The sequence below is a fragment of the Nipponia nippon genome, unplaced genomic scaffold (assembly GCF_047370975.1).
Source record: "Nipponia nippon isolate SJK-2023a ecotype South Korea unplaced genomic scaffold, ASM4737097v1 scaffold_7, whole genome shotgun sequence".
Lineage (NCBI taxonomy): Eukaryota > Metazoa > Chordata > Aves > Pelecaniformes > Threskiornithidae > Nipponia > Nipponia nippon.
The window spans coordinates 7,126,574-7,198,662 of NW_028262391.1; the positions used below are offsets into that span (position 1 = coordinate 7,126,574).

Below are 72,089 nucleotides of genomic sequence, written 5' to 3' on the forward strand. Positions count from 1 at the left end.
AAGAATGTCCATACAGCAGAAGTAAAAAGGGAAGGTGGGGTGTTTTTTTGCTGTTTTTTGGGTTTGTTTGGGTTTTTTTCTGTTTTTTAAAAAGGTGTTCTCAAGAGAGCATTTGTATAAACTGTTGTTAGACATGCTGGTGTAGGAGAACTGGAAAAACATTTCTATTTGGAAATACCCTTTGCATATTACCAATGAATAAAACATAGCCCTTTGTGTGCACATTATATCATGTAGCATGACTAATCTTGGAATACTTTCTGGCTTTTCTAAATTCCAGCAAATTAGCGGATTAGCTCAAGATGCCATAAATAAAAGATAGGCTGTCACCTTAAGACTCAGTTTAAAAGAAATAAAACAACATAGAGGCTTCTGAAAACTACTCCTGTTGTTTGCCCAGTCCCTGTCAGTAATAATATAATCTATAAACTTGGTGGCTTAATACTACTAGACTGGGGTTTTGTGCTATCATTTACCACTATCTGTGCTAGTAGTCTAAGAAAAAAAAAAAAAAGATATTCAGAACTTCTTGCAACTTTTTTGTTGGTTTTTGTTGTTGTTGTTTGGTTGGTTTTTTTTTTTAGAGACTCCTTGAATAATACTTCTCTAAATGTATCTTCAAGACAACTTTTAAAGGACATAGTCCTAGATCTTTCTTTTCTGATTGGAAAGTTGGACAGGCTACAATTTAAAGAGAAGGGACAAGCCACAGACACAGTTCTGCTTTATCATCCCCAAAGGCTGAATATTTCATAAACTTAGTTTGTACAACCTCTGTGGAAGGGACCATAATTTGGGTAAGCAGTTGCATGCTACCCACCATGAGTCTTCCTGGTGAACGTTCAAGGTCTGGGGCACAACAGCAATGCAAGTGAGGAACAGCATCAAACCTCGGCACCCAGCTGTACAAGCAACAAATAAAAATAGAAACATCACAGTCACCCACTCTGCACTCTCCCCAGGAAGCGGGGAAAGCACACCGCAGGTACCAGTGCAAATATTGCAGTTTAGTTGCCAAGCAACCCGCTTATCCTCTGAAATTCATGTTCAAGTAGCTATAAAATCACTTGTTCAAAGAAATCGGAAAACAAAAACAAGTTGTATCTGCAGCATCCTATTTTGCTGAGCAAAGTGCAGGAGAAGCAAAAATCTAAACCCCAATCAAGGCTTTCTGAATGTAAGCAAATGGAAATCACAATATTAGCTTCAGGTTGCCAAAACTGCATTTTTCTCATCACACAAACAAATAAGTGAAGCCCTGTTGGGATTACTGCTCTCCAAATGCACTTCGGAAAGGGGGATCCGCTCATGCGCCAGCACCCGATACAACCCACCTCCTCTCCAGTGCACCAGGTCATCTTGATGAGCTTTGAAATATTATTTTGCTCTAGACTGCAGGGCAGAAATTGTTGGAAATATTAGCAATAGTGATCAAAGCCAGCTGACCTACTATGGTAAACAGTCAAATGTTTGCATAGACATTCCTAATGATTCAGATAAACTTGATTATAAGCACAATAAACATCATACATCCTAAAAGCTATTGGGAGAGAGGTCATTTTATTCTTTCATTACTATAATAAATGAACACAAGTGAATTACATCGGTCCAAATACAGTCTGATGTGAAATCAAGTACTAGGTTTTTAATCCAGTTGCTCACATTTGTTTGGCCGTCCACCACAAGAACTGAACAGAAATGCCAGCCAAAGAGCACAAATTTCAGTGAACTATTTGCAGACTTCTCAATTATTTCCCATTATTCTGCAATATTTCCTCCACAAACATAAATAAGATTTGCGTGCACATATACTTGTGCATACATATATGTATATACATGTATACACACATACATATATGATATGTAGATATAAAAAGGTCAATATTAACTTCCTTCCACTTGTAATACTTTCAAAATTGAAACATTTCATTTAGACACTCTGGACATTTTGGGACAGAAAACTTTAATGGTAAGAAAAAAAAAAGAATCTTTCCAGTTTGAATCTGATTTGATTAAAATGTTTTGCTTTACCCAGTAAATATATTTTTTTTCTGTCCAGAAAGATTGAGAAAAAAATAATTTGAGAGGTTTTTTATTTAAAACCAATTAATGAAGTAATAATAAATATTTTATTTCTTTCTTTTCGGTTGCTGTGTGAGGGTCTAACCAGACTCCATCAAGGCTTGTAATAGTCTTACTGTTATCCTCAGTTGCCATGTTATACCATGCCCTTTGAAGCCTTCGTCAGGAGGCTCCTCCTCCCCTTGAAATCTCCTTTCGGACACTGAGAACTGCAGTTTGGGGTAGTGCGGCTGCAGGTGGGTTGGCATGGGCATCCTCTCCAGAAACAGCATCCCTGGAGAGGCAGCTCTTTACTGTACACAGATACAGCAAATAAAAATGGAGAAGAAAAACAATCAACACCACACAACCAAACGAAACCACAAACAAAAAAACCCAACAACATCAAAAGAAAGTGATTTTCATTTTAGGAAGATTTTTAATCAAAACCAGAATTTACTAGAGATTAGAGACAACATGGGGAGTACAAGAGCTTCAGGTAGTGGGTAAATTATTGTATAATATTTCTGAAATGTTCCAATTGAAGGGTTTGATGTTTTTCCTTCCTTTTTCTAAGGACAGAATCTTTTAAACTATAATCAGTCTCTGTCACTGTGCTGGTCCATAATACTGTGTCTTTCACTAATCTTATTTTTCTGTCTCCCTGTTTCACCTTGCTTTTGAAACGTTATCTTCTCCAGGATAATAAAGATATACCTCCTGAAGGTCTTTTTCCTCTGTTTTTCAAACGTATAGTTTATAGCAAAGTTCTGGTATGAGAAAATAATTGCGTGAGAGTGAGCTGGGGATGAGAGACATGCAGAGAGCAGAAAACTGGAGGGACGGTGGAATGTGCCACATTCCTCCACCCACAGCATCTCCACCTGGGGAGCTGCAGGCACCAGGAGAAAACATTCAATTACAGCCCATGAAAAGCAAGTCAGGTGGAGAGTTAAATATTTATTGGGAAGATTTTTCCTGAAGATCAAGAGATCCTCAGTTTCCTTGTGAAAACTCAGCCTATGGGACCCAAGACTTAAGTTTGAAGAGTCAAACCCAAAATTAGCAACAAGTGTCTGAATGCAAACCAGAGTCTTCTGCTCTGACCTTCAGCAGGGAGTTGCCAGCTGAGGCCAGGCTTTCACATCTGGCCAAAGCCCTGTCATTAGCATGAGCAGACTGCATATGCTCTCATTTCCAATTTTGTTCAAACATCAAACAACTTCTGTATGGCTCTTTCTCTTTTTTTTTTTTTTTGGGGGGGGGGGGGGGAGGGGGCATGGAAACCATTGCAAAACAAGACTGAAGCTCCAGACTTTAGCTGCAGATTCAACTGGTCATGAAGGATGACTGTGTCGTCCATAATACATTGTCAACAAATTCGTATGGTTAACTGCAAATAAAAGTTTGAGCAATGGATCTATGGATACAATTATTCATGAGGAGGCAGACAGCAAACTCCTGTGTAAGTCCTTCTACTTTATATATATACACATGTGTTTGTATATACATAGAGATATAGAGAAGAAGATATATAAAATATATATCTGAATACATATATATCTGAATTTTCAGGAAGTTTGAAGTCTCATGGTTTCTGTTCTTAAACCCTACTGATTTTTGAGTTCTTAGGAAATCAGGTCACACCAGTACATGCTTTTTCCTCTCCAGTTTCTCCTGCACTGTGGTTATAAACCAGGACCCTCTTTAACCCAAAATAATCAATAACATCACACTGGTTTTAAGTAACTGCATTTTCTATACAGGCAATCCATTCATAATAAACGTTTTAGCTACTTAGCTTCTGCACTTCTGCAATCCTATTTTTTGGAAAAATAAAGTTTAAAATGTTTAAATGTTCATTTACCTGTACAAAAAGTTACTGCCCTTGCCTATGCTACATAGTTGAATCCTGACCATACATTTAGGTTTATACAGCTTCTATAATAATACACCGAAGTCATTTAATTTGCAAGTTCCAGCCCTGGAGGAGAGGGATGAAGGTGGGACCTGGAGAAACCAAATCTTGATGGTCAGGACAGAGGATCATATCTAGCCTCTCCCTGCCCACGCGTTTCACTTCTGCTCCCTTCCAATATGCAGAGGAAATATCTATTGCAACAGACTTTCAAAGCCACAGGCACTTTACATCCCTCCCAAGTCTAGGTGGTTTCTGCCTAGGAAGGAAAACGCTAAAGGTTTTGTATGTTCTCATTTGCTTAATGTGTCCCTTTATTGCTACACTTCAACTAAGCATCATCCTTACATCTTCCAACACTGAGAAACCTTCTACTTCCTACTGACTCACTACCACCACCTGCCTACCATAATCTAATTTTTTTTCTTCCTTATTCTTTTCCTGGTTGTTTGGGTTGGTTTTGTTTTCTGCCATCTCAGTAGCCACTGGAGAAGTTCCACGGTCTTCAGTAGGTCTGGGTCAACTCTTGTGCATGGCTGGTCTTCCCCAACAGCCAAACCCCAGTTTTCAGAATTAACCATTTCGCACATTTTTATGCTCCTACATAATTTTTATTCACTTCTAGGTCTGGCTTACTACTAAAAGAAATGTTTCAAGTAGAAAATTCTAAGCATGCCAGAATTTTTCACTTCTTTTAGTGTGATAAATTTTTATATGTAAAGGAGTTAACAATGTCATTGACAAGTCCCATGAACTCAAAGCTCAATACAAATGGCAATCATTTTTAGAAGTCCCTGCTTCCTGCCTTACGCCAATTTGTATTGTTACATTCAAAATACTTTCTCTGGCTAAAAAAAAAAAAACAATTAAAGTCTAATCTGACAAAGCAGCAAGTGTGTTAATACTAAATGCTGCCTTTTTCTCACAAGCTTACGTTTTTGTTGTTTTTCTTTTTTTTTGGGGGGGGGAGGGGAGGTTTTTTTGGTGTCCGTCCCCACCCAATATCAGGTACACCACCAGACACCATCAGGCACAGAAGTAGGAACATCACAGGCTTGCAAGAGGCTGTAGAGCAGATTTCTCTACTACCCACCTCCGGCTGCCATAACTCAGGTACTGTGGATTACGACAGAAAGGCATTATTCAAACTAACAAAACAATCTAGATAAGATCCCCAGTATAAACAGATTATTAGGCTAAAAATTGCTCCAGCTGAAAAAGCTACCTTCTCAGCACCACAAAGAGCAGTCAGCTAGGGCTAGAGGACAAAACACAGGGAACTGCTACACAAAACTCAGTGTAAGCACACTGTTACTCTGCAGTACTTCTCACAAGGTGCCTGTGCACATTCTCATTACATATTTACTTGTTATTCTCTTTAATAAAACAAGTAATTTCAAAAATGGCATGTAGTAAGTGAGATGGAAAGAAAGCTCATTTACAGTATGTCTATGTTCCTTTCAAGTACAATTGTCATTAATGATCTATTCTATTATTAATAAATCAATTCCGTTACAGTGCTCTGTCAGGATGTTTAGCGTTAATATAAATATTATCCATACTAAAATTATTTTTATGAGCTAAGAACATTACTAACCAAGATCATTCCATCAAACAGTACAGCCCATTGTTAATGTACACTGATAATATCTACCTCACACCAGGTTTTCAAATACTAATTTTCCAAGGCAACATACCCAACTTTCACTTAGACAAAACTAGAAAACATAATTTGTCATTTCTGTAATAAAAGTAGATGGGGATACATTATTCTTATATTGCAAGTGTGCAGTACTCCATTATGCAGAACATGGAGGGGGAAGAATCGCAAGTAGTTATTACTCCTCAGTGTTTTTACGAGCAGTTCTTTCATGGGGAAAACTATAGCTGTTGCTATTTCTGTATATGTGTATTATCCTTTTAATACTTGTGTGATGATACCATGAACACACATATGGTAAATATATTTGGCATTAACCTTCATTTGCTTTATGGCAGAAGTTATCTAGCATGCTCACTACCACCATATGCTTAAACCCAAACAAAAAATATGAAGGATTTAAAAATCACAAATGTCTCAACAACATTTAAAACCATATGGCACAACTATATTTCTTACCAGCTATTTACTCCATGTGTCTTCTACACTGACAATCAACCTTCAAAAACAGAGCAAAGCTTATGTTGTACCATGGAGGAGCTGGACAACACGTGACATTTGCTTTGCGAAGATGTATGACAGAAGATCGTTATTAAAGGTCCAATTACTATATACATTTCAAGGGAACCTTGAAAAAACAAAACAGGCCAAGAAGTTTTCCAGACAACACATAGATTAATAAAAATAAAATAAATTTAAAAATCAATGGAAAGTTGGTGCAGGCAGCCTGGTTGAAAAATTTGGTGGGTTTTTTTTATATATAAATGAAGGCAGTTAATATTTCTAAGTAGTTTCACACACACGTGAAGGTCTGAAAACAGGAAGAGGGGAATTGTGTTTCAGGCTTGTTGGTACTTTCAGGGGCACCCAAGAGCAATAACAATAGCTCTGCTTCTGTTTTCACAATTTGCATCTTTCTATGCCACCACTCAATTTTACAAGTAAACCGTGCACACACAGTAGTTATTCAAATACTGGGATAGGGATAACAAGATACACACAACAGTTATTCAAGTACTGGGACAGGGATAACAAAGATCCAAAATGAAAGGTTAAAAAAAAACCCAAACATATCAAAGCACTGAAATTTTATAAGCCAATTTTCAAAAGCAAAGAGCAGATTAAAGAAATACTTAAAGAAAATCTCCTTTAAATTGGGATAAAGTATCTCAGTCTACTGAAGTGTTTTGGAGCCATTTAGGTCCAGATCCACACTTGAACACTGCATTCCCACCAAAATCCATTTGGATATCAAAATAACTGGCAGTGCTGGCCACACAGCTCAGGGACACATCTGGCTTTATTGTAAAGTAAGACAGAAATATTCCTTAAAAGTTTGGCCCAAAACTGGAAAAGCTTCATCCCAAACAGCTAGAGCAACCTGAATAGGTATGAACTTGGAGTCTTTTCAACTAGACAAAGAATTACAGACCAATTTCTACAGCGTTTACTCCATTGCCTGTATGACTGGCAGCAAGCAACACCTCTGGCTAATTTACGAGTGAGCAAATCAATGCTTTGACCATAAAAGCCACATGAAATCATTAAAAAAAGATTTATTCCCACCAGAAACAATTTTTAAGAGACATTAAGGTTTAGATTTGCCCACTGAGTCATTCATTAGCCATTTCATAAGAACAGGTACTGACCAGCAATGCTTTCTTCAGCTACATACATGGAGCAGGGTCAGGTATGCCCCAGACTCCAGATCTCCTTCCCATCTGTCTTCTGATGAGAACAAATAGCTCTACCCTAAAGCGTGACATTAAGATAACACAAATGTGATTATCTGTCTATTGTCTATCCTTACCACAAGGCCTTGAGGCACAGACACCAGGATCATGCAGGAAACTCCTGAATAAGGATTTTTAGGTGGAGAAGGAAACGAAGAAACTCTCCAGGGGGGGAAAATAATAATAAAAAAAACCTTTATGACTGCTCACTTTTCTGTCTAAATCCTTCATTCTTCGTGATTTAATCAAATGTTTATCTTGACATCACCTGGTAAAATTGAACTTAACTAAGACCTGAAACAATTTAAATGTCAATTTCTTTGATTTAGCAAAGGGAACAGACACATGACAAATATGGAAATACCACATACACTCTACCCTCAAAGCCAGATATAAAGTCACACTAATGCCACAAATACAATTTTATATTTGTGCTTAAGAGCTAATACAAAGATTAGGTCCCTAATATTACACAGTTTTCCACATTGCCTGCATGAACCATCCTACAGCATGTGTGTGCAGCCTTGATGGAAACGAGCAGCACCACAAGCGTCTCTTGGTTGGACCAAGCAGAAAAGTCCTAAGGGGTACAAGAGACCACACAACTTGAGTCTGCTCATTAGCACATGAACAAATAGGGTTATCAAAGCCTTTACGCATTGCTCTGGTGTTTTTATGTCATACAAAGGAGGTCCATTCCTTGCTGAGGATCCCATTGGGCACTATTCAGATTATTTGCCGACTTAGATGCAGCATCCTCTTCTACTATCAGCTCTGTAGCAAGGGATTTCTGGTTTCCATAGCTCAGTAAAGTGGAAACACTGATTCTGACTGGCATTCAAAAATAATAATAAAAAAATAAAGGAATTCACGCACAAAATAAGGAAACACAAAGAAGTTATTTTAGAAAATTACTATGGGAAAAATGGTAATCTGCGTATAGTGGTGCAGTAAGGTTGAATTATACACCATGGGCTTTGTTTGGATAAACACTGTTTTGAAAATTGTTGGATTTATTCTGAAGAAAAAAGAAAAGTGCCTGAAAAGCCTAAGAAAAAACTCAGGGAAAGGGAAAAAAAAACCCACCCAAAACCACAATCAAATAGCTTTTGAGCTACAAGCCACTTACAATGCTTATTTCTGATGTTGACTCTTGTCTATTAGTTGCCTGTTATCCCATCAAACTATCCACAGAGCTAAGCCTCTCTGAAAATGAGTTGGATGCCTCTCAGAAAAACATATGCTGCAGTTAAGCAGAGTTAATTATTTTTATTATGAATTATCTGGGGCCTTTATCTACTTCCAGTGATCCAGATGAGATCTTGTTCATAGCTTCCATCAATGGGGACAGGAGTTGACATTGTAGGTTAAGAACAGCCAGGATAGGGATATGAAAAAAAGGTACAGTATGAATATCAAGTACAAGAAACAAGACGTCATTGTAATTTATTACTGTTGTGAAAAAAAAAGATAATTAGCATACTTATTCATAGACTCTTCAGAGGGACTATCAACAGAAGGGTATAGTGACCAAATTATCTTTTTGGGTAGGATCCAAAAAGAGCTTTTGAGGATCTAGATTAGTGTTTTAAGTGCATCAGCCAAAGCTGCAATGCCTTGCCTAAAGCCCCCTCACAGCTGCTTCCCCACACAGCCCAGCTGTGGCCCCGCAGATTTCCAGCCACCTGGAGCTCAGCTTCTACCTTCCCAAGGGACCTGCCCCAGCCCCACCGGGGTCAACGCTCAGTGCGAGCACCAAGCCTATGCCTCACAAAAACCAGGGATTTGCAAGTATAAATCTTCAAAAGGACTCAGAATATTTGGCATTTTCAGACAGTGCCCAACAGGAGGAAAAAGCAAGAGTTTTCATTCTCCTTTAGGTGTTTGCTGGGACAGACCATCTTCAAGTATGCCCAGACAAATAGAGGAATTAAACCTGTGTCTTCAATAAACTGGGCACAGGTTTTAGACATTAAGGTATAACACAAAACACAGCTCTTCCTCCAGCTCTATTACTCTTATCCCTTGCATGAGGGAAGAAAAACTACTAGTGACACTTAACATAGAAACCTACACTGATGACAGGCAGTAACACCTATCCTGTACCTTTTTTTTCCAGGGATCCAAGCCCACCAGTCTTCACGACCTTCAAGACACCCAATTAACAGTAGTAAGAGAATCAGCACAAGAAAAAGCACCAGATAAATTTTGGCCTAACCTTGTACATGTGTATGCACACACAACCTGAGCCTCCACATTTTCATTGCTGCTACAGAAGAAAGCATGTACAGTTTAAGACTAATAAAATGACTGTGCTTTCAAATACTTATCATCATGTTCTGGGGTGCACAACAAATGTTTAGTATCCTGTGGAAAAGGCCTTTTTAAAAAAAAAAAAAAAAAAAGAAGTCCAAGTCCTGCATCAGAAACCCTGAAGATGCTCACAACCAAAAACAGCCAAAGCCAAACAGCAGAACAGTTCATCGGTGGTCATAAAAGGCCACAAGGGATGGTTTGGCCATTTTGCTCATGAGAAAAATCAAGTAATAAGATGATGCAGTTTGGTAAAGATAAATGAAAGCATTTTCTCTGTATGCATATTCAGAGAGGAAGAAATGAAAACAAGGACAAATTGGGTACTCGGGGTCTGAACGTCCGTCCCCCCGCTGTCCCCTGTTGGAGGGCTTTTGCTAAGTGCAGTCCTGCTGGAGCCCTTACGGTAAGCAGGCTGAATACAGATGCTGTCTTGGGCATCATGCTAAGTATTGCTTTTAGTTAGCTCCACTGAGTGGAAAAGGTCACCTTTAGTTTCCTTTTAAACATTTTTTTTTAAGCAGCAAGTTAGTGGTTGTGACTACACTGAATTCCCTAGAAGAAGAAAACCAGAGCTCTCGCCATGGGGATGGGGTAGAGGAACAAGGTCAAAAAGCTGCTGCACTCTTTCTCATTGTGATATTTTTTTTACATTTTTTTTCCAGTCAAAAGCCAGCTTCGGGGTGAGAAAATAAACAACAATATCAACAACAATATTACACTTTCCCAGCTATCTGCCTCAGAGTGAGGTACATAGGACCCAGCTACATGCCGTTTCATCGGGCATCTCCAAGAAACATTTGTTGATTTTGGGTCTTGTCCTCAAAACACAACCACAAAAGACCAGCTCAAAAAGCCATAGCAAACTGATTTGTGTGTGAGAAGTGAAGCAAATTAACCCAAAACCAAGAAAAAGCCAAAAAGGCCACACAATTGTCACAAGATTTTCAATTTCTAAAGGAATGATAAAAGTAGCAAACACACCCTAGAACAGCTTGTGGAATAGCAGTTAGTAACTCATGTCCCTGATTCCTGCAGAATGTCAAGGCGAGTGTAAAATATCATTCAGGAGGTTATTGTATACCTATACTCAGATCCTGTTAAAAATTTATAGCAGGTAAAATGATACAGTTATTTGAATATACCAACTTGACTCCAGCAGTGCACAGCACTACTTATACAGAATGCGTATGGAAGTAGGTATCGGTTTTGAATAACAAGGATATAAGGAATAACAAAATTTAGATAAGCTAAACAGATAATTCACTTGTGAGCAAAATTTAAAAATACCAATAGAAACAATTTTAGTAACTCTTTGACATGAATAATTTTAATGAAAATTCATGGTGTGGACTGCAGCTATGTGAAAAGAAAATGAAGAAGCTTTGCAACCTTACGTCTATTAATAGTCTTACTGTGTATATTTGCTATAAGATTGAATTACAGTTGAAACCTATAGATATACTAAGAGGTCCTCTTTCAGATATGTAAAGAATGTTTGTTCATAGGAAAAAAAAGGTGAATTTAGCCAGGAAACACACACTAGCATTTTTTGGAGCTGGACAAAAAGCAAGTGAGAGTTAAAAAAAAAAAAAAACGTTATTTGTGAAGCATAACTGCCACCTTGTGATTGAACACTGCAATTCAGGTAGCTTTGTGCCCCCAAATATATTTGGATTATAGTTGCCTTCCCCTCCCAAAGCATGTTCCAACCTTTGGAGGAAAGATTTGAAAGTGAATCAGTGATTGTTTTTCATGGACCTTCACAAATGGGTGGCACATGCTCCCAAATCAAACCAAGAAACCCATAAATATTTCTGGCCATTAGGACTCTTGTGTTTAATCAAAATGAGAACTACATTTTCTACTTCACTATTCTATTATTCACCAAATAACCATTAATTATCATCACCACATTAAAAAAAAAGATTTTTAGACTATTACTTTCCATAAGCAATTTCTGTCATTATCCATAAATATTGCATTGTTATGTGTGGGAAGGAATAGTCCTTCCACTTACAAATAAGAGCATTAAGAGGATGTTGATGTGGTCAAATACAGAATTTAAGAAAGATCATATTCCTAGCACATATTATGAGAAATTTTACTAAAAGTTTAGGAAAGAGCTATCTCTGTATGTAACTGTGTACTTTATTGGAAATTCCCTTTTCATATGAAGACAGTGAAATCCCAAAAGATGCATTATTGTGAATGAAATCTTGAAGAACTTCTCATTTAAGCAACCTTTGTACTAAAGACTTACGTGAGAATATGCTCAGCACATCTGGATTTCACACTTTTCATAGACATATCAAGTCAACAGTTCTGTTGCCCAGCTTCAAATATCTGAATGTGATTAATCAATATAAAAGTAGTCACAATATGACAAGAGAAGGGAAGATAAATAGTAAAAAAAAAGAGATGACATGAATAATTAATAGAAAATTTACACCCTTACTTTCTTTTGAATGCAGCTTCTCTTACCCATACAAGAAATATTTGACTGTTAAGATTTTTATAAAGAGACTATCACTTAGTACTTTAAGTTTACTCTTATATTAATAGTATTATCAAAAGGGCAGCATGCATAAAGGAGAAGTAGAAAGAACTGGCATTAAAAACTATAAGGTAACTTTACCCAAAGTTAACTTATTATTTTAATAAACTCTGATCACTCAGTTACAACCTAGATCTTCAAGCTGTTTGGCAAGCACATGAAATATGAAGTGTTTGATTTATCTCAGCAAGATATTCTTGGTGAAAACACTCTCTATAAGCAGGTTCTGTTTTTCCATTGAAGACTAGTCATAAAACATCCTTGCAATAGATGACAGATCTATATCATTTAACTTGACTTTGCAAAGATAAAATAAAAAAATTAATTAGAATGGAGGAAAAATCCTAACTGTATCTAGCACCAATCCCTTGTCTGGTTTGTAACAAAATTAATGTTGGGGTGCTTTTGGTGTTCCTGCTCTCTGTGTGCAGTTCACCGCTTTGACTCAGAGCCTGAAGGTAGCAGGATCCTCTAATGTTGATGTGTTGGAGAGGCTCTTTGGCAAAGTTTACAATGGCAGAAGGTCATCTCAGCAGGTGAGGGCTTGATAAACCTTGAAGCAAATGGGAAAAGAGAAGATGGAGGGAGACATCTTGTCAGTCAGTCCTGCTGTGTCCCAACAAGCATCCACCTCTGCCCAGGGTTTAACAGCAGGAAGGGGGCAGATGTTGAGGGCTGTCTTGTCTTCACATAGATGAGTGGAAGAAGAAGCAGGGTACCATTGATTTGCCAAGGTAGTCCAAGATCTAAGAAAAAGACCAAGCATTTTCAGGGCCTTTCAGTAGGATAAAGGTGAATTCTACATGCAAGATGAACAGTTTTTCAAAATATATAATGAAAATTAATAAGATGTGAAAAAGACAAAAAATAAAATCAGGAACATTTAGGATTAAATTTAGGAAAAAAATAAATCAGAAAAGATCATAATGACCACGACAATGCAAGTCCTCTGATCTTTGCTGGGCAGCACTCAATACCACTGCATTGCAAAGGGGGGGGGGGGGGGCATGATCATTTCCGGTGTTTTCGTTGTACCCGCTGCCTTATTTTCACCTCTGATCAGTTTTGCATCTTTTATTTCTGGGAGTACAGTCTTGACATCACTCCCGTGCTGCCCATGATGGCTAATACTTTGGGGCAGAAGGTTACTTGTGCTTGATTTCTCCATCACTCTCTGCTAGCTCTTGAAGTCAAACACACCCCACCCTGAGGAAAAATCCCTGCAAAGCACTGTGGAGCCAGGACCAAGTCCAGGTCCTGTTCAATTCACTAGAAAGACTCCTGTTCATTTCGCTGGGAATTGAATCAGACTCAGAAGTATTTTAGAAGTCAACTTGCATAAGTGAATAAATTAATAACCTAGAAACAAAGAGCATAATAACTTTAGTAGGCCACGCATTTGGTGTGATGTTAGTGGTACATCTGACAGATGCTTCCTGATTGTCAGATTTTAAATAGTATGATATTTAAGGTTATTTCTATCAAATAACTCATTGCTAATTTGATACATGTGTTCCGTCAAATCTAAACTAAATACCTGTACAAGCCCATGAAAAATCAAAGTAATTCAATTATCATTTTAGACTTTAGATAAAGCATGCTATCACCATGGTATTCAAATATATCCTTTCACACTAGACATGTTCAGGTAGTACGTGCATCAAAATGCAACTTCTGCACTTTGTCTGTATACAAATTTTACTTGTCTGCCTATATATATATATACACACACACGCGTACATATTTTTTCCTCTCAGGAAAAAAATAGTGTATGGAAATATTTGAGAAACTGATTTCATGTGTGGTTGTGTATGTCTCATTGGCACATAACTTTTTAAATGACTATCCTAAACCAAGGAGTAAGAGGAAAAAAAAAAAGCAGAATTATAATTCCTTTTGAAGACTTCTACACATTATGAAGATACATTGATCGTCTGATCATATACGACACCAAGGCTCCTTCCACTCAGGTTAGGGAAGCAGCAATGCCTACCCTTCAGATCTTACATTACCTTTTTGGGTTTGTTTTCTTGTACTCAAATCCATGGCCAAGGTGCAATTTATTGCATATTCTTAACATTATTATTCTAATGAAATGATTATTTATTTTCCTCCTGGGAGTTCATCACAATAACAGAGTGCTTTGTAAACACACATTTGTTGTTGCCACACAGCTGTGTGATGAGGAGATACTTCACAGACAGCTGAAGCAGAAAGAGATTAAGGTCAAAAGCACCTGTAAATTGTAGGTGCCAGGTGGAGCCACAGGACATAAACCTTTTAGAATATTTGGCACTTCACATAATCCAATATTGTCTCTATTGACTTGACCCATGGCCCTGCCTGCGCCCTGCTTGGATCTCTGGAAGGCCTGTTCAGTGACTGGCACCCAGAGTAAATCTTCCCTTTGGGTGGACAACAGAGGGATGCCATCAAAAAAGATAATATCACTATGGACAGACACAGTCCAGCAGTGGCATTCCCTTATTTTTGACTTTTGACTTTGAAATTTAGTGACAACTACAAACCATGGTGTTCCGTGTAGGATTTCTTAATCATTTCTTGAACAAAAACAAGCAAAAAACCAAACAAAAACTAACCTTGGTTAAAAAAAAAAAAGAAAAATTCAATGAAGGTTTATCAATGGGGCTGGAAGTCTGGATCCCTGATATAAAGGTCTGAGCATCAAATAATTGATGGTAGTGATAGCTTTCCACATAGGGCACATCAGCAGTTATTCTGTCAGAAGGAAACGAACAATAAGATACAGAAATCTTCAGTTTCTAGTCGAAGCTTTTAAGGTCTACTGGGGCAAGGTTTTTTTCCTGCTCATTTTCCCCATTTCTGTTCCCTGTACTGTCTGACCCATCTCAACCTTCTTCTTTTCACAGATTCATCGTCTTACTGCTTCGCCACTGCTTTAAGCTAGACAGGCTCAGGAGTCTTTTCATCTCTGCATTTCAGCACCCACTCCAAGCCTCCTTATCAGAGCTGCCGGGATAGCTGCCTTTCCTAGCCCTCTCCTACAGACAGGGTCTTTTTTCTTTCCCCCCAAGTTCAAACTACAGTTTTTCAGAGGTACATGCTTTGGAAAAATAGCAGGGATTTTCAAGTGAGGACAGAAGAACACAAAGACTGCTTCTTAATAAAAAGACAAAAATTAACTCCTTTCCTCAAAAGCACGAGAACACAAGAGGGTTTGATCTGTTTGATTTTTTTACATCAATGATTGTTGTTTACTCAATTGGCATCCTCAGAAATGCCAGAAGTTTTCCAAAAAGATTCCAGCAGATATCAACCATAGACACTTTTTGCTCAAGAGATTAAATTTTTGCAGAGTCATCTGCAACTCAAAATATATCCAAATAATTTAGAAACATTAAGACACTTGACAGCGTTGCTCCAAACCTACACAGCTGGCAGAGCTACCCGGAGCCACACATGCCAAGGATGCAGCATCTCGCATCCCACTCCGGGATGGATTAGCCCAGTGCTGCCTTTTTGCATCAAGCATGCAAGACTGATGGACAAATGACAAAGATGACAGAGGTATGGCACTGAAAAACCCTTTGGCTTGTATTAGAATTGATGGCCAAGCAGCAGGTACCACTTGCCCAGCTTCAGCAGGGGTAGGATGTTGCAGGTATTGGAAATTGTGCTTTATCAGCAACAGGGTAAACCCTGAACAATGGAAATAATGCAAAGTGACACATTGTATAAAATAATCCTGGATGCTGAACACAATTCTCTTTCTGCTTCTAATTCATAATGATTAAGTGACATCTGACAACCAGATGCATTTTTTTTTTTTTGGCTACAGAGCATCAGTTAGCAAAGCTACCTTTCACACAAAGCTGTGTAAAACAGCCTTTGAAGTGAGCTTTTTAGAAACATGAAGCTGTAGTTTCAGCTGAACTGTGTGGTTCACAGTCACACCTGTGTAGAAGGCAATTAGCAATTAAAAGGCTCCATCAGTTGAAGACTGGATACATCCTTCATACATCTTCACAAACAGCATAAAAAGGGGTTGAGATACTGACAACACGGTCTTAGTTTTCTTTCTTATGCAGAAATGGAGTTGAAAGCCAAACCTATTACTGCAGGTTACAAGTTCCCTCCTCAATTCTGTCCACAAGTGCTGATAGCTGTGTCATTTCCAGGAATCTGGGCTCTTATCTTGGCATGTCTGTGTTGATCTGGAAGTTCATTATTTTCAATTTCATAATGTCTGACAGCCAGAAATAATAATATTGCTTTACTTCGAGTGCTGGGTGTTTTAGACTGCTGTAAATGCTCCTGTATACTCAGTGTACAAACATGTGTGCAGTAATTTTCATTTAAAGGTGTCAAAGAAAACCCAGCTGTGGTTCAAATTTCAGATTATCACTCCTGCCACAGGCACACCCCCATGACAGAATCATCATCTCCCCATACACAATAAAAAACCCTGCAGAAAATGCAGAGGGATCATGTGTTCAACATATGTCCTAACAGCTCTTGGGCAAATATCAGGGTAGAAGTATATTGAAGGCTACCACATGACTTCTTATGGCCAAAGAGATGTTGTTTGAGCTCCAAAATCAGTTATGTCCAGAGCTATAAGTTTAGGCTTTTTTTTGTTAGTACAATGCTGTACAAGTTGCCAACAGTTTAAGCTGCTTTTATGAGAACAGAAAAAAATCCATAATGTAACAAAATTCAAACAGTTATGTGGACGCCTTTGTTCAGGGATTCAGAACTGTAGCACAGTTGTGTTTTGATAGGTGTTTTACATATTGTTTTACTACAACAAAGACATCCTGAAAAACAAGAAGTGTGCAGAAGCTGTGCAAAGAAAGATATTTTAAGTACTAGAAGTAATATAGTTAGTTAGGGTACAGACAGAAACATATTAATCCTTACCTTACTACACTTGTCCACAACTGCCTTCCTTAATCTCTGTAATAAAAAAGAACATGCTTTAATGCAGATATTCAGGTGCTGCTGCTAAGAATGATACCCATCAGAAACATTTATATGCTGTATTTGGAGCTACACAGTTTTGGATCAAAATGCTGAGGCTGAAGACTATGTGCAAATCAACCCAAAGATCACAGTGATATAATTGGAAGTGAGATTTCTGAAAAGCAAGAGATGGCAATTTTCACTTGCCGATAAGGCTAGAGCACATGTATACAAAAACTCTGCAGTTCTTCAAAACCTGCATAATAGCTAGAATGTTTTGGCAGAAGATGAGGAGAATCTTTCCCCGTTGTGCAGAAATTTAATAAGGGAAACATACCTGAATTAGCCTCTTGTGAGTTTTGTCTGGTATTTCATGACTCTGCAGTTGCAGCGCTGTGTTGTTCAATTGAGCATAGGCTCAATCTTTTAAAGTAAACTTGATAAATACAGCCAATTTTTATTTTTATACCTGTTAAAGTTTAGGCTGCTTCATAACTATGTGTTTAAAAGGTCTACAAACGAGCAGCCTACGAGGAATAAGCTTCTAATCTAACATAGATCAATGTGATACAGACAGCCTCAGTATTACAGCTACTGTAAAGCTGGGCTTAAGAATAGATCAGTAACTCTCCTTAACCATCAGTATTTATTTGCAAAGCTTGCTGGAGTGTAAAATGGATAAAGCTGAAGCTCACATAAAGCTTGCAAGTTGAAGAAAGGAAGAATCAGAAAAATAATTGACTATAAATATCCCATATAGATTTTTCTCTCTTTTGAGAATTTTTATGGGGTTTGTTGAGCTTTCACCATATAAAATTGAGAAATATTCCCCTTACACTTACTTTAGGAAAAAAAAAATCCAAAAATTGTTCAAGAAGTAAATAGAACCAATACCCAAAAGCCATAACATCAGAAGTATCACTTAATAACATACATGGGTTTTAGATCTTTCCACATAACTTTGCCAGACAGCACAATTCCCAGACTTGCAACACTGCTGATATTTCAGGCTGCATCTCTTCAACTGAGACAGCCATTCATATCAAATTGTGTGGGCAGTTGGAGACAAAAATGATTTTGATGTACAGTTTTCCTCTGCAGGTAAGACAGACACGGTTTAAGAAATCACTGTTCCTCAGTACTTGTTAATGATCCAGCATTGCCATCAGCTCCTCATCTGCTGCAGCGCAAAGTTAGATGGCTCAATTTAAATACACTTCACCAACCCCAGTTTAAAAAAAATAAAAAAATTAAAAATCATAATTCCAAGAAACTCGTATTTTTAATTAGGTACAATCCCACTGATTCTAGTGATATATTTTTTTTTAAACCTAGAAAATCCTCTAGCCTCACCACCATGAATCAGTCTTCTGCAAAGCTAAAAGATTCACACATGATGGTCTGCCCCAAAATCCAATGAGTCAGCACCACAGCTGGTGATCCCAGCTAGGTATTGTGCTAATCAGTTTTAAGAGTGCCATCATAAGCAACTTTGAAAAATCTTGCAAAGTTAAAGGAACAGCAGCTTTGTGCGATATCCAGTAAGAGAGCAATAGAAAACACAAGAGACAGCATATAATAAAAACAGTATCTTTTTAACCATGCTTAATTAGCAGTCAGATTAGTCTACATTTATGTACTCCAACTAGATCATTAGCTGAGTGCTTGCATAAAGAAAAAAAAACAACACAAAATTTCTGCAAGTCGGAGGGGAAAGGAAAAGAGTTTGCAGGATTTCCAACCCCTGAAAAAGATGCTAATGATCTCTGACCGCCAATTACCACTTGTTCTGAAATCCAATACAAGACCCAAGGCTTTGTGAAGAGATGATTGCTTCTGGTTTTCACTAAAGTTCATTACATATTCCCCTCAAAAATAAACTACAATGGGAAACATAATAAAGCTGTGATATTTGGAATTCAGTCATTTTAATGTAGCAGTTAACAACTTCAGCAGGTCAGTGTACAGCATAATAAATATAAATGGCACAGAGAGCAGAAACCAGGGATCTGATGTTACCATCATGTCCTTGCCGTCTTCTCAAATGTATCGTTTTACCTATAAAGGTGAAATACCCTAAACACAATGACGCCACAAAACTCATTAAAGGAAGGCGAATGAGACCTCCAGAAACATCCATGCCTTGGTACCCAAACGCAGGCAAAGGCTGTAACCAATACTAACAGTAAAGCAGACCAGGCTTTAAACACTCACTCAGGATAATTGCTAGTTTTGATCTTTACTTGAAGATTTAGCATAATGGTAGGGAAACTAACAAAGCAAGAAAGGATGAATTACAGAGCAAGGTGGGTAGGTGTTTTTTTTTCTTAACAAAATTACAGCCCTCTGTTTGCATTTTAGTGCAAGGACACCACAGTTTTCCAGGTTTCAGAAGTTCAGGAGGTAAGTATACCTATGTTTTTATATAACTATAGTATTTTATCTATGTTTTTATATAACTACAGTATAATCAGTACAAATTCTACAAGTGTTATTAGCTGAAAAATAGTAACTCTGCTTTCTACACCACTACTGAACAAATTACTTCTATCATGCAAGGAACACATTCAAATTTTATTTACATCTCAGCTAAATTTTGTGACTGAGCTCTCTAAACCATCATTTTTAATGCTGAAAAATATACAAACCATGGCTATGATATAACCAAGAGATGTTACAAAAAACAAAAACACACCACCTGGATATAAACAGACATTAAAAAAGAAAAAAGTCAAGCCACTACAGCCAGAAAGATGAAGCCTCCTGGCCTTGAGACCATAGAGGTCTACAAGCGCTTTGCAAGATGCAACTGCTGTATATTATTAGGGTCTGGCCATTGTCTCTTCACTGGTTTTGTTCCCTTGAGCTGATTTCCCTGGATTAAAGCTAGTTTAAAAGTTTAGTCTCTCCTGCAGACTGCAGTTTGGACATCGACTAGAGTTATTAGTTTGAGATTATCATCAAAAGTCATTTGCCAAGTGATACCACAAAGTAGTGTTCAATACAACCAGCTACTTTATGTATAACAAGCTAGAAATATCAGATGGTCTCTACTAGCTTCAATTATCAACACTTTGCTTGAAGCGGATAGCTTGTGTTTCTATTGATTACCATTCACTACATTGAACCTGTCACTACCAAAACAATAACACAAAAAAAAAAATTACAGAACCTGTTAAGACAGAACCATTAGTTTCTTCCCCTGTTGCGTCCTCAACTGGAGCTCATGAGAACCAAATAACCATAGAGGCACCCTGAAACGTGCCAGCCACACAAGTCCGCAGGAATCCTGAGTTTTCAGAATTTCAGACCAAACAATTGTAAAGAATTAAAAGTTCTCTGAAGTAATGCACTATTTTATGGACAGCAGAAGACAGGACCCTAGACAACAGGACACTAGGTGTTACTTATCATAAATACACTCCAAGTGATATCAGATATCTTGTTGTCAAGACAAAACTTTTCAAGACCTTTATAATAGACCGGTCAAGGTCCCATAGGTGAGTCTTGCCAAGACCTTCACAGCAATGATTAATCCCAGCCTATTCCAGGACCCCTGAGTGAGACAGCTCTGGTAAACACCTGTAAAATTGGTCTCCTGCACAGTACATGCCTCCATCCCTGGAGCTCTAGTGCTCTGAAGCTATCAGAATAAATTAATGGAGTAATAGAGTTAACTCTACCCTGTTCCTGCCCTTAGCAGAAGGAAGGTCTGTAAACAAACATGCAAAATAAAATACATATTTAAAGTGTCTGATGTACTCATTTGCTGACCTTTAGAACCTTACTCAAGTGTAAAATGCATGAATTCAAAATAACTACAATGTTAAATAAAAAGTAGGGAAGTTCCCTCCCAATGTCATCTCCATCTCAAACAGTTCTGAGAACAGCAGCATTGGGGAAACTGGTTGAGACTTAAATACTGACCTGAAGGACATTCAGGGCATGACCATTGCATTGACAATCCACAAGAAGTCTCTGCAAGAGTGGCCTAGAAATAGGCTAGAATATCAGGGTGGTTGCACTGAAAATAGCGATCACACAAATAAAAGTGAGCAACAGCTAAAAATCTGACAGATTATTTTATTTCATAGAGGTTTTTCCACTTATCTCATGGTAAACAAAGTGCTTTCATCCTCCAAGGTAGTGGTTTCAACCACCTGTAGGGTAGTTAGAGCATGCCTAATCTCTAAATTTTCCCATACTAAAAAAAAACCAGTAATGCCAGTGCAGCTCATCCAAGCTTTTCCCGTGTAAAAATGAATCTCTGATATTCTGCAAAAGAAATCAATAGCAACTCTGACAATCTCTCCTGAGCGCCTTCACAGTCCTCTTCATGTGAGTCATATCGGCAAGGTCACTGCTACCACTGGTCCGGTGCTTTCAAACACACTTTGCTTCTTCCTTTGTTCAGAGGTGAAGTGACGTGGGTTTTTTGCTGCTTTGCTTGCTTTGATTGTCTTTTTGCTCAGAAAATTAAATTTAATGAAGTTCATTCTTATAGATTGAACACTTTGTGCTAAACAAATGGTTATAGTCTTTCTAGTGCTTTCAATACATTAGAACTAGATGTTCAAGCCAATATTGAACTGACACAAATTAGATTTACCAAGCAAAATTTTCCAAAAATATAATCTTATTGAACAAGTACTGTATTTTGCACCTGTCAGAAAAATATTTATTGCTTTATTTCATTAGCATGTCCCATCAGCCTTTAATTTTGAATTGCCTAGCAGAACAGAAAAGACATTTTGCTAAGAGAAAACTAACTTTTCATGGTAAGAAACATCAGCTAATATGGAATAAAGTGCCGCTGTGTCTTTAAGGTAAATTTTTTGTTAGCCACTTGGACCACAGTTTTTCCCAATTATTTAAGTAGTTAACATACTGCTATATAAACCTACCAGCAGACTCCCTCTACTTGTAACAGAGCTTGTCAAGTCTGAATCATTTTCATTAAAATAATAGTAGTCTGTTTTAAGCTACATGGATTTTTCAGTTCTTGCTCTGTTGCAAATACTAAATATTTGCCATCAGAAGGTATGATTTTTGCTACCATTCATTTAAAGGGAAGCTCAAAACAGATCCATGAAAACATATTTGTATATGCTGCTGCTACAGGAGATTCTTCATTTTAATGGATGAAATAAAATCCTTTTTAAAGCAATTAAGAGTAACGGTCTTTTCTCAACACAAACGCACAACTCTCGTTATCTTTAAGGGAGTTATGTGAGCACTGAGGGAATAGCATACCTGCTCAGCGCTTAGCAGCCGTGCTTTTGGGAAAGGCATTCAAACTTCAGGCAGCTGCAGCCTGAAATCCACTTATTTGATGATTTTCAGTCTATCTTGCAAAAACTAGAGGAAAGGGACTATTTCTGGGGAACAGGTGAGAGCACCCCACCTGATCAGGTGCCTCCCTGTGAGCAGGAGCTTTTACAGGCTCTGCCACATGTGGGTGACTTTTGGCAGCAAGGCTGGCATCCTGCCTCCAACAACAGCTATGCAGTATTCAACTAGAGCCTGTCAGAAACCTAAAGTATCCTTTGAACACCCTAGAGATCTGAAAACTTGCATTTACGTTTAGGATTCTTGGTCGAAAGCTCCAACTGCCTGTGCTCTCCCCTATCAGAAGGGGAATGCATCCCTCCAGCATGGTGTCATTGACTTCAGTAATTTACATTGGCCAAAAACACAGCTCCTCTCTGTTTAAGTGTAAAATTGGAAAAAAATTGCTTTTCATAAATAAAAATGTCTTTTAAAAGTTATCTGTGTACTGTAGACTGCCAATATCTTATTTCCATGAACCAGTGATGGTCAATCACTGAAAAACAAGCCTGTTCTCCATGAACGTTACAGTTGATGAAAATACTATCAAAAGCCTGCATTAACTCATAAGGTTTTGATTTCATTGACAGCACCACATCAAGCAAGTTCTACTTTTTGCTGCTAATTTTAATTACTGCCTTTTTGCATTTCTTTAAAGCATAGCCGGATCTGCCTCAGACACAGCGTTCCCCACGTTGTCATTCATTTGCCAATGCTAGAGCTAATTGGCAGCACTTTCAGAGAAAAAAAAAAAAAGTGTTCCTCACAAAAGCCCTTTAGATATATGTTCTTAAGAGCACATAACTAGCTCCATACTCGTCAACTACCAGATGTTTTGGTATAAATAAAATAAACTACATCACTAACAGGCTGCTTAGACAGGACAGATCTCTCATGTGTAAAAATGAAATTACATTATGCTTTCCCTATGTTTTCCAGCCTTGAAAACCCAAAATCTAGTCAAGTTTTTCAGCAAAGACAGTAATGAGAGGGGAAAAGGATCAAAAGTAAAAAGACTCCCCAAGATGGAGAAGTATGTTAAAGTGCCTGTTCTGAGATACTTTGACTTCCCTATTATTACCCTTAGAAATCATTCACACGCAAACACCAATGCCCAAAATTAGGACCCCTCAGTCCTATTGCAGTTAACTATTATCTATTCCTTGCCAGAATTTCCTCATCTATATTTGTTGATACTGCAAGTTTCGATGTGCATAGCAGCATGTACTTAAAATGCACACTGTTCAATACCTGCTCAGATTTGGAAAGTTTAATCAAGAAACCAGCAAACAGTGATGCCCATGTTTTAATCACAAGGAAAAGAAAGAGTTCCTTTATATCTCTAAAGCTTTTAAGAGTCCCATTTCCAGGCTTTGCCATGCCAACCCTGGTGCCGGAAACATACTTTTAATTATTGCTTAAACAGAGATTTTCATATGATCCTCTTCATGCCAGGAGACAAAGCAGAAAGAAAGAGCATTTGCAAGGAGTACTAGCATTTTTTTTTTTCTAATCACAGTTCATATATTAAAACATAATACTGGGCTTGCCCTGACAGGTGGTCTGCAGATTGAGTTTTTTTTGCTGTCCTCTATCCAGCCAGCTCAACGTTTGAGTTGATAAAAACTATGGCCTTTAATCTTTATCTGATACCCAACACATATGGCATCTTTTTTTTTTGCAGTGTCCAGACCGATAAGGACTGATAGTAAAACAAGGGCTGTGCCTGGCTTCAGGAGGATATATTGGCTATTGACTGCATTTGCTCAAAGTCATCATCAAATATCCTTCCCAGTTAGCACCGTCAAGCAGTGGCTGACTCAAGGCATCAGCTGTTACCTTTTCATCTAGTTCTGTGATGTATTTCAAGACCTATGACACGGATCTAATTTTACCTTAGTAAACAGTGTCCTCCCTGATTTGTCAATTTATTGTTGATACACCCTTCGCAAAGAGTTCAATTATTGAGTGGAGAACAAACAGGCAAAGTAAACGTGTTTTCCTCCAGAGGGAGCAGAAGACATACTGCTGGCCCTTTTAAGCACTCTTCTGAGCTCTTTGGAAGGGAGATTGCTTAATTTAACGTTCAAACAAATGATACAGTCTGAAAGGGCTTCATGCGTTCAGATAATAATTTCTCAGAAATTTAATTCACTAATTTCATTAGGTACCGCATCAGCCGGCGCAGTTTTCAGGGACACATTTAGAGGGCATCTCGTTTGAGTGCAATTTTAAAGAAACAGATTTGACACAGTGTCAATCTATTGCCAAGCTGCATGGCATCTCCCAGGAAAACAATTGAATTTAGGAATGCAGCCTGCTTGTTTTAATCTCCTCTGTCTCACTAGGATAAAGTTACTCTTTTACATAAGCAGCAAATATATTCAATATTTGATAATGTACGACTTGAAATTTGTCCTTCACCAAGGAAAATAATTCAAGTCTTTTAAAAATTAAGACTAAAAGCTCACCCTTTTCCCCCCCTTCATTTTTCCAACAGTTTTTAATGAAAGGTCATACTAGTCACTGCCATTCTAAATTTGATTTATCTCCTAGATTTTATAAAAACATTTAACTTCACAAAACATTTTGTGGTAGGACACAAATCTAAACAGAGGTATTCCTCAGAGAGAGAAAATCTCTCACCTTCAAACGCTTCACACAAGAAGGATGGTGTGTGCCATGTTCTTTTCTGATGAGCTTACAGGATAGCATGAGGACTTTGAGAACTGTGTAGTTAATGCTTCAGGATACTTTCAGAGTAGAAATTAACTCTTAAAAGCTAGTTGGATAGATTGCAAAAAAAAAATTAAGTCACCATACAGCTGCTGGGATTGACCAAGAGAAGAATCGTATCATTTTTCTATATATACTTATTTTATATATATACATATATATATATATAAAATGTGTATGTGAGCAAACAATCAACAGGAAGGATCCAAGCCTATGAAATTGGTATCATCCAAGAACACTTGATTTCCAAACTTCCTTGTGTCCAAATGGCTTAAGAATATTTACTTTATATTATAAGCATTACACAGCAGTTGAGCATGGCCCAATGTCTTTGTGCTGTAGTAAAATGGCTTACTTGAATTAGCTAAGTAACTTTGTAGAAGGTGCAAAAATACTAGAAATTTTTTTCCAAGCTTGACTTAACTAAAAAAAATTATATATCTAGTATGAAATTACTGTCTACAGCATGAAGGCCTTATATTTTGTACTCTATAAAAGATCATGGCCTAATTAAACTGTGATGTTAAATGTTCAGTCAGACTAATGGGACACTATGTGGCTCACCATTTCTATGTCAAGGGACATGCCCACATACAGGTATAGAAACACTTGTGGTTCCCAGCAGAGAGGCCACACAATGTCCTTGAAGAATCTGCCAAGAAGTTCAAACTCAGTTGCCACCAGTTTACTATTTCTAAAAGGAGTTCATAGTTTCAAAGTCTGATCTCCCCATAGCTCCCACCAAATCCCTGGAGAAGTTCTGGTTATCTCTGGATAAAACTTGAAATGTTTCTTTGGAGAAGGTGTACTTGTGTAGGTTCAGGAGGCTGACGGTGGCACTGAGGAAACTATGGAGAGTTAGCAAGGAAGGACACACCTTTGGGTGTGTCTGTTCTGTTGTCTCCAATAGCCAGCAGGCATTGGAGACCTGTCCCAGCATGCACGGGAGATGAAAGGCAAAAGCAGTAAAAGGCAATTCCTTCCTACATGTTTCAACGGTGCAGCACACAGGGCTGCGTGCAATAAGTTTGGAAAGTCAGTAAAAGTAAATATGATTTTTTTTTTTTTAAGCTACAAGGAGGCTAGTCACATTTAAATTCTGTTTCTGGCTTGCAGTGTGTCTGGACACAGAGACGTCATGGCTTGATGCTACTTCTTTTGTTGATGGAGGAGAATTTTATATCTAACTCATCCAAGTTTGATTAAAACTTCTGGCTCTGCAAGTATATTAGTTTATATTTGTAAGCACACAAACACACTACTAGTATCATTTTCTGTTCCAAGAAGCATTTAACATGGCCAAAATAAGGAACACAACACGAAGTACAGCACACAAGAACCTGTTTTACGAGCTTCGTTTTAGGGCACAAAACCTCCCTAACAGGCTCAATCCCACCAAGGGGTCACATGGAGCAAGCAGTGGCCATAGAGGATAGCAAAAGTTTCCTGTCCACTTCTTGCTCCTTCTTGTAAGGGAAGTTGTCCAGCCCTCAGGGACTTCTACAAAAGAAGGTTACACTTCAGCTGCGCATTTAATTTAAGGTTGGATTTCATCAGAGAAGAATCTAATGAAGCCTGGTTAATCTTACAATGAGTTATGTTACCAGCCCAAAAAGGTTAAAGAGAGACCACATCCGCTCCTCAGACTTTCATTTTCTTCCCTACTGCTTATGACCCTGCTTGCTGTCAATGTTAACTGCCACCGTATTTAGACACTGTGAGTCAGCCTTCCCTCCACCAGCCAGGAATGAAGCACTGTCCCTGAGGCTGATCACAAGCCCCATGTTTCATATGCTCGAGCCCAAGTTACAAACTCCTCACAGCTGGTCTACAAATGTGCAGACAACAAGAACCCTGACCTTTTATTCCACCACCCTAATCCAGCACCAAGTGTGCAGGCTACACCAAAGTCTCCACTGGGTACAGACGTGACATCCACCGCTCTGAATTCCTCCCTCAGAGAAGCAGAGGACAGAGTCCTTTATCCCGTAAAATGTCCTTGTAAGAGGCATGTATGACCTCTCCTAGGTGTAAGCATTGGAGAAGAGTCAACTAGAGGTTGTAGCATAGAGCTTTCCTGAGGGAGAGCAAGCAGGTCTGGGATTTGGGCTAGGACAACAGGGACAAAGCATAACCATCTGTTCCAGCTCATCCTTTGCTATTTGAAATGGATGAGAGAAGTAAAGGTATTAATGCTAAGAGCCCTGTGAGATAGGGTGCATCTCAAATCCCCACAACAGAGCACACATCACATATTGTTTCCAGCACTGTAATTATCTGATAAAGCTATTAACCATACCCCCGAGATACCATAAAGCATTAATACTTCCCACCAAAGCAACATGAACTGTAGCCAGATATTAGTCAGCAACTGTATGTTACTTTGGGAAAAGAAAAAGTTGTATCGGGAGAGTCATTTCCTTGTATCTCTGACAACCTTAAGGTTTACAATGGGAGGTTGAGTCAGCTGTGCACAGCTCTGCTGAGAAACACAACACTTCTTTCTTAGCACACTTTAGCAGAGACGAGCGAGCACTTAATATGCATATAAGGGTGGGGATCTCAGGCCACTTTTGCCTCCACCTCACACTGAAATCTCATTAAGCGAAACATAACCAAGCTACTATGGATTCACCCCAAAATAAAAAGCTAGCAATATTAAAGAAGCCCAAGTGTAGATATAGGATGCCTATACATCAACTACCTTGTCAGTTAAATAAATGATGGGAAGTTATTAATGGGACAAGAGTAAAAATTGCAACTGAGGCCACTTCAGAATTGAGCAAAGCTATCCGAGAAAATAATCCAAACCCACTTTAATAAAATTCACATCTGAGGAAGTTTCCACACATCAGCAAGATACTCCTCATTGAAGACTGATTGAACTAACATGTTGACGATGGGCAGCCACTGCAACAATTTCCCCACCTGACTTGTGTACCAAGCAGCACAGCTCAAAGCAGACCTTCGCTGCAGTTGCTGGCGTGGGTACAGAGGAACATACTTGGTGCAATCAGCGTGGAGCACCTCATTGTTTAAAAGATGGATCTGGAACCATTCCCAGATTATACATCTGCCCCTGTAATTCACGTTTCATATAATGAGGCTGACACAGGAGGTATAGGGAATGAGCACATTTAGTCACAGTGGGCACATTGCTGTCTGCTGGTGAAACATCCGTGAGTGAACCCCTCCCAAAACCAGTTTTCAGAACAACTAGCAAACCAAAGGGAAACACCTATAAGTCAGTTTTATCTTCAGTTTTGAATGTGCTAACATTAACATAGTTGTAAATATACATTTCCCTCCTCATCTTCAGCAAGTAGCAAATAAAAGGGGTGACATTGAGCCTTATTTACCAGCGAGAGCAACTTCAATTCCCCTCTTCATTCTCCTTTTATCTCAATTTCTTCCCTCACATTTGTATTTACCCTCTACTTTGTTATCACAATACACTAATGTATAATTAATGTACCATTAAGAGCTTTTTTTCCACAAGCATCACTTTATAGGGTGGAAAAAAAAAAACCACACCTAAAAAACCCACCAGCCAACACCCCCAAAAACCAAACCACAAAACAACCTTACTACCACCCACACAAAAAATAGAGCTGTAAGGGACTTAGAGGTCAGCCAGTCCACCTCCAGTCTCAAGGCAGGAGTAACTATACCTGTGCCCACAGATACAGCTTCCTTGTGACCCATAATGACTGAAAAGAAGATTTGTCCTCATTATTGCCAAAAATCCCCGTTGCAACAACAAATCTGGACTTTAACTTCCTTTCTTATTTTTCTTTTTTGGTACCAGTAATTATCAGTCTAATAATCTCCAGTTATTTGAAAGTGGTTCCTGTACCAGAATACTAGTCCACCCGACCACATCTAGGGCCAGAGAGGCAGTATAACTACAGCATGCTGGAAAACAGAACTGCAAAGCAATACTAAAACATTTTGAGCTATAATGTTTATACTTTTATTTTCTAATTTCACATATGGAGTTATCACCTAATTGTCCATAGACTAAAAACAATTCTCATTGAGGGCCTAACCCATAGCTCTTCAGAGTCAATGAAACCATTCTATTGCCTTCAAATGGCTTTGGATCACCCCCAAAAGAAAAAAACAAAATAGATTACAAATAGTCTCATTAACTTCTCCAAATGTCTTTTGAACCACTTCCAGAAAAATAAATGAAGAAAAAAAAGTATTCAAGCACTTCAAGAACACAACTCAAGTAAAAAAAAAAAAATTGATACTGCCTAGACTGCTTTCAAAGTAATATGAGATAAAATATAATCACATGTTGCAAATGACTCCTAAAGTCAGGGAGAACAAAATCTGCCATAAGGCTGCCCTTCGATTCTTATATGTCTCATCACTCGGTCTCTCCTTGCTATTCAGTTGTCATGTGCAAAGCATTCACACAATCATTGTCAGAAATAACCACGCTTTTCCCCATCTGCACTAGCTCGAGATGAGCAGGGGGGAAAAAAAACAAAAACACCCAAAACCAAAAAACAAAACCCCACACTACTGAAAAGCAGTTATATCAACAGATGTGAATTCTGATTTAAACAGCCATATTTCTTTCCCTAGGAATCTTTGTTGTACTAAGAGCATGTGGACTTGCATAAAGTTTTCTTTTACTCAAGTATACAAAAAAATTCTCGCAAGCCAAATACATGAGCGAAGTCTGTAACAGGTTCCCAATTCCAGGTGTTTTCAGATGGAAGGAGCCTAAATATCTTTAAGAATCCTACCCTGAGCTTTAGAAATCGTTATCTAGGGTGCAGCAAAAGCTCTGTGCAGCTGTTGCCCTCCAGCTGTGATTCTCACTTCATCATATGCCTGTAATTGGTTAATTTGGGCCTGCCTACCAAGACAATAAAATTAATGCTACTGTCCTGAATGTTTCCTGTTCACTGCTGAAATAAAAGCCTCTGCTGTGTGGTGATTATGAAGCATGATTGCCCTTGTAATTCTAATATCTTCTTTCCTTAATTTACAACTCTCCCACCAAATAAAACCAAGGAAGACATAGAAAGTTCATTAGTATTACAAAATTAACATTATTAAAGTGATCCACAATATCATCCTTCTGGATTTTGCATCAAATAAAGCTTTGTTCTACAGCATTTTCCCTGTTTGAGAAACAGATTGACTGCCAACCTCACGTCGCGGCTCACCAGAAGTGAAGTTCGGAGAGAATATCAGTCTTCATTTTCTACTTAAATAGTTCTGATAGAAAATTGAGTTACATGATTTTGGGGGTGGAGAGGCCACACAAAGGCAACCAAAGCCCACATATTCTTACGTTTTTATATTGTGAAGAGTCTGTGTTCTTAAAAATATTGGAGAACAAAGCATGGAATAGGAAATGCAGCTATTTACAAAATGCATAGCAATTGCTTATAACTTGCACTCTGTCAACACACAACAAGATACTACGATAAGAAATAAAACTCAATTTAATCATGTATCCTAAGATGATATCCCTGCATTTTCTGCAGTGTCAAGTTGGATAATTTTATTCCACCTACATAAGATTTGCAACATATTTTTAGTTTCCCAATAGATTCTTCCTTTCTCTCCACATTACCATGTTGCAGCCCAAAAATAGCCGCTAACCACTGCACACAGAGCTCCAAATTCAAGCAGCAAGATTCACACCAAGCTGATCAGAGTTCTGAATTGTTGACAGAAAATTAAGCAAAATTATTTTGTACTTTTACTTCTTCAAAAATTTATTCCAATATTTATCATCCAGAAAAATATATATCCATGTTTCACTCTACCAGCTCTTCTGCAGTAATCAAACAAAAAAAATATTAATGAATCCTTACATGATGATTAAATCAAGTAACAAAAGCCCCAATCCTAGAAATATTCAGGAGGTAGACCTGGTGCAGATAAGCTGGTCTCATTAAGGCTAGAGGCCACCGGAGACTTGACCGAATGCATTTCTGAAGGACAGATTAAGCTCCCATTTAGAGCCTCACCAATTCAGATTTCTCCTCAAATAACTCACTGCAGAATCAGGCTTATTGTTAAAATGAGTTTTTAATCACAGAAAGCAACAAAAAGAGAAGACACTTACTGTCTAAAAGACTTTTCTTCTCTCCTAGAAACAATATTAAAACCTTCTTGTCTATTTAAGCGGCAAGAGAAAATAAGATTTTACCCAAAAGAGAAGTACACTGTTCAACCTGTCAGCTTTCTTGAAGTTAATGAGAGCTTATGGTGGGAATGAATCATATAGGATAGACTCCAGATATGACATTTCCCACTGAAAACCGTGACTACATTTCCTAGGTGTATTGCAGGGTTATCTTTAAAAAATTTATTAAAAGAAGATGGCAGGACTAGCTGAAGGCTGCTCTGCTGTGAAGTTAAGTTACAACAGACATTTTGAGAGGGATGTGCGAGGAAATCCAGGTAGGGGAGAGATGCTATAGCATCTTCCTTCTCCTTACCTCCTTCCAAAATAAAGCTTATATCCCTTCCCATGGATCTGCAAATCCCTCAATGCCATCACATTGGATTTGGCCCAATATACAGTAGCGTCTAAGTTATATCCCTCCACAGTGACCCCGCAACTAACATACCTAAGACTTCTTCCTTCAGTTCAAGGAGGGGGGAGAAAAAAAAAAAAAAAAAAAAAAAAAACCCCAAAGAACAACCACACAAAAAAAAACCCACCAAAGCGATTCAGCCTTACAATACTGGAAATAATTGCATGTTTGGTTTGACAAAAGCACTTGTTAAAATATTTGTCAGAAATATCCTGCAGGCTCACACTGACGCATGTGCTCCTCACATAGCTGTCCGTGCACTGAAGCAATCCAGCGCCTTAGCACCGGGTGAAAACCCAGATGCAATACATAAATCACAATAGGGGACAGGTTGAGAAATCTGAAGCAAACGTATCTTACATTTGTCCAGTCATAACTGCCGTTGAACCATTTAGCATATAGCTCAATTGGTTTGTAAGTTAATAACAAATAAACTTAAGGAGAAAAATACACCTTCAAAAGGTATAGTATAGAAGGCTCCAGAGAAGGATTTCAGCCATTTTAGCATGTAATTACTCCTTTTTCTTCTTGTTTCTTGCATGGAGTTTGGCCACAGCCTGGAGTCTAAAAATTAAACATTCATAACCACAATAGCTGCATAATAATAATAATAATAATTATTATTATTATTTATGTTTTCCAGCATGTTTCATCTTGAAAGGCCCCCTGAAGTGCAGCCAGCTGTCCTAGAGAAAGGCACAGAGAGCACAGCGTGCAGCGGAATATAGTGCCCACAAGACAAAACACCAGCAAGACCTGGTGCCTCGAAAGCTTCAGTGCCCATTTCAGGCATCTTGTACCTGGTCTCTTTATACAGCCCCTGAAAGACGGGCTGGTAAACTCTGAAAGAGTACTGAACCTACTACTGGGAAAGGATGATGGGCTAAATTAACCCTGAGCAGACAAAATCCTAGTGCATCTTGCAGCTCCCTTGTTCATAAGGATGTTCTCCTGATGATCTCTAAAGCCCTTGTAACCCTCAAGTCTCTTCTGATTAATTTGCTCTTCTCCTCCAAGGAGGAATATAGGAACTTCAGAGCAACATCAGAAAATTTATGGTTTTTTGGTCTAGTAGCAAAGGCAGAAGCTTAGGAAATGTGTTTGTCAGATATTGGCAAGGTCTCTAGTTTCTACGCCACAAGCTTCCCTGAGAAGTCTAGATCATTGGCTGGAAAATAGAAGTAATAGCATCTTCATATTTAATAGATAGGTTACAAAACCAAAATACGTGACAGAACCTCCGGTCATTCAGGTATTGTTGCAACAGAGGAGCATAGACTCATCGGATGCTGTGCAGCTACTCCAGTCACATTTTCACCATCCTTTTGTGTGCTTTTTTCTTTATCTAGTGACTGGGGTTACAGGAGAGATGGAATAAGTTGCAGAAGGGAGAAACTCCTGGCAGTGTCTCCCTTCAAGCCACCAGAGAGACTGAGCCCAAGGCAGAAGGTAACTGAAGGGTTACTCATCACTTACGTGAAACAGTCGAACAAGATTTTAAAAACACACTCTTAAAATTTACCTGTTGTTTAGGCACTTGGAAGTTTCAGCTTCCAGCTTTTCCAGAATACTGTCTTTCACTCCCCTTCTGTCATTTCTATGTTCTGGTTTCCCAAAAACAAAGCAGCATTAATATTTATTCAGCCAGACACCAATTACAAACTCACTTAAATAGCTTCTAGTTTGATATCCAGCACTTACAGGTCAACAACGTTACCAGAACATCTCCACTCTCCACATCTTGAAAATAGCTTCCAGGCATGTATTTTACATGCATTTGTCTTTGACTAAAGTTGCATCCATCAGCCACATTTTGAGGCTATGCTGTGCATCTCAGCAGCCTTTCCAGACCAAGTATTTCGTATATGCAACAAGGGAATCTCCTCTGCCACGTAAAAGAAGAAAAACCCAGAAATTCAGTAAATATAAATGACCAAGTAAAAAAGCAAAGACTATGCAACCTGTAGTGAACCATACTCCAGGGAGCTTCTAACTGCTTCTCAGGAGGACTGGGTAAAATATCTGTATGGATCACATCATGATGAATTACTGGCACTTTTTATGTATGTCACCTAATTCTAACATTTATCCACTTTATGTTACAGCTTCAGCTTTAATTTGATCATCCTCCCCATTTTCTCCACATCCCGAACACTCTTGGGACTCTTTAAAAATAACACATGTATTCAAACTCAATTCACACGAAAATACCACAGATAAATCCAGGCCAACAGTAAGTGATTGGCTTCTCCCCTTGGATGCTAGAACCAGATTTATACAGCTGAAAAAGTCCCAGGCTATCTATCCAACATGTACATTTTCCACCCATCAGCCCCTGTGGCAGTATTCCCTTCTAATGGGCTTTATTTTTGCATTAATTTTGCACTAAAATTGCTCAATTTGATGGCAGGATAATTTGTGCTTAAATCAAGATCCCAAAGAACAGCATGTTAAGTTAAAAATATTTTTTTTTTTTTGCCAAAGACTGAAGAACAGATGACAGATGTTCTTGACAACTTACTGAAGATGACTACTGTTTTGAGCAAGTGAGAGAAGATTTAACTAATAACTTCTAAATGAGATGATGAAATCAAATTCATTTTCAGCACAGACAGCATTATTGTTCCAGCAAAACGAGACACAGTAATGGGCTCTGGTGCAAGGTCCAAGCATGGCTTAGTGGGCCTGATCCTGTGCCACTTCAAACAAGAGGAGGTTTTGTTTTGAAGTTTAGTTCCTTCATACAGATGAGGGCAAGAACACCCAAAATACACATCTATCTCATCCTTGATTATTTCCCTACCACGGAAGAGCATCACGTCAAGCAAGCTAATCCCCAGTGAACTTGTTGGGCTTTGCCCATGGGTGCGTGCATGGCAGCTGTGCCCAGAAAATCCCATGTTTATAAACCAGAGCACAGGAGTTTACATGGGATAAACATGGACAGTCTAAGGAAGTCCCAGGTCCTCTCTACGCCACTCCTGGCATGAGTGCATCTGACCACAAGAGCCAGGTATCCATCAGGCTGGTACCCACCTCTCTGCAAATGCAGAACTTTTCCATTTATCCTGTACAGTGGGGCACTTTCTATTGTCAAAGTGAGTTAGAGAGGTTGCATCTGTTTTACCACCGAACAGCTAAAAGCTGTTAGCTAAAGGCTGGCAGAAGTATGTGAGGCCACAGCTCAGAAGAGAGGGGTGCCGGGCATAATCTCTCGTGAATTTGCCCAATACTTTCATTTTCTATCCAAATTGAAAAATTTTATTGTAAAATTAGCTATAAGGCTCCCTTTCCTCAACGTGACAGGTAGTGCCCTGTCCGCTTGTCGGAAAAAATCAGAGCTAAAAAAAAAAAACTCAGCAGCAAACTGAAGCGAGCTGGGTGATGGACAGGGAGATGCCCTTAGAGTCCAGCACTGAGCAGAGTGGAGGCTGCAGTTGGAAATGCCGAGCTGAGCTGCTGGAAGTGTGGATGGCGGGAGGAAAAGTGATAAACAGGGTGTCAGTGGAGCCAGATTTATCCACACTGAAATAGAGAAAGAAAAAAAAAAAACTTCTGTCTGCAACAGCTGGCAGTCAGTCACAAGCTGATAGGAAAGATTGAACAGGGAACAGGGAATAAGAATGGATATTTTTATATTCCTAATGTTCAATTTTATGTTGATGTCATACATATTAATAAAGGGAATATTTATTATAGACATATTGGCCATTTTTCAAGGCTTTCTGCAAAGTGGAATTGTTTAAATTTGCTCCACTTATCAGGGTGAAATAGGATTTTTAAAAGCGCCTATAATGACAGAGATGGAATGAGCAACTGGGGGAGGGGGGTAGTTTACTTGTTTTTTGTCGTTTTTAATTCAGGCTTTAATGCAGCCTGTCACTTGACTTTGAAGGGAATTAACCCACTAATATAAGACCTAGCAAAGTGTACTTCAGGTATATCACACCCTAAAAAGGCATACTGTATACATGCAGAGGATGAACACAGGGATATATACACACTACTATTATCTATAGATAAAATATTTTTTAATAAGGCTGTCTTTTCTGATTTCAAATGTTAATTACAATAACAGCACCTTAAAAGCTACATAATATAACACAAGGAGATATCCTTTCCCTGTCAGAGTACCTCTGCACACAGAAAGCCTTTCGGAAAGAATTGTTCCCAGGGAAGTTTGCTCACATAATTTTTTGAAGTTGTTGCTAGGGTTTTTATAGCTTATTTGGGAAATTTAGAAGAGCTCTGGAGATCAAATGTCAAATTCTTCCACTGCAATTTTGAAGTTTCACTATTTAATTTCTTGCTACCTATCCATATTGCTTGGAACGGACCCTCAAAATACAATAAGGTCATATGCAATAACACAAGGAATTGAAAATTATTATTACTGAAAGACATGAGAACTGTTGTGATGCCATACATCCTAAGGCACATACAATTTATACAAAGCCTCCACACAGCCACAGAATTCATGTTTCCAACATAAATTATTCCGCAATTCCAGAACTTCTTTCCAGCAGTAATGGAAACTAATTACTGTATTTTACTTCAAAATTACTACATAACACCTACAGAACATGCTACAGAACATACTGCCCTATGTGCCAGCAGTTTCACCTTCTGAAACTATTAGAAGTAAAAAGAAAAATAACAACTCATTTTTCCCCAGTTCCTCCTTATATCTGCCTGAATCAAAAATCCCATAACCATATCACACCAGCAAAATTAATGCTGAACACACAGACACAGATGCACCTTGCTCAGATCTCCCACTTGCTTGGCTGCCTTGCCCCACAATCACACTGTTCAAGGGTGAGATTGCCTTACTTTTAAAAGGTTTTTCCAATACCTAGATTCCTATCCGAATTACAGTTTAGTGTAACTGATAGCAGTATCTATCTCTCTCCCAGCAGCAAGCCCACAGAAAGCAGTAACTGCAAGTCACATGCTCCATGTACCCAACTTTCTCTTCATCTCTTACCCTAATGGATCAAAAACTTTAGACATGAAAATCTCGTTAGCAATGCCCCACTCACCAGCCAATTTTCAGAGAGTTCAGCATATGTCTAATCAAGAGATCATCCTTATAAATCAGACTTTCCTTTTTTAATTGTAACATCTCACTGGGCCTTTCTAATAAATATTTTAAATTCATTAAGCAAGTTTCATAAAAGTATCACCTTGGGCCTTTTAAACACTTCAGAATTTAAAATGTGAGCCTAGCTTAGAGCTAGAGCCTACTTGTGTTTTATGCTGGCATTTCTCTGTGTTGATATTTGAGACTTCACTGGGTGTAATGCTGCTTCATCGCTCCTGGCTGCCTGCTGCAAGGAGCTGATGCTGAACAGCAGCAATTACCACCTTTCTTTGAAGCAAAAGGTGCAGAGGCAATGGATTGTCTCTGGTTTCAAGCCATCCCTAGGTAACTTGGATGACTTGCCTGTTAACTGGTACCCAAACTAAGTATCTCATGAAGGTTCAAATACCATCACAATTGGGACAGGGCATCTCAGCTGTGTTGGTGTTGCTGCAGATAGGGTTTTGCAAGGCTGCACATTGTTGTATGGGATCAGCGACAATAACAGTATAAGATAACTCCTTCAAAGCCTTAGGATACACGAAGTGTTCTCAAAAAGAAGGTCACCACTTGTAGATAAGTCTGACAATTTGATAATTCTTTGTCTAAAACTTGAGCATCACCAAGACTCTGTGTGTAAGGGTACAGAGCTCAGAAAGCAGAACCACACAAAACGATCATTTCTAGTGCAAAGAGTTCCTGTAGACACCTTGGCCTGAGGCTATAACAATGGTAACTAGAAAGACACACCTCAAATTTGGGGAGGAGGTGGAAAACAGGACTCATCCCAGATTTTCTTTCTGTCTCAAGACAATACCAATCATTTTTAAATGCTGTGGCTTTCTTGTCTAATAAAGTAGTTTAAAATGCAAAATCTCAAGAAAAAGGCATGAAGTTTACTTCATATCTCCTTACCATTTGTGAAGCGTGTGGAAATTGTCAGGTAGACGTTAATATCTTATACGTAAACTCTTGGACATTTTAAATCTTCACAATTTTTTTTTCAAGTGCCTTTAAATTATAATCCATTACACTACCTATTCAGGCTCGTATACTTCTGGATTTTTGGAACCTTGCTTATTCTGGAATATTACCATAAAATAAGTGCATTTAAAGACAAACTTGATAACGAATGTAAAATATTATCCTCAAAGTAAGATAGTAAAAATGCCTACATAAAAAGCAACCCAGGGTGTTTCCCATCTTCTTGTGATTAATCCCAGGTATATAAATCCAGTTTAGAGCACAAACCTGAGCATCAAGACACACAGGACAAATTTTATGCTTCAGAGTTACCAGAAACACCACATAGATTTTAACAGTTTGAGAACAAGATGACCTGTTGAGGTGGGGCTTGGCAATTTTATTTCTTTAATGCAAAACTAAAAATCCATCCCTGCGATTTTTATAAATATCCAGAGCAACTGCTTTACTGTACATGAGAGATCACTGAGAAGCAATTGTTTCTCTCTCTGTTTCACTGCCATTTTAACATAATAGCAGTATTCTCTGCACCTACTAGAAATAACAGTTTGGGATGGGGGGGACTCCGCTTTCTTCCCCACAATTCAGCTTCCCACCCCAATTATTTTTTTTTTCCTACTATCTTATGAAGGAAGACTGAGCAAAGAAGCAGATGCATCAGGCTGTTCAATGTTCCTATTCAACTTCTGTAAACACAGATCTTGTATAAACCAAAATGAAATCAATAAAAAACACCTCCACAGTAACTTATCATTTTACTATTAAATTTATTTATTTAGTTAAAATCAGAACGGGCTGGGGGGCAAGAAGGAGGGAAAAGTTTTATTACCCTAACAAGTATTGACATTCTGGATTCAGTTTCTTATTCATAAAAATTAAGTTTCCCAGACCATAACTGTTAGAAATGACACCATATGTTCCCATGAGTTAAGATGTACCTCTGTGAATAACTGTTCATAAAAGTAGTGTAAGGAAGAGAACATCAACAGAAGATAAACTGGTCACAGCTATCAACCCCACCACAGACAGCATGGCTTAATACTTTTCCACATCAACATCCTTTTCAGCTTCAGCAGCACAGTAGTCATGGCTTAGACCCTGAAACACTTCCAAAAAAAGGGAGGGTGGGAAGAATTGTTGACAATACCATTGACTTGCCAAAGCGAAACTTTATGAAAGTATACTGGCCTGTCTCTGAGGACTCTTTACTTGCAGTGTGCACATAATGCATCTCAACAGAAATATCCTGAACTAGAGGATTTAATTCAAGGTCAGATATATTTTTTAACTCAAGGATACTGTGAGATAATGACAAGCCATATAAGAAGATTTATTTAAGTATTCCGTATAAATGGCTTGCCTAACCTTTAATGTTGAGGGAGTAGCTGTTAGAACAGTATTTTTAGGTATAAAAAGCAATGTTTTAATTAAAAGAACAAGTGTTTTATACAGAGGGATTAGTATTTCTTATCTGATTATATATATATTTTTTTTTTTTTTTAAAAAGCAATCTGTACTGGTTAGCTTTGTTTAGCTACTAGCTGCGCTTCATGCGCCTCATCCATAGATGTTTTAAATATTTGGAGACTCCTACACCTACAAGCCCAGCAGTAAAATCAATCACAAAATTTGACGTGAAAAGCAACACATCCAAGGTACATGAAAGGAAGGCCATGAGTGAAAAAAAATTTAATAATGTAGGTTTTATTTAAGCAAATGTTGGAGAAGTACTGGAGTAATTTTGCTGTGCCATCACTTTTTACATCCAGCAGCCTCATTTGTGCTGACAATCCTTTGCTAGTATTTTTCAGATAAAAAAAAGTCTTAGAAGAGAATGAATAGTTTCAAACAGATTTCTTTACATCCTTTTATCTTATCAGTAGCAAAGATGTTCATCCTACACCCACTACATTTCAAACCGTACAGCGTAGTGAAGGGTGAAGCTTTCACTCAACACTGGTTGCAGAGATGCACAGAAGCATCTGCTCTGTGCTCTGCAGCAGATTCTGAGAAGAATTGTTCCTCTGGAAAGGCCTTGGCATATAATTGACATATATTATTTATTGCAAACGCTTCTGGCAGTCAGGTAGTTTGCTTGGTTTTTAATTTGCTTATTATTTATTGTTTGGTGTACCTGTGGCCTGGAGACTTGATAGGCAAGTTCCTCTGCAGTATTTAAACAGGATTTAGTAATAACATTTTTTCCAAAATGAAAAACTGACTTTTCCACTTCTTGAGAGAAAGCCTTTGCACTAACCACCTTGTTAAATAAATTGAAAATACATTCCCTTTCCTAAGCCTCATAGATGCAACTAATTTTCCTTGCAAACTCTTCACTTCAAAGCACATGCACTCTATAAATTCCCAGCTGTCAGCCAGGGTGGTTGCACTTCCCAACAAAGACATGGGGGGGGAGCAGCTAGAAGTGCTTAACAATTATAACAAGTTATGTTCTTAATATTCCCAACACACACTGATGCTGCCCAAGCAGTTGTCAGAAAACTGACTCATGGTCTGAGAGCTCCCCCAGTCCAGCTGCAGTCACTGACATGTAGTATATATTATTATGGTCTTAGCCAAAGAATTGTCTCTATAAATATAGAAATAAAATCGCATGCTTAAGTCACTCAGGTCAAGATAGGGATTTGCAAAGTACTCAATACCAAGATAGTTCTCCTTCCATGAACACTGGTATGTGGGTTTGGGTGGGGTTTTTTTATTTGTTTTGTTTTTTGTGGTCGGTTTGTTTGGTTTTTAGCAGGAAGGGAAAAAATAATTAAAAAAAAAAAATCAAGCAAGACCAAAAATCCCATGCCAGCTTATTAAATATTCAACCAGTCTGGACCAGCTGTATGTACCTTACTCATTTTGGCAGGTTTATTACTGTCTGAAGAGATATTTATTTTTGCATTAAATATGCATTCAAAAAAGTCAAGTAAAAGGTTTGACAGGTGAGTTGTGATCATTTCACACAAAATTTATTTAAGTAGTTGGCACATAACCACACACCACAAATATTTTTCACCCATTCTCCCCAGAGGGAAACACACTTTTTTGCACCTGGCCCCCAGTACGCAAGGAACAGAGGCGGCTGCTCTCTTTAGAGCATGTCATTTCCCAGGATCTGTTTGCAACAAACTTGCTATTAAAGATTTAAATAAAGTAAATGAAGTCTGTATTTTAAAGGATTCTTTTCTTTCAAGAAGGTGTGTAAAAATAGTTACATTATACATTAACTGAGCTATAAAAGAACCTGCTATCATTTCATTTGCTTTTATAACCTTCCTCCACACATAATATCACATTATGCACATTATAATGAAACCTGATTACACTGAAACTTGTAAGACAGCTGGGTGGTGTTCTCTGAACAGGGCTCCCTCCCCACACACGCACTTTTCCAAACAGCCTTGTCTTCCTTGATTTCCCAAGTACAGTAGATGTTTGACAGTCTCACTATGAAAACCACATTAACAGAGTTGTAGGAAAGGAATTTTTAAATAAAGAAAATTCTGTTGGGGTCTTGTTCCTTGGATCTGGTGTGGGTATGTTGGGGGCTTTTTTTTGTGGGTTTTTTATTTATTTTGAATTGAAGATGGGGTGTAAAGTGCTGCATTAATTCATTTGCACATCTATCCTATAACCACTCAGTTTCTCAAAAAAAAAAATCACACTATTAAATTAAGCCTTAATTGACTGACAAAAATCAGGCTACCTAGTTTAGCAAACTGACCATCCAGTGCTTAGGAATGAATCTCTCTCCCATTCAGTATTAATACACACTGTGACAGCACTGACACCTCAACAGCATGGAAAGTGGTTTCCTCACATTGTTTGCTGCCTGGAAAGTGAAGACTGGCAGATGTTCAGTCCTTCACTTGCCAGGAAAATTAGCACTTTCCCAACAGATATGCATACTGAGTGAAACATCCTGTAGTCATTGACAAAATAGATCTCAGCATGGCAATGGACTGCTTGGAGACAGGAGCTCTTCGAACTCAATATGTCAAAGTACAGGCAAAGTTGCTATTTGCAGCCACACAATCAAGACCTCAGAACCGTGTAATTACCACAACATCAGAACTAACACAATTTACTATCCACTGATAGCATCTTCGCTGAGACAAACTAATTTACAAAGCTTTAGTAGTATAAATGTGTTTTATCATTTTGGATTTAATCTTAAGGAATCTTGGATTACAATGGTTTGCATCAGTTTATTTGTATTACTTATATCAATTTTATTTCTAATTCTTAGGGTTTTATATACTTATTTGTGTTGGGGTGGGAAAGATGCACAAGCAATTTTTCTGAACTTATTTGGGTTATCATTTCAAAATTTTCAAGAAATCAGTCTAAATTATTAAGTTTTTTCTTGCCTAATCCCTATTAAACTATATGAGTGATTGCTACAGTAAGTCTCAAACCTACTAACATTAAATTGCTATCCAATGCTGTGCATTTTGTATGATTTCACTTCTAAGACATGACAAAGATAGATTTTCCACATGTAAAGAAATCCCTTTGAAATATAAAGAAAGGAAAAATTGTCATTAAGTGCCAAATGCTTTGGTACCCACACCCACAAAGACAGCTACAAAATTGCAAATGCTAGACCTAAGATGGAAGGAAGAAAAATATTTACTTCTGACAGAAATATTTTATTCCCTGGTCTGTATATCTCATGCAGAGAGATGAAGCCTCCCATGCATCCCAGACTAACCCAGCTGGAGTTAGTGTTCCTTTGAGCAAAGTCCTTGTTTGCTGGGGTAACTGTTTGGGTACCAACCAGATCAGCCGGTGACCACAGAGGGAGGGCAGTTTCCTGCTTTAAGATTTTGTCTGTAGAAAATATTAACCTAGAGTCACATTTAATTCCCCCGGAACAAAGTACCCTGAAATCATCTCAAGAAATCTAACAGTTCTTACAATGGTTCCAGGTTTTCAGAGGATTAACTGGCACCAGCAGTTTTCTACTTCCATTATGCAGCATTGAAGAGGAAGAAAGAAATAAGCAAGAGGCATTTGGGAATATTTGACATGTCTTTGTTTTAGAAGACCAATAACGAAAAACCTGATTGCAAAGTCCAAAGCCACTATAACCAGATATTGATATCCTCAGCACCCCCGAGACCTCTAAAACCTAAGGCACTACTTGCGCTCGTTATTGGCACTGTTTTACTGCTGTCCCCAGCCCCTGACATAGGGAAAGAAAAAAGAGCATTTGCCCACTTACACTAGTGTCAACAGACACTAAAAAAAAGTTTAAAAATTGAATAATTACGGAGTTTGTTTTGAATGAATTGTAGAACATAAGTATTTACATCCCACTATAAAATACAAGATTAGAGATGCAGTCAGTACATAGTGTAAGAACCTTCTGAAGGTTAAGTCTACACTCTTAACTCTACACCCTTCCCCTTCATGGTTTCCAGGACCATAGTGAGGACAGGTGTTTCTGCATGCTCAGAAGACAGGATAATTTTATTAGATAAGCCCAGATGGAAATAGGGCTCTTCCTAGGCAGTTACACCAGTATCAGTGACAACTACTGATGTGCAGCAGCCCTTCAGCATAGAAACTGTAGGTCCTGTACTTCACAGGCAGAGCTCAACCACTCAAGACATTCAAGGAGTGTCTCTAAGTCCAAGTTGTCAGCAAAGGCTGTAGTTGCACAGTCCTCTGAAAGACCATTTCAGCAATAATAACTGGAAATGGTTCATCTAACTACAGAGACAGCATAAAAGGGCAATTTGTTACTGTCACCCTGATTTGGTATTTCAAATAATCTTGACAGGTAGTCTTATTAGTCACTATTTGATGTTATCTCCTACGATGCCACATGAAACCCATAATCACTTGAAACAGCATTTCCTTTTCTTGATTTTCTGTTCATAATTGTCAGGTATGAAATACAGCTTGTCTTGGGCCAGTAAAGCATCAATATAGGATTGCAGCTACAGTTGTTTCTTCTATAAAATGCATTTCATAGCAGACTGGGAGTGTTCACAATGGAATTTATACCACTTTAGCAGTAAAATGAAAGTCATGTTTTGGAAAGAGCATAAAAATGCATATTTAATGACAAAATCTTGTAAATCCTAGCCTAGAATAGTGTTGAAGTCATCCTTTTCTTGCAAAAACATTGAAGAGTCTATATCCTAACCAACTTAACACAGGTCATATGTTTGAATGATTGGGATTCATAAAGTGGCTCAGAACACATTTAGCTGTCTCAGCGTTTTAGGATTTAAGTTAAAAATACGAAGCAATAAAATCCAAGTGTGATTATTCAGTAGGTGCATCTGGTCACTGCTGGAGAACAGCATTTGAGCAATGCTGTTCAGCAGGCAGTTCAAGTACAAGAGGCTGGCAAGTGTGATGCTCGGTCTTTGAATGAGGCAGACACTTGCAATTCAAGTCATGGCTGCAATGGAGATGGCCTAGCAGAATCTCCCTTGGACAAAAGTCATTGCTCCCCACTGCTCTGAGTGTCCTGATCATCCCTACTCATCATCAGCCTCTCTCATCAGATTTGGTCTTCGGTGGTTTTTTGTCTCCATTATCAGGTTAACAGTAAATATTTGTCACAAATTTGAGGCTAATGATTTTTGCACTAACACGAGCAGTTTCAAAGTTCTGGTAGGTGAAGGAAGACACCCAAGAATAGAAGAAAGGGCATATCAGGGTAAAGTAATACAAGTCAAAAAGGAAACAAAACCAAAACCAAACCAAAGAGCAAAAAACCAAACACATCAACGTCTTCTTTATTTATCCATGGAAAGGGAAAGAACTACTTATCATCAAGTCCTATTTGCTACCCATTTTCTGCCATCTTCTTGAAACAATAGAATAATAGGCAACTTTGTTCTTTCATTTTTCTAACCGGTGAAAGAAAACCCAGAAGCTTAAGGGAGAGGGAGGAATATTGAAACGGTAAATAAAAAGTGTAGGAAATAAGGGCAGGAGACAGGATGGGGACAAAAGGAGAAGAGGATGTAAATCTTTGCTTCCAAAGAGTGTATTAAAGCTTTGAATTTGCTACCTTCATGTGAAAACTGAAAGAACATAATTTTCAAATTAGATTTTGAACATCAGTAAACTGCTTCTGCCTAGACACATACTTTCACTTCATGTAAAGATTTTCCTAAGGAAAAAAAAACCTGAAACCCAAGAAATTCCCACAGAGGTAACTTCCAGCTCTTTTCTTCCAAAAAAACAGGAAAGCCTCAGTGAAGACATGCCAAAAAAAATGTGTTATAAACATCCCAGGATTTGACTCCAACAGAGTACTAAACAGTGGTGGGCATCCATGCAGATGCAGCAGATATCACTCTGCTGCTCACGTTCATCACTTCATTTAAGAGAATCACAATGAGAGATTCACAGCAGCTTTGCAATCATATCTGAGCACAGGAGGCTGACCTGGCTCAAGAGGTCTGCTATAAATAACCTAATGGTTTAATTTAATAGAAGGGCTTTAAGAAAGAAACAAGGGAAAAATGATCCAAAACAAGCCATTCCTCAAACTTTCTCAGGATTCTTAAAGTGCCAAAAACAGAAGGTGCTGATTATACATAAAATCCAAAGGGCGACACATATTTAGAAGGAAAAAAAACAACACAAAAAAAAACAAAAACAAAAACCAACCTCCTGTAAACAATGTAAGGGAAGATTGGCATTGAATCGGGGAACTCTGCCTGAAGCACAGAAACCAGGAGGAGTCTCATGGAGCCCAATGAACCTGAAGGAATCAGAGATGCTTTCAGGAAGGCAACATTAAAAATAAAATATTCAAGCTATAAATATGCCTTCCTCTGGCAGTGACCCAAGCCCCACAGTTAAGATAAGCAGGACAAGTGTCTAAAGGCTTTTTTGACCCCTCCTGTGAAGACACTGACTATGTTCCAGTCACCAGCATAGGTAGGAGCAATAACCACTATGAAATTTCCATGGCCGCCAGGTTCAGATGGACCCAGTGGCAATGTCAACACTTCCACGGATGAACAGAGTCCGATACTAATAGGGGAATCTAATGGGAGAACCTGCCCAAAAAACATCACCCCAATGCTGCAGCAATAAGTTCAAAAAGGTTGTAGGCCTATCAAAGAGGATTATGTCTTTTCATGAGACTAGTATTGCTCTTCTGTTACACATAGGAGGAAAAAAAGTACAAGAAAGGTAACTTCTGACTCAATTAGCATTTGCTTTACACTTTCAATAATAGTTTGCCTTACATTTCAATAAGAATATGAAATGTACTTTAAAATATGCTATATTTTACTCAATTAACTGGAATTTTCAGCATGACCTTTCAGAACTAGCTAACAGCAGAGCTACACATCTTGAAGGAGTGGGGGAAATCACTTATTTAAAACTAGATAGACAAAAGGAACAACACAGCTCCAAACCCATTCAAAGCTCTTCCCAGAAGAAATTTATAAAATCATGAAAGAATCATTTAATACCACCACAGGGACTAATGGGAGTTTTGTAAATTATTTACTCAGTCCTCATACTGCAGGAGACAAGGGAAAACTTGCAGCTAATACTTGACACATTAGTTAGTCTTTTACTTCTGTTTTATCAGCCTGCTCATGTGCTCTTAAATTTGCTGACCCATATTCTTGAACTTATTGAAAAGATGCAAGTCTTGTCTGCATACAACCAAAGTTGTAAAACTTGGATCTCTTTTTAACTATATCTTTTCGTGTAGCCACTCCAAAGGTGACCCATAAAGAAGATAAGATTTAATTTCAGATCTTCCATGACAAAAAGCTGTTAATTCATTATAGTTATTAGCAACAAATAAATGCTGCAGCTAAATGCACGTTTCCGTAAAATATTAGTGTCTTGTCATTCATTCCACTGTAATATTTTCCATTTATCAATCTGTTTCATCTAAGTAATTTTCAGACAGAGAATGTAGTAACTCATCTCTTCAGGAAAGGCTTCGTCAATGACTAAAGTAGCAAAACTCTTCCCTGCTCTCTCAGTTGGGGAAGATGCAAAAGGAATGAATAATCAAACGCCTTTCTCTCCTCTCCATCTCTGCAACACAGGAGGGAAGGGGCCACATGAGAGCTTCTGTGAAATTGGGAAAAGCTGAGAATACACATTTTTTCCATGATTTCCCTATTGAAAATCCCCTTTCCCACCAAGGTATGAATTTAAGAGTTCAGGACAGCTGACTGACTTTTCACCTGATCAGGCTAGTACCAACAACCTTTTGCTTCTCTGACCATCATTCGGGCTATGTCATGCAACCACCCAATTCAAGGGCCTCAGAGCAGGACAGAGAATTCAAGGACCTTTCCTTTTTATTACTATTGTGATAACTTTCCTTGCTGGCTTGAAATGTTCTTTGATGTGTCACCACCTTCTTTCATTGCCAAATAAAACAGCTCTACAGATAAACAAGGCAAAAATTTCTTCTTCCATTCCTGTAAAGACTTACACAAGAGCTCCACACTTAAAATGGCAATGGTCCCACAGACCTGTGAACAACCACAGGATATTTTTCTTTGTATCTGTAAGTATGGACATCTTCTCCTTCCTAGTTGGTCTTACTTCAAGTAGACTGACAGATACTAATTTGATCAAATTTGATGGTCTTATTAGTAAACTTTTTGTATATCTAGAGACAAATGAAAGTCAGAGGTTGGAGGGAAGAAGAGAAAAAATGGAAAATATTTTCCTTGTGTCTTTATCACTCTTTCATGATTAAACATAATCGACAAACTCATCAGGCCTGAACAGTTACCATGTCCCTGGTTCAGAGAGAAATAAAACCACCTTTAATAAAAGGCTACATTGAATTAGGTATTAGGCCTATTGATATTTCCTAGGCTGGATACAGAAAGAAGCCTATTTCAGCATCTCTCAGGTCACCAGCAAACATTACGATTATGTGCCTCCATACAACTGAGGCACAGATGTAGGAAGAATATTGAGCTTTGGGGGATAATCAGATTTATTTTTTTCAATAAGTAGAGCATATTATTTTCAAGTGGTTAACTGAGAATAACTCTTGCAGAAGTACAATATAACAGTAATTATTCCGAAATCAATGGCACAAAAGGGTTCATTTTAAATCATATTATGATTGCTGGATTAAAGTAGTTATTATATAATCGGATAGCAATTACTCCACCTTAATAATTTCTGGGTTTCTAAGGGTGAAAGTGATAATACAAGCTACAGCAGGTGTCAAATTTTAGACTTTGTGAAATGAATATTCTAAAGGCTGAAAAGAAACAAACATATTAGCATATAAAAACCACAAGCGTAGAAAATAGCTAAAAATATAAAAATACTTCAAGCCTGTTGCCTTGAGCAGACATTCAGAAGCAGTTCACTCATGACAAAGGACTTTCAACGCGTGGTTTATATCACAAGGAAGCTAAAGCTTCTCATCATCCCTTCTCTAAATAAACTTAATGGCTTCTTGTATAATCAACTTTATTGTCTATGACTTAGCCACCTCTTTGTGAGAGACAAGTCTCTAACAGCTCATAGATTTACAGGACACTGTAGAGACATTCTGCATGTCTTCATCACACTTGGTTTTGCTCTAGTTCAAAGTTCTGCCAACTCTTTTACTGTAAAGGCAGCCTCAACCATGTTGTTCTTACCGAGTTCCTTACTCCCTTATCTCATTTGTCTTTAATCTGAAACACCTTTCTTGTTTCTTTAAATACCAGGTGCCTACTGCTTTTTGATCACGTCTCATTCAAACAGCAGCACTTTTCCAGATGCCACCAAAAACCCAGCTCAGAAGAGTTGGGAAGAATATAAATGACAAACAACCCTATTAGTAACCTTCTCTAATTCCTCTGTTCTTTCTGTGATTTTTTTTTACTTATTCCCAGCTCCTGAAAGAAATCCATGCTAACAGACCAAAGCAATGAGGTTTTTGACAGATTCAAGAGCCTGTCCATCAGGCCCTAGATACAGGAACCGAGGCTTTGTTTCTAGCTTCCTTAGAGACAAGATCTCATCCATGCCTCAGTGGACACCATCAGTGCTTAACAGCTGTAGCAAGAAGGTAGAACTAAATACACAACTTCCTTATTATTCTTTAAAATACAGTTCCCTTTGTGTAAGAATATATTGGTTTGTATTACAAACTAAATGGCAAGTTGAAATAAAGTCCACCTAGTTGCTAAAGGATAAATATTTGAGGCATGCCATCGAATGTGAATTCCATTTGGCAAGGTAAGTAGACACTGAAGTTCAATATACACTAAGGTAAATGTACAAAGTTTAAATACAGTTAAAGCAAGGAAAAAGGGAAGTCTCTTGAAAAGAGATACCTATGCGTTGATTGTAGATTTACTAGATGTACTTCAACACACTAATTTGTGCACAATCCTATCAACATAGGGAAACACTGAGGAAAAGTAGAACTTGAAACACAATCAGGCAGTAATGTAAGCAGATGGATTTCTGTCACTGGACATTTCTGTAAGATTGATTTCTTTTTGTGAGGATTTGCAGTAACAAAATTATTATGAATGCTTCACAAAATCTAACCAGTTATGGAGTTTTGAAGTGAAAGCTGTCAATATAGAAAGGATTTGATTAAAATCTAAAGAGAAACAACATTTGAGAACATTACAATCATAGAAATCCAAATCATAGAATCGTCAAGGTTGGAAAAGACCCTTAAGATCATCAAGTCCAACCGTTAACCTAACACTGCCCAGTCCATCTATACCATGTCCTCGAGCACCACATCTATCCGTTCTTTAAATACCTCCAGAGATGAAGACTCTGGATGTGAAAGAAAGATGTCACAAAAACTCATGGAGAAGGGGAAAAAAAAAAAATCTTCCATTTGGATTTTCTTCTTTGGAATAAATACTCCACAATTGTTACAGAACAAATCCAGAGATCTGGGTTAAGATGGTGTGGGACAGTCTCAAGAGAGCAAATATGTGCTCATGGCAAAACTGCTAGCCAGCTCAGAAAGAAAACTGCATAGTCACGGCCTTTCTACCAACAGCATTCATTCCTACCAGTGCCAAAATAGATGTTGACAAGAGTTGAGCAGAAGTGGTCCTAACAACCCTGCAGACACAAGAGTGTGGGATTTTGGCATAAGCCCTGCAGTAACTAGCCCATCCCACCGAATACCTGCTCTTTGAGCAGCAGCCACAGTTAGACTCCTGCTAACCAAGGACCATTCCTTCTCTTACAGCATTCAGTAATCAGAGTGCACCCTTGCATATGAGCAAGCAGGAAAGAAAAAAATAATCCCTAAGTCTGTGATTAATTTATGATTCACAGTGTGAGACTTGCTTATGCTAGCTTGCATAATTAGAAGTGCTGTTACTGGTCATAAGGAGCTGGTTTTAGATTCTAGCAATGCCCATGAGCCACAGCAGGACTGCACATACAGCATTGAATCTCAGCCCCAAAGCTATCACCGAGTTCAACAGGCACAGGATAATCTCTGCTGTCCGTTACCATCGTGACAAAAAACACTGTACTAAAGCGTTTCTCAGTGTCCTTTAGCAGTGAGACACTAAACATTAAAGCAGACATCAAAGCAGACATCAATGTTACAAAACATTAAGGTAGCATAAGCAAGCCCCATATTATTCCAAGGGCATATTAACCATTTATCTCTCACCCAACATTTTTCTATCTCATCTGTCTGCCTACTTTCCATAAAGACAGCTGCTATGTCTAATTAGCATAGGCTACCTAATTGCTCCTTAAACTAGCCTCACGTTGAATTTACACTTGCTAAAGTGCTACAAGCATAACATATAGATCTCTTTGGAGATCTATAAAGTGCTATAGAAAGCTTGGAAGTAAACTGTAAGGCTGCATTACAGATGATTTCCCTCAACCTAAACTGTCTGCATTATGCAGATAAAACAGCAATGTATACAACAGGACAAAGCAGAAAGACTTGCAGTCAAATAATATTTCTCCATCACCATTTCCCAAGAAAAGCATCCTAATACATATAGTTACCACACTACCTGGAGAAATATGTTAAAGATGGTAAAAAAAAAATCCACTCTACTGAAACAGTTTTTCAGGGCAGGGCATTTTAGCAGATTTACTCCAGGAAAACAGATTGGCAAAGATCAATGGCAGCAAGATGCATCAACCCTTTATTGCTTGTAATTTTTGAAACATTAAACCAAGAGCCTTAAATGAATACTCTCATATTCTTCAGAAACTGAAAATACTGAAAACAACTTCTGTTTCTCTAGAAAGAGAAGCCCATTACAAAAATAGCTAATACTGAAGTTCTTTAACCTCTTTATTCATCTTATTTAGAAACTGATGAGTGCTGCTACGCCACTAACAAAAGTTATGATTTCTGTGTTAACAAAGATCTCATCTCAACAATTGTGCTGACTTGTCTGTCATGCCCTGTGCTGAATGCTTGTGAGACACAGCAAGAAAAGTTATTATGAAGAGAAAGAAATGTCGGGTGACTCCCATCCATGTGCAATTTTAAAACCAAAAAACCCACAAGCTAGAGAAATTAGCAGCTGGCACTTTGGGTTGTCAGCTGCCAATGAACTGCATTGTTTTAATTGTTGGAAATGATTGATTATGCAGCTGAGCTACTGAGGTAGCTGAACAGTTTCACGACAACGCAAACAATGGTAGTGTCACTCATTCTCCTCTGGAGACGTGGTCAGATGGAGAGAACAGTACTGCTTTGCCGTGCTAAATTACGGCATCTAGGAGAATAGCTACGATTATTTTCCCTGTCACTGAACTTCAGTGTTGTTGCATCTATGTGGACACCTGTTGCCTGAACCAGTGCGTATCATCAGTTTGGAATTACAAGAAAAAAAAACATTTTATATAGTGTGCATATATACACATACACAAATTCTTTGTTCTTTATGTCTCATACTTTTCCTCTTACCATAAGGATTCTGCAGAACATTCAACATGCTCAAGACAGTATCAATTAGGAAGGCAGGTCTTGCATCATCTTGAACCACATACAGAGGAATGGTTCCTTACTATTAAAATAACAGGGGCGTATTCTGTTTCCCCCAAAGAATTAACTTTGTTCAGATCAGTAGGAATTTGGAGGATCTGATAAGTAGTAGGAAAGCAAGCTGAACATCTTCATTTCATTATCTTTCAGTCTCTCAGGCACATAAAGCATTGCCTATGACCGATTTTTATTTCCTTGCTGGACAAGTTAACTGCAAGTTCAACAGGAGTAAGTACTAATCCAAGAATCCTGTCTTTTCAGGTTTTTTTGTGGGTCCACCCGCCAAGGTGGTTTGTGGGGTTTGTTTTGTTTTTTGGGTGTTTTGTTTGTTTGTTTGGTTTTTTCCAGTTCCGCCCCCCCCCCCCCCCCCATCCTGGTGAGCCTCACCTCAGGAGCCCAGAGGCAAAAACCTAATGGGCTGTTATTTGCTTTTTGTTATTTGTGTTTTTTGGTTTGGTTTTTTTTCTCCAGCTGCTACATTGTTTATAAATAGCAAATTTTTCATGCATCAGAACAAGGGCCTGATCCTTCAGGCTGTAAACACCAGCTGACAGATCAAGAGAAGTCAGTCTGCTACAGGAAATACCTACAAACAATACTGCACGCCTGTCCAATCACTTCCTTTTCAAAAATCTCAGTTTATTAGAAATGCTGCTGGGGCATATACAATTTTTACAGTACCACCAGGTGGCCCATTCTAACTTAAGCCAGTAACAGCAAACATTTCTCTAAACATCAGAGGGGAGAAGTTTGTCACTGTGGTGTTCAGCCAGAAAAACTCTTCTGGGCTCAGCAGCCATGGATCAAGCTGAACTTCTGCTTTGAAGCCTACAAAGCTATTAGGCTGGTCCACCAGGACTTACAGCTGGCCTTGAGTAGTCTTATTTGACCACTCTTGGGACCTAAAGAAAGAAAATTGTACTGGGAAGAAGCTGATTCTTCTAGTTTGGATTACATGTGAGGTGCCTAAAATCCCTCAGTTGGGAAATAGGTGTAAACATCAGTGCAGAACTAAAGTAAAAGCAGTGGTCTTACCACTATAAGATGTTTCTCATGAAAAAGGATCCAGCAAGAGATCTCCATCTTACTGTACCCGCATAGGTTTTCTTCCACACTGTATGTCCTGCTCGTGTTTTTTTCTTGTTTACCCTTCATTGCCCCATCACAATGCTGAATAATGACTGCACGCTGCACTGCTCTGTCCTAGGCGCTCGCAGACAATACATTTTACTACCAAGCAAGTAACCCACTCCCCTTCAGGTGATTAATGGCCAGCATCAGTCATCAGGACAATAAGTTTTAGGAGACTTCACTATAGCAGGATTTTGAGCTCAAAACCAGGATGAATACAGAGGCAGCTAAAACCATGAAAACAGAGGTCTGAGAAAGACCTTACAGCCCCCACCATGTCAGCCAGTCATGTCCTTCTCAAGGCCCTTTCCTACAATTCCCTTCAACCAAGGAAAGGCAAAGTTTGGTGAGAAGCCACCCCAAGACTCAAGGCAAAACTTGGAAGCCTCCTTCCTGCGAAACTGCTTCCCAAAGCATAGGAGAAAGCAAACACCCAGCTCCCACCCTGACACCAGTACAAGGCACAGCCTATGCTCACATGTAGACCCAGGAGACTGCTGTGTCTTATATCACAGACATAGCTCCTGGGTGTATGTATATATATATACAACCAAACTGAACTTAGCAACCCTAGGCAGATCCTACAACAGCTAAAAGACAGTAACACCCCAGGTGGGGAAAATCCACCCTAAATCTCCCATTCAGTGAGAGGTTTCTTACAACTCAGACTCCTTACCTTGAAAGCAATGACTATCCCATTCCCAGAAACAGGCTCACAGGAACACCCAAACCTTCTGTAAGCTTCAGCCCATAGACTCCACAGCAACACTGAATAGCTATGCTTTATCTTTCACTGCTTCCTCCCTTCCTTTTCTGATAAATCTTCTCCCCAGAGCACCCTCCCTTCCCATGGTGCTCTACTGGTAGCAGCTGTTTCTGGTCTGCAGCACAGCCACAGCTGAGAGAGATAATGAAGGTGGGCTTCCTCCAGCTGTAGGGACTTCCAGGCATACACCTGCCAGCAGCCCTCTGCAAAGGACAAAGAGCAAGCACCACCACACACCCCTCCTGACACTCTGCAGGATGTATTTAAAAATAAATGGTTTGACTCTAAGTTGAATAACGATAAACAGTGCATTGCACCTCCCTAGGTTTTCTCAGGAGTTTAACTTCTATAAGTGCAGTTGAGGTTAGTAAAGGCTTATTAGGTAGGCAAGTGTTACATCTCCATCATAAAACTGGAGAGCACAGAGATAGAAAAATCTATTTTTTAGCCCTATTTTTCAGTGTTTCCTTTTGTCAGGCAACTGGCCCGATCTTTATATCTTATTGCCTAAAGGCTTTCACATAGTGAATAAAGGATACTTGGAAAGTAGAACTGAAAATAAGAAGCCATTTCTGAAAGTGCAGTTGTGTGTGATTTGCCAAAGGTCACACAGTGCATCAGGAGAAAGAGAGCACAGGTTGTCTCAGTTCCCAGCCCTCTGTTTTAATGCTTATACTGTACCTCATTGACGGGTAAGTTGTTTACCTAAAGAACATGGCTTAACCCAAAATGTGGTTACATTTAGATGCCGTATCTTTACGTAGAGTAATGGCATGCATATCTAGTGGTGACAAGGTAACATGTCCTCACTATCTTACTCTAGCTGATTTCAACTTCATGAGGTTTTTAGCAAGATCATTAGCATTTTTTTACTCTGTTATACATAGCCTATATTTATTTCTTCATATAATATAAATAGGATATTGACAAAGTCCAAGGAATTATCAAGCAAACACAGCAATGTTCAAAATCTACAGATTAAAAACAATTTATTCCATTAAAGAATCTGTCTCCACTGAAGCTAAAACTCTTCTCGGCTTAAGTGTTGGCAGTTCAGTCGGGCCAAAGTATATTCCATTCTTTCTTGATTAGACCAATTTTAGCACTTTAATTCAATTCACACACAGTTTTTAAGAGCATAGTCAACCACAGCTCTAATTAGTGGAACCCTTATAAAAATATTCACTAAAAGGATTTGACACATTATAATAGGCTATGAGGTTTTCACATCCAGGTCAATAAAGAGCATGATCATTACCAAAGACTGACTTAGGGGGCTGTTACTAAGATGAAGAGCTTCAGCTGTAGGGATCAGTTCTGCCTCAGCAGTAAGACTGAATGTTATGAAAGGGAACTATTGGCAGCTTTACGACCATAATTAATTTCTAAGAGTACCTTTTCTGGGAGAAGTGTTGGTTATGTTTTAACCTGATACTTCAGAGCTAATTCCCATTTCATGAGTGCTGGACAGTTGCTGAAAGACCAGGATGGCTTTGGATAACCTGAACAGTGAAGGGAGCAACCACGGGCAATAAAATAGCTCAATATGGCCTGAACTCTGATGCTGAAGGACAACTATGTACTGTGGAAACAAAAAACAGACAAAACTGAAGACCAGCAAAGACCACATTCTTAGCAGACATGAATAATATGTGGGCTATTTTCAACAAATTCCCTGCCAGAGTACTATATAACATGAAATCTTGTAACCTCTTTTGTAAATACACCACTAACAACTTGCGTGTAGCTAGAACTTCTGTTAAGTGCATCGCTAGGTAGACAGTAAGTGGGGATTTGATTTCTTTGTTCCAGTTTGTTGCGTGAGAAGGGCTATAAAATTCTCGCAAAAACTTTAGTGCATTTAAAATGTTTAGCACAAAGTCATGAAGACGCCAGGTTAGTTCAGAAAGCCATGTAGCTGTGTACTGCAGCATTGTGCCAAAGCTGAATAACCAGTCAAAAAATAGTAATATACTTAAGTAAACATAATTCATTACAGTGTGTGTATCTCTAAGGTCCAAAAACTTAAGCAAAACCCAGATGTATACAGTTATAACTCATGCTGTTTTATACTTCTATGGAATTTTGCCTTTTTTTTCTCCATATAGCTTTACAGAATTTATTTAATTAACCAGAAGAGTCCATTTGGGAAGCTAACTCTTACAGTTGGTGACATCAAGACCCAGAGAGAGAGTGACTTAGCTACTCTGAAAGCAAGTCAAAGCAAAGCTAATATTTCCAAATGTACAACTTTTGGCTCAGCTCTCTGGTCCTTCACCTTTCCCCATTACCTGCAGCACTGCACCCAGCATCCCATCCACATGCCCTTGAGATGACTGATATCAAGTCCAAAGAAGTGCTGGAAAGCAGATATGTGGCATTTAAAAAGAAAAGAGCAGTTTTCGGCAATTTTCATGTCACCAGACAACTTCTCTGTTTTCAGACTATTACAGGACTTTGTCTCATGGATTGTGAACTAATGGATGGGAATGGATATCCAATTGCTTGCTGTGCAGATGCCAGCATCCAGGGAAAGGCACAGCACTGCAACACACCCGCATGTAGTTATTCCATTTAGGAGTTACTTGATCACATACATCTAGTTACCACCACCATCAGAATATCTCAGTCAACATAATGCTGATTGAAAGCTTCACTGTATCAGTTTGTCTCATTATGATGTCCATACAAAATCCTCGTTTGAATTTCAGATAACAGAAAGCTCTCTTACCCATGTCCTTGTCGACCTGCTAGGAAAAGCAAAAGACCATCCTAATGTAGATTATTTATATACAGTGGATCATTTATGTAAATTTTTTTGGCAACAAAAGTGTTAAACTACTTTTAGAGAAAAATAGTAGATAAAATAATGATGAAAGCAGACCATAATCATCATCATCTCTTTCTTTTCTGTTTGCTTTATGATCCATATATTTTTTAATTCTTTTTTTGAGGAAGGTGATTGCCATTCCGTTTATACTCTTTTATAATCTCTTTAGAACGTCTCACAGCAGGTTTCTATCATGAGTTGAGTTCATTACATCAATGTAATGTCATTTCTTCTTGGACCCTTCATTTGGCTGTTTGTTGACATGCTACTAACAGCTATTTTAGGTTCTGATAACTGTAGCCTAAAAGAAACACGACCCTGTTTTTAGGTAAAGACATTCATCAATCCTCTTGACAGAAGTTAATGCAGGATTTGGAAGCCTCAGGATCAGACCATGAAATACGATGGGAGATACCTTTCATTGCCCTAATTTCACAGATATTTCTTTTCTGGTTAGTCCTGTGCCTTGATGCTGTCCCACAGGTTGTTTGTCAAGCAGCTCCCACTAAAGACAAGCAATTAAAGACAAGGGGCTGCTACCACCCTGTGGTCTAGGCTCAAAGATACTGTGAGGAATGCCACCTTCTGTGAAATAAAGTCCTTTCCTTGGGATTAGGTCCTGCACTTAGCTATTCAAACCTGACAGCCATGCTTCTGCTTAAAAGCCTTCCCATTGGCACAAACAAGGAGAATATATAGAGACCTACAATGTTCTAGGATAAGTTGGTTAAAAAAATTGTGAGGCCTTTTTTTACTATTTTTTTCCCCTCTTTGATTTTGGTCTATTACAGCATTTTCTAAAAATTTCATTATTTGCTTTTCTTCCCTTATACTGAACACCTGACATTTGTCTTATTGATTGACACTTCTGTTCAGCCTCACACTGGGCATTTTTTTCCTCTGTGGTTAATATGTCTCATTTACTGAGGTCCCCATTTTCAAACCAAATACATAACCAGATAGTTGCTTCCTTAAATAACACCATTGCAGAAAAAAAATAATAATTACAAATTTACCCTTACAAACACGGTCTTTCATGGAGGGCACATTGAGTCTGTTGCACAATACATGACCTAAGCTCTTGCCTGCAGATTGCAAAGGTCTTGTGGTCGCTGTTTGTCACCCGTAAACTGGAAGGGCTGATTTCTTTCCCAGACCCAGGAGTAGACAGCGGCTGTTGATAACTTTTGACTGTGCCTGAGTTGGAAGGGGTGTTTTATCTCCTCTCAGCTACCCTTTTTCAGATCCTTCCTTTTTCACTGTCATGCAGGGAAGTCAAACTCCTGTGCTGTGAAATTGCAAACTGTTTCCATGGAGATGATTAATATGTTCATAAATCCACAATAATTCATTCACTGCAGGACCATGGAGGATGAAACCTTGCCTGTGAAAAGAAGAAAATGCCTTTAAAACCAGATTTTTTTCCTTTTACTAATAATCCAAATAAAGAAAGAAAACAATTAAAAGCAAGTGAAAGGCAAATGAACATGTATTTTACATTGTTGTGTCTCCTGCATGGTGTTCAAGTATTATCCCAACAGGTGTCCTAAGATACTTTTGATTGGTAGACTTAGAAAATGTTAAACAATACCTAGTCGTCAAACCTTTCAATATCTAAAAGGTGAAACAAGTTTGTTCAATGACAATTAAGGCATGTAGATAGTGTATCATTGTTATTTATATAGCTTCATCATGTGATAGGCACTTTCTGGCAGATAGTAAACAATAATCACCGTTCAAGGTCAGTATTGTGTCTTAAATAACAGCATAGGTATGACAAGAATCATCTACTATATTATGAAACTTCAGCATCTCAGGGGGTAACACGTGGCAGTTCTTGGCAAACACTGACTTTTGATGGACACCAGTGCAGGCAATCATATCCTTAGCCAATATTGAGCCTTTCCAAAGAGTTTAATGGAAACTGAAGCAGCTGTCAATCATTTTGAACAGTTCTATTTTTAAATTAAGTCATAGTTTTACTTAAGAGTCAAACACAAATATATATACAAAATGAAATGTATTGAATTTTCACTGTATTTGACCCCAAATTAATAAAAAACTATTAACAGGAATGCAGAGAAAGCCAATGGTCCTATTAGCACATAGTCATTAAAGAGGAAAGAGAAGTGCTCTATAATGCCTCTGAGAGCTTTCACACAAACTATACCTTTTTACTGCATCTCCCATTAATGAATATTTTTGTACCAAATTTGTGTTTAGAAAATTCAGCTAACCATCCTGGGATGTGATAGACAAGCAGAGCTTTTCCACTTTCTTAATATAGCCCTCTTAGCTAATGTCAGTGCTGGAAAGACTCACTTCAAAGCAAATGAGGAGAGATGAAGGGCTAGATCTGGAAGATGAAAATACTCATTCCGGTCTAGACTTTCCAAAGAAGCAGAAGCAATTAATTTTAATTAGATGAATTAAAAGTAATTTGAAATTCAAAATTTTGCAATGCAATTCTGTGATCCTGATTCATCATGACTACTTACCTGTTTTTACCCTAGTTAATCTCAGTGATTTCAAGTGCTTTGGCAAAGATGCAAAACTTGGGACTAAAATGGCAGAAAATGAAGTCATTCAGGCATCTAATTTTCTAGATGACAAACAATGTCATAGTATGACCTCACACGGGTCTATTTTCCTCTCTGGGTCTGCAAAAACAAGTTGCGGTGCCTCACCATGGAAGGTTCAATGGAGATACTCCATTTACGCCAGTATAAGGAAAATCCCATTCCTTATCATAAGAAAAGACCAGAACCAACACCTCAGAGCTTCTGGATCCAGCTGCTTAAGCCTTCTGCTCTCTGCAAGTCTGAAAGATTTTTTGAAAGATCTGGTCCTAAGTTTACAAACTAGGGCCCATACAGGAGAGCTATGAGAAACATGGTAAGCATTCTGTTGGTATGTTTTGTACATTATAATATATGGTTCTGGAAGTCTAAGGAGTGGATGACAAAGCCAACAGAAAGTCTGCCATTCAACTTCTGCAGGGGGAACTTCTACAGAAATTTTAGAATAATATTGACACTACTACATATAGCTGCAGCAGTGTGTGATTTAACTCCCATTTGGAGATTTTTACAGAGGTAAAATCTGGAGTTGTAGGTGCCCTTACTCTAATAGCATATATATAAATATTTTGCTAGTATATGGGCAATATAACCAAACTGAAATGTATTCCTATTTGAAACTTTCTTCTGTTTCTTTCAAACAATTGATTTCATAAGAGTTCAAGGCATAGAGGTAGCAGAGAGAGTTTGCACCTAGAAAACTTCTTCCTAGTATTGAAAGCAGATTTTCTATTTCCAAATCTGGTTTAATGTTCCTATATAGCATTCGTAGCACTGACATATAGCTGTCTGTTAACATGTACTGCAGAGATTCAGGGAACAGATGATGAAGAGGGGAATAAATTCAATTGCACCTCAAAGTCAGAGAGGGTAACAGATGCACTGGCTCCAGCACTCATCCTGCTGCAGTGGACCAGGGCCAGAGAGACTCCTGCTCTGCCCGTGTATGTTCAACCGTGAGGTTTGGATCAGCCCCCAAAATGTGACTGCTGCTCCTGGCTAGCTGATAAAAGGAAAATCCAACCCCTGGGCACCAGATGCAGCTAAATGCTGCAACGGGTAACCCATCTGCAGAGCACAGCGAGCTGGCTGTGTCACTTCTCTCGCTTAGGGAGCAGGGATCAACCTGGAAAAAAGAGTTTACAAAACACAGACCAAAGGGATTTGCACCTGTGCCATGCTGATTTATGAGCATCCCATATCTACTGCACATACAGGCAAATGGGGGTTCTGGATGCACAGAGTTTGGAAATAAGGTCCAATGGAGATGATTTATGAAATACTATAAATTTCTCTTTTTCTTATGCTTTGAATTTCTCCACCTAGAATTTTACCCTCAGTTCAACCTGTCAAATTTCTTATTTTAGATTTTCCTATACCTAAAAGATATGGGGGAATCTGCTCTTCGTCCTAGGGTCACATTAGTAAAAACTTACATTTGGGTGTGACACTGGGTGATGAGGATATACTTATTAATAACCAGCCCTTATTAAGAAACATTAAAACTGTTCAGGACCTTTTGATACCCAGCTTGCGAATGGCTCTGGGAAGTTCCTTAGCTCCAGACCTCACTGTATTTAGGGCTGCAGCTCAGCTACAGCACAGGGCAGATAGCACAGCCACAAATGGAGCTTTAACCACAAATGGAAATCCAGTTCTTGGCAGTGCTCAGCTGCTGTGGGGCTGAGGATCACATAACTACCTCAACTAGTCAATAGCACTGAATTAATAGAAATAAGTGCTATTTCTGCTAGTAATTGGTTTCACATTCGAGCCTGGGTTATCTACTGCTGTGAGAAAAAAAAGCAGGACTTCTGAGCTGCTGAAATCAGATGCTAGCAGCTAACTGAAGTAGTGCAGGCTTTGAAAAACCTTGTCCTAGGCTAGATGATTACTTCTTACTTTTACTGCTCTGTATTTTTCTCAGTGAGCTGGGACTCCAGCTCCTGGGATGTTTTGTAACTCAAAGTCTTCATTTTGTCTTTAAATGGCACTCTCTTAGCACCTTCTGGTAAATGTTCTTCTTACTGGGCTGGTTTTCTAAGATTTCCTGGTTTTGCCTAAATCTGACTTCTGTTGCTGGTTGGTTTTCTTTCCCCCTGCTTGTATTAAAGGTCAGCATGTAGGCAACAAACAAACTCGGCTTTAAAATGTTAAAATTTGGCTTTACTGAAGAAAGACAAGGACACTGTTTAACCCTTTCAGAAAAAAAGGAGGACATCTGACTCAGTGTTTTGCCTTTAGCTTCTAAGAAACCAAGATTTGGTTTAAAAACCTCAAAACAGATTAATTTCTGCTGCAATAATATATTATTCATTCCTTGATCACCAAATCAGTTTACCATCATTACTTTCCCAAGCTGTTTCTAGGCTTCATCCAGAGTCCATCAACTTTAACGAGGTGTTAGAAATTTTGAGGATCCAACAATTTTCAATTTTCTACAAGGCGCAATATCCACAGAGTATTTATATACAACAAGTCCCTCCTCCTTTGGAAAGAGCCGGTAAATATCATTAACAATCAGAAGGTCCTCTGCTTTCCACATCCCAAGGAAAGCCATAAAGAATGGTCTGGCTTGGCTTCTGAGTACTTGGGAGGAAAATCTTATGTACTTTCAGCCCCATAGCTAAGGGCAAGACAGACTCCAGCCCTGAGCTCAGAGGCAACTTCATTCAATAATTCCAGACCATTAGGTACTCTAAAAAAGACCAAGAGGTATAAAACCCTGACTTCCCCCAAAGCTGCATGTGATCTGAAGCAGAAAATGTCATTTCCAGCCTGTAGGGGTTATTACCCCAGAGCTGGGCACAGCAGCCCCTTGCCCAAAAGGTTTTCCAGTTGGAAAAATCCAGATGGTCCTTTCTGAAGGACTCTCCACCAAAAGGTTTGTGTGACCCATACAAGGTTGAATTCCCTACTTAAGTTTCTCAGCAAATCTTAATAAAGGATGAAAAAAAGAGCAAGTCTTAAAGTATTTAGAAAAAAATAAAAATCAATAAATCTCATTCAAAGTAATTTTCCACCTCCTTTATAGTCCTGTTTCATTTAGGTAGATGGTATCTGTGAGTCTCCTGCAAAGTAAAGTACTTTTAGCAATGTACAAAATGAAATTCATACTTTTCTATTAGTACGTTCAGTATTTTGTGAGCTGTGGAGAATCTGTTATTGAGAATTTTGGGTCTAATTACCTCCACCAAGAGGAAAATGGTCCCCTAGAGGTATAAACCAAAGCAAACAGCAAATACATTTATTATAACATGTCATCCAATAATATCATCAGCAGAATGAGATTTGGTGCTGTGATGACATAATATAATTTCAAACAGATGCCTGAATGACTAGAAAAGGTAGTTCTTATCGAACTACACAGCAGCTTTTAAAACATGTATACTGATAGGGACAAACTGATAGGGACAAACAGTCTGTGTATAAAACAAGGGGCTTGTAGTCTGCTGCTTCTTACATATTTTATTTATAGCCTCACCAATTTGCCAGTTAACCACACAATCTGTCTTAGAAATGTAGGCAGTTTAATAAAACTGCTGTTCTCTCATAGTTCATTTTACTCGCTAAAATTCCTTAAATTGCACAAAGGTCCCTTCAGCTCACAAAATTGGACATTTCATGATTTATTATGACAATGACTACATACTGCTCACCTAAAATGTGCAGAGAAAATAATTGTTATTCATTTTTATGATTTAATTTTTTTTTCCTCTCTTTAAGTGCTATCGCCTAATTTGGTTTAAAAATAGGTAATTTTAGTAATGGAAAGACTGATGGTCTCCTGTCCAAGGACTACTGTTGAAATGTGCTTAACGCTCACAAGTTCCACAGAGACCAAAGGGAATTAAGGGTATCTGTCAGTCCTAGATCTGGTGCCTGGGTCTGATGTAATTATGCTCTCTGATGGCTTTTAAAAGACTAAATGAGACTGCACCAAAAAATATGATCTTTTTAATCAATGTTTCTCAAGTTTTAATGCAGTTGTGCATACTCTCCCTTCTGTACTGATAAGGAAGAAAATGAAGACATTATTTAACGGTGGCAGCACTTACTGTACCTCCAGGAGTCATTGAGGTCCTACAGATACTGCAGCGGATTAAATTAAATCAAAGGAAAAGATTGACACTCAAATTGTAAAACAAATTCATTCTGATGCCGAAAGCAGTGAGAGGACCATGATTACCAGGAGTGGGTTTCTAGTTTGTGCTACCACCCCCAAAACTTTATAGTCCAATCCTAGACATGGTTATTTTATCATTAAATATTCCCAGCAACTGCATTGCTCTGCAAAAGATGGGGTGAGTTGCCTGTATCAAATTCCAGGAAAAATTGGACCTGTAAAAGTCATGCATTTGATTTTATTTTTTTCTACAAATATTTACAGAATAGTTGGATTGGCGCAAAATCAGCAGTTGGAACAGAAAGCCAAAATAGCATATGGGGGGGGGGGGGGGGGTGACCTGGGTCTCAGAGACCCCAGGCCAGCCCAGAATAAAAATGTAATGGCTACATCATGCACTACATTAAATGGCTACAGAGAAAAGCCATTCACATAAATCTTCTGGATGTGAGTTATTATTATTTTGAAGGCTTTATTCAGGTTGGCAAAGCCACCCTTTGTAGAAAATTATATATTGGATTCCTCATCAGAATAAGTTACACAACATTCTGTGCCTGGGTTTCCTAAAGAGAATCCTCAATATTGATAAAGGGTGTCAATGTCTGAGAATACAAGAAGATTTCAAATTTAGTTTGATGTTTTTGACATTTGAATTTATCTCCTTATACATAGTGCTCTTGCTTTTACTGTTATGCCTCACAAACATCCAACTTTCAGTCATACTGTTAATAATGGGAACTACAGCAACAGAGATGAGGCAAGAATTTAGTTTCATCAGTAAGTCTGCCTAGGACTATGTGAATCAAGAAAAGTAGGTATAAGTTTGTTTTAATAAAAAAAATATAAAGTATATAATATATATAAATAAAATAATATAAAGTAAAAGTCTGGGACAATATTCTTTCTTGGATAAAAGTGAGCTTGGGATACTCAAAATATTTCAATTATAACTAGCAAAAAATGTTGCAATGGAAGAGAAGAGAAGCTCAATAAAATATCAAGAAAATAAGAGACTTTCAACACAAAAGTATTTAAAAAAAAAATCACTAAACTAAGTCAATTAGTACTATCCATGCCATTCATATTAATTAAAAAAATGCTTATCACCAGATTATAATGCTTGTTTGCACCATCCTTACTTCGTTAGTGCTAATTGGAAATAATTACAACTGATATGTGAAATATTTAATTAAAATATATATCTGCTTCTATTGTCATGTTTCTGGACCGTTGAGTGCAGTATTGTCAGGACTACACTGATATCTCTGGACCTTCTGTAAGACTTCACAACACTCTCTGTCTTTTCTCATTATGAGCCAGAGTCTTATCAATCAGGAAGAAATCTAAATCTTAGCCTTTACCTTCCCTTCAGGAAATCAATACTCTGAGAGAAGAACTGATATGTTTTTACCCTGGTTCCTGGGGAATTGAGATACAGACAGTTGCTCAGGCATCCCTCTCACCCTCCAGCAGTCTCCTTCTCTTCCATTTAAAGTCTTCAACCTGGTTCAACCAAATTTGACAGAATAGAAAACATCATTGTTTTCTTCAAGGTTTCATGAAACTTTATGTTTGGGTAGAGGAAAGGGATGTACATCAGTGTCCTCCCTCCTGAGGGCTCTTCCACTTGGGCTGAGTTTGCGTGCGCTCCCTGAGCACGGCTCGCACCCAGGGACAGCAATCACATGCAGAAGGCTCTTGCCCACACTGCCTTGGCAAAATGGATTACCAGTTTTACTTTGCCAGATACTAGTATTTATAAGACAGATTGGAAATATTCACAAGTATTTTAATAAAAATATTGTTGCCTGATTGCACAGCCCAGGAGAACCAGTGTGACCAAGGAGAGGGCGTTTTGGAAGTCTCCGCAGTCAAGATACTCTCCTTAAGCTGCAAGGCCAAGCCGGGCGCCCTGGCAGCTAATGCCTACAGACCCTGAATCACAAAACTTTCAAGATTCATAACAGCCTTACCCAGAACCACAGGAGGGAAAGCAAAAACGATGGTTCAAAAGTCACGCTCTACTATTTTACAGCTCTCTTTTCCCCTTGGTACTGTGAAGTACTGACAGAAACAGTGAAAAATAGGTTCTGCTCCATTAACTCCCCAATCACTGCTGTACTTCGCTTGCTATCAGCACTGTCTGCTGTAAACAGTGGTAGGGCTGCCAAGGGTAAGGACAACAATACCATATAGGTGTATGCCAAAGGTAAGGACAGCAATACCATATAGGTGTTTCCCCACGCCCGTCAGCACAGGAGGCCTTTGCTGCACAGCCCTGGCATGGTGAAATCACCATCGGTTTGCAGCTGCACATCTGTCTGCACAGAAAGGCAACAGGATCCCAAATGAGAAAAGCCACCTGAGTTCACAAGCTTCATGTGCTCAATTAAAATGCTTGTTGTAGGCAAGGAACTGCTGTTTTCTGTACTAATGTCCCACTAGCTATATTATTTTATATTAATGCAATCTAGCGATTACCATATCCATGCTCCCATCTCCCCTGTAGTCACCAGCGTTAGTTATACTGGGTATATTTTGAAAGCTGCACTTTGAGCCAGATCATTTTCATTGTTATAGCACCAATGACTTCATAAAAAATTGTTTCTTTCTGTCAAAGCCCTACAGCCATACCATATAGCCTGGTCACAAGGCAGTACCAGGCTTCAGCATCTATCTTAGCCTCAAAATGAATAGTCTGAATTATCAACTGCAGCATGCCTGAACTCAGCCCTTTACAGACTGCGGAGGGTAAACTGCCTTTTATAATCTCATAAACTTGGAGGCTGAAATTATCACCACAGTTGTCAAGAGTTTTATATAGATTAAATCTCATCTATGACAGACTGGTAGCAAAGCTGAGTGTTTGTTTATGAGAAAAGAGCAACCATAAAGAAAGAATTAACTTCCCTCACTCTCCCCAATCCTTGTTTGAGAACTTTTCCTGGCAGTCCTACAACAACAACAACAACAAAACAGAAAGACACCAAAAATGAAGTTTCTTCCTGATTTTGTCCTTCTTTATCAAATACCGTAGTACAGGGAGCACCATATTCTGCAGAATAAAATGGCTTCAACTGGGATTGGGAATAGTTCTCAGCGAAATAAATGCACATTTATTAATGGTGTAGTCCTGAGACTGAATCTTTTCACTAAAGGGTGAGGAAGTGCTTTAGGTGTTTTCTTAAGCCCACGCATTTTTAAACAAGTTGATTATGGGAAAATAAATTTTAGGGCACAGAATACCATTGGGACCACAGAACCTGCAAGAATTAGGCTGCTGGGACAGGGGAAACCTGAGAATAGCTTTGTTGTCTGGATGGTAAAGAGTCAACTGCACAAAAGCTTGTTGGGCATCCTTTTGCTTTGATCCCCCTCACTTCACAGGGGGAATTACCATTATTTATTCAGATAATTACTTGGGTAAGAATTAAGAATTAGTCTTCTATCACTATCTGAATAAATGCATTGGAAATCAGGACAAATCTGGCATCCAGCTGAAGACAAGGGAGCAGTCTCCAGCTTGAATTCCCTCCATCACATGGTGGAGATCAATAAAGGCGTTTGCAATTAGCACAAGGTACTTAAAGTACATGAAATCCCTTCCTCAAACTCACAGGATATTTTGTAATGGAAAGTTACGGTTAAGTATTTTTTGATAAAAGATTGGGAAAAAGTCAAGTAGCCCAGATCCATATCCCTCAAAAATTATTTAATGGCAGATATTCCCAGGAGACGCTGAACGTAGCTTTTCCAGAGATAATGAAAGAAAACTAATAAAAACAAAGCTTTAAAGATGAGAAAAACACACCTCCAAAACTCCATTCTCAATATACTTACCCTATAACATAACTTCTTGAAATCAAAGAAACTGACTTTTTTGACAGAGTTGACACCAGCCATCTGTAAATTCATGCCAAAAAAAAGTCACCTTCCCCAGTAAGTTCACATTTGGGTTACTTTTCCTTCACGTTAACTTTCAAATAAACCTTACTTCTGCATCTAGCCAAAGACTTTACTCTAACATTGCCTTGAGATGCTCTGGCTGATAGTAATAATAAGGACAAGTGAGAAATTATTAAAAGAGATTTATTGAAAGTGACTGAATGCTCCAGGGTACCATAGTAGGAGGTTCGATCCTCAGAACAATTTTATACAGCATATTGAGGCTGTTTAGACTTTCAACTTAAAAATTTTAAAGTTTCTCCTGATTCAGAGCTACTTTGACACAGCTTCAAAGCAGGCTTAAAAAGCCAATAACCAAAGTACAAACATGGCATAAAAGGGGATAACATATTGAAATTTCTGTTTTGTAAGTCTGACCCTCTAAGATGAATCTAAAACACTGGCTACAGAGAGATGGTGTGGGAAATTGTTCTTTACTATCACAGTTTGATCAAGGACAAGAGATTTGGCATTAAGAACTAATCATAGATTCATAGAAACATAGAAACATAGAATGGTTTGGATGGGAAGGAGAGAAATATAGGAGAAACCCTGCGAGAGCGAGCCAAGTGCTGCCTGTGACACCCCACGGAAGGAAGCAGGGGAGCCCAGGGGGCTGGCCAGCAGCGCTGGGGTGTGGGGAGAGCCCGTGGGACTTTGTCCTGCCACCTCCCAGGGAGGCACGAGGTGTTACCCAGTGAACCCTCTTGCCTTATGTGCCTGGAGACATCTGCCATGGCCAGAGTGACCTGATGGGGCCCTGGGAAGCCATGGCTGAGGCCTCAATGACTGGCGTGAAACACTGATGCCAAGCACAAGACAAGAGATGGGGGGATGGAGTGGGCAGTGGCGCTGCTGTAACCCCAGATGCATGTGCTGGGGCTGCAGTGCTGCCGGGGTGAGTGTGACGGGCAAGGATGGCCCGTCGTGATGTCCCCAAGCGATGGACTGTGACGTCACCTAGCGATGGACTATGACATCCCTGAGCAACGGATTGTGACCAGGCGTCCCTCACTGCTTATATTCGGGCACCGAGTCTCACCCAGCCAGCTCGTGCCCGCACTCCAGCTGAGCGAGTTCGCGAGGTGTGGAGTGTTGAGCGAGGCCTTTGGTGCTGGTGTTGTGCTCGGGGAGTTGTTTCTTGCAGCTCTCAGTGCCCAACCCCAGAGCCATCAGACGATTTTCCCCTGCCCTGACAGGCTCAGGCAGCCGGGACTCCCAGGAGGCGCGCTCGCAGCAGCAGAGGTGAGCTGTGCGGGGACATCTCCCCCGGGGGAGCTGGGAGGGTTTCCTTCTTGAGGGACCTGGGCATTTCTTCCACCTCTCCCTGGACCAGCCAATGATGGTGGCCTCTCTTCCCTTTCTAGTGCAACACCTGCTGCTGCAGCTCTGGTGAGAGGGAGCAGCTCAACATCCCCAGCTCCCCCCAGCCCACCGCAGCGAGTGGAGAACATGGCCACAGAGCTGGAGGACCGCTGTCCCATCTGCCTGGACAGCTGGGAGGAGGCCAGCTACGTGACACCATGCCTTCACCAGTTCTGCTACCCGTGCATCCTGCGGTGGGCTGAGAGCAAGCCTGAGTGCCCCCTCTGCAAGAGGAGGATCCTCTCCATCATGCACTCGGTGTGGGCAGACGATGACTTTGGGGAGCATGTCATCACACCATCTGCGGCATCAGCAGTCGTCAGCCGCCAGGCACGAGGCGCTCCTGGCCGTGCAGCTGCCCGCAGCCCTGCAGCAACAGAACCACAGCCTGTGGGGATGATGCCCAGGGCTCCTCTGGGCGGCCTCCAGCCCAGCACCTGGGCATCCCTTTTCCAGGACCACCCAGCTCTCCTCCAGCCCCTTCTGACGTGGGTGCGTCAGGAGCTGCGAGCGATCTTTGGCAACCAGCGTTCGCGGGCAGCCATAGTGGAGGACATCATCATGCCCCTCCTGATCCTCTTCGGCCTGGATGAAGATCTCCTGGTCCAGCTGCTGGCGGCCTTCCTCCAAAACCATGCGGCGACATTTGTGCACCAGCTCATTGTTGTCGCCCTGCAACGGTGCAGCAGGGAGGCTCGCCGTCTGCTGGGCCTGGAGGACGGCCATGCTGGTGGGGGCCGGGAGGGCAGCCCTGCGCCTGCCCCAGGCCCCACGGCCTCCCGAGGAGGGTCTCCCACACCTGGCCCGACCCCCTCCAGCAGCTCTGAGGGAACCAACACGGACGAGCTCCCCAGCACCTCAGCAGCTGCCCTTCATGGGGGTCCCGGCAGCCCTCCCTCTGCCCCCGTTCCTCTCCCCGGGGAGCATGAAGAGCCCCAGGAGGAGCCCGAGGAGGCTGTGGCACCTCCATCTGCCTCCAGCCGGGGCAGGGAATGCTCCCCTGGGGGGCCACGGCAACCCCCGAAGAGAAGGGCCGGCAGCCCCGAGGCCTCTTCTCCAGCCAAGAAGAGGCCACCCCGCCGGCAGCACTAGAAGGCAGCCCCAGGTGTTGCCGAAACCAGGGCCGGGCCAGCAGCTGGGGCATGCACCGGCCCTCAAGGGCTCCTGACCCTCTAAGTCTAACTGTCAGGCAGTAAAAGAAAATAAAGGCCTGAAAACTGCAGAACAAGTCTCGGTGTTGCCAGCAGTGCAGGTGGCTTTGCTGTCGCCACCCGTGCTGCTTTCTCCCCCTTTTCCTGGGGCTGTGCCCACCGTTTGCTCTCCTTGTCCTCAGCAGGGCCCCACGGGGCTTCTCGTTGCCCTGCTTTGGCTGTCATGGGGCTGGACCTGTGCTCTCTGGGTGCATCTCTCCCCAGAGCACAGCGCCGTGGATCTTGGCCTTCTGCTCTTGCAGGGCCCCTTTCCCTTCGACAAGGTGCCATGGTGCCTGGCCCTGTGCTCTTGCAGGGGCCCTTTCCCCTGATTCGAGCGCCGTGGGGCCTCGCCCTGTGGACCTGAAGGGCCTCTGTGCTGATCTGAGCACCACTGAGTCGCATTGTCTGGTCTTGCTGGGCACTCTTTCCCCTCATTCAGGTGCTACAGGGACACAAGCCGGGAAAGATGGAGATGCTGCTGCCCTCGAGCACAGGCTTTCTTCTCACTCTTCCAGATCCAGCCTTGGCACTGGCATTTCTTCTCCTCCACGTGGAAAGGACCCCTCTTTGGCAGATGGATGCCGTCAGTTCCCCAGCGCCCCTCACCACCACCCCCACCACCCCTCCCCATCGCACGCTCTCTGCAGGACTTCCCCTGCTGTGAGTCAACCCCGCAGAAATGGCAGCACGTCTTATCTGTGCTCCCCAGGGCCCCTCGCCCTCCTCTCACACACCGCCCTGGGACCCCTTCTGCAGCCAAGCCGGCCACGCAAGGTGAGGGGAGGGACCGACAGCGGCTGCTGGGTTTGGCTCCAAGAGCTGCTGCTTGGCGCCAAAGGAAGACCCAGGTCCCTATGACATGGAAGGCCAAAGCTCAGCTCGAGTTGAAACTGGCCAGCTTTGTGTCAGACAACAAGAAAGGGCTTTTTAAGTAAGTTAATAGCAAGAGGAGGAAAACACTGGGCTGACACTTGGTGAAGATGGTCCCCTGGCAAACACGGATGCAGCGAAAGCGGAGGCATTCAACACTTTTTTTGCCTCAGTCTTTAATATTAACGATAGGCCTGGGGCTGCCCAGTCCTCTCACTTGGAGGAGCACAACTGTGGGAACAGTGACACATTTGCAGACCCTGAAATTGTGAGGGGATGGTTGTATCCATTGAATGCTCACAAGTCCATGGGGCCTGGTGGGATTCATCCCAGAGCGCTGAAGGAGCTAGCGGATGTTACAGCAGGACTCCTCTCAATCATCTACCAAAGGTCTTGGGCATCTGGGGAGGTGTCTGCTGACTGGAAGCTAGCCAACATTATCCCATTTACAGAATTAGAATTTCCTTCTTTTGAGATGAATCTGCTTTGAAGCTGTGTCAAAGTAGCTTTTTAAGCCTGCTTAAAAGATTCTAATAACCGAAATGAACTGAAAAGTTGTCAAAGAAATTAATACTGATCTAGCAATTCTGGTAGTGAACCTTCTAATGTACAAATGGCCTTGGGTTTTTAGCACAATGTATTTGCAGATGGATTTAGAAAATGCTCACTTGTGCCACCAGTTTGTGTGGCACTTGACCATAACTGAATCCACTCAGTAACTGTTAAGTACAATGTTACATGCTAAATCCATTTAACAATATGAACATCCAATTTATGTCATTTCAACAAAGGCAATGAGTTTGTGACTACACAGTATCTGTATTCACCTAGACATACTTATTTTGTTTTGGTTTTTCAAATGTTTGCTTTAAAATTCCTTCTAACACACAAGCAAGTTCTAGAATTGCGTTGAAAGTAGGAAGATAAACTACTAATAATGGTAGAAGACACTGCAAGAGTATGAGATTCATTAGCAGAACTGTATGATGAGCTATAGTGTGGAGAGAAAATTCACCTATGCCTGGGGACTGCCCGGTGGTCCTGGCTCCTGCAGGAATTTCATCTGCTCCAGTTGTTCAGATGGCTTGCTTGCTCCGAGAGGAGAGGGGATAGAGAGAGCCTTCATTCATAGAGGAAAATCTGTACACCTCATAGAAAATATTTTTTTCTTCCAGAAGTGAGGAATAGAAGTTGACTGACAGTAGAGTGTTTTTAACACTATTTACTTGGATAATATAAAAATGTAATGGTTCATAAAACGGTACAAATTTAGTGGCATAATAAGTAGATGGAATTTGCCTGAATTTCTTCAAAAGAAAAAAAGATGACAGCAGAAAAGAGCTGTAGAAAAGTTTAACATTTCATAATTTTTTTTAGGTTTGTTTTTAGATCAGACGAAATGTTGTGCTCATAT

The 72,089-nt window shown here is 39.4% G+C and overlaps 1 protein-coding gene and 1 long non-coding RNA gene across 2 annotated transcripts; one reads left to right on the top strand and one right to left on the bottom strand.

Annotated features, from left to right (window-relative positions):
* Nucleotides 1-10,356: 10,356 nt before the first annotated feature.
* Nucleotides 10,357-53,789, bottom strand: LOC148050781 (uncharacterized). The gene is made up of 3 exons (XR_015700625.1): nt 53,678-53,789; nt 17,145-17,180; nt 10,357-12,988 (listed from the first exon to the last, which is right to left on the bottom strand). It is a non-coding gene; the product is annotated as an uncharacterized LOC148050781 (long non-coding RNA).
* A 14,834-nt stretch (nt 53,790-68,623) lies between these two features.
* Nucleotides 68,624-69,704, top strand: LOC148050782 (E3 ubiquitin-protein ligase Topors-like). Its single transcript, XM_087740410.1, has one exon. It carries the CDS (start codon nt 68,700-68,702, stop codon nt 69,702-69,704), a length of 1,005 nt encoding a protein of 334 aa, XP_087596536.1. The 5' UTR covers nt 68,624-68,699.
* Nucleotides 69,705-72,089: the final 2,385 nt, after the last annotated feature.

Bases quoted from the DNA above. Each gene is read 5' to 3' on its own strand.
- LOC148050782 (XM_087740410.1), top strand. From the start codon at position 68,700: ATGGCCACAGAGCTGGAGGACCGCTGTCCCATCTGCCTGGACAGCTGG.